The 72089-nt window shown below is 38.5% G+C and overlaps 2 protein-coding genes and 1 non-coding gene across 4 annotated transcripts; 1 reads left to right on the top strand and 2 right to left on the bottom strand.

Moving 5' to 3' along the window:
- The first annotated feature begins 19746 nt into the window (after window positions 1–19746).
- Window positions 19747–23841, top strand: LOC133818726 (pentatricopeptide repeat-containing protein At5g64320, mitochondrial). 2 transcript variants are annotated; one of them, XR_009886070.1, is made up of 3 exons: window positions 19747–20362; window positions 20514–22953; window positions 23675–23841. XR_009886070.1 is itself a non-coding variant. In XM_062251758.1 (2 exons), exon 2 carries the CDS (start codon window positions 20605–20607, stop codon window positions 22756–22758), a length of 2154 nt encoding a protein of 717 aa, XP_062107742.1. In that variant the 5' UTR covers window positions 19747–20362; window positions 20514–20604; the 3' UTR covers window positions 22759–23077. The 2 variants fall into 2 exon arrangements, 1 of the variants encoding a protein (XP_062107742.1); XM_062251758.1 differs by lacking the exon at window positions 23675–23841 and having other exon boundaries at window positions 20514–23077.
- LOC133820397 (small nucleolar RNA snoR145) lies at window positions 20133–20250 on the bottom strand. The gene has a single exon (XR_009886808.1). It is a non-coding gene; the product is annotated as a small nucleolar RNA snoR145 (small nucleolar RNA).
- Window positions 23842–65636: 41795 nt separating the features above from the next.
- Window positions 65637–70108, bottom strand: LOC133818727 (PTI1-like tyrosine-protein kinase 1). Its single transcript, XM_062251759.1, has 8 exons — window positions 69817–70108; window positions 68449–68623; window positions 67610–67863; window positions 67369–67495; window positions 66979–67252; window positions 66390–66522; window positions 66204–66290; window positions 65637–66108 (listed from the first exon to the last, which is right to left on the bottom strand). Exons 1-8 carry the CDS (start codon window positions 70075–70077, stop codon window positions 65986–65988), a joined length of 1434 nt encoding a protein of 477 aa, XP_062107743.1. The 5' UTR covers window positions 70078–70108; the 3' UTR covers window positions 65637–65985.
- Between the last annotated feature and the right edge of the window lie 1981 nt (window positions 70109–72089).

The raw sequence follows: 72089 nt of genomic DNA on the forward strand, positions 1-72089 counted from the left end.
GCATTAACTTTGAAAACTTAGTTTGCGTTAATTCTTTATTGATATCTCGTGCTTTTTAAGAAAAATATTGATTAACCAATTTGAATCAACTTCCAAGTTTTAGGACCTGGTCGTATCCAGGACATTAACTTTGAAAACTTAGTTCGCGTTAATTCTTTATTGATATATCGTGCTTTTTAAGAAAAACATCGATTAACCAATTTGAATCAATTTCCAAGTTTTAGGACCTGGTCGTATCCAGGACATTAACTTTGAAAACTTAGTTCGTGTTAATTCTTTATTGATATCTCGTGCTTTTTAAGAAAAACATCGATTAACCAATTTAAATCAACTTCCAAGTTTTAGGACCTGGTCGTATCCAGGACATTAACTTTGAAAACTTAGTTCGCATTAATTCTATATTGATATCTCGTGCTTTTTAAGAAAAACATCGACTAACCAATTTGAATCAACTTCCAAGTTTTAGGACCTGGTTGTATCCAGGACATTAACTTTGAAAACTTAGTTCGCGTTAATTCTTTATTGATATATCGTGCTTTTTAAGAAAAACATCGATTAACCAATTTGAATCAACTTCCAAGTTTTAGGACCTGGTTATATCCAGGATATATGCCCCCCAAGTAATCAGGAAAGGACCTTTCGTGGTTACTTGGAACGTGCTTTTTTTTTTAATATTACATCCACAAACATACACGACAAAACGAAAAGACTATCTCTCATTATCTAATAAACAAAGGTGGCTTTTCTAATTAAGCCTACAAAAGTATTACTGATAATATTTCTTCAGGTGTATAGCGTTCCAAGTCCGTGGGACCGCTTCTCCATTAAGCTGAGCTAGCTTAAAGGTTCCTTCTTTCACGACCTATGTTATTTGATAAGGTCCTTCCCAGTTTGGTCCCAACACTCCGTCCTTGGGATCCTTACCGGCCAAGAAGACTCTTCTGAGTACCAGGTCGCCTACGCTAAAGATGTGTTTCTTGACCTTTGAGTTGAAATAACGAGTGATCTTCTGCTGATAATGCGCGAGCTGCAGCTGTGAAGCTTCTCATTTTTCGTCAATTAGGTCGAGGGATACATAGAGCAATTTGTTGTTCTGGTCTTGGTCAAATGTCTGGACTCTATACGAGGCTACCTTTACTTCAACAGGAAGGACGGCCTCACTCCCGAAAGCCAGGGAGAAAGGAGTGTGACCAGTCGAAGTTCGGTGCGAGGTCCGATATGCCCACAGTACCTGGGGGAGCTTTTCGAGCCAAACTCCCTTGGCTTCATCCAGCCTCTTCTTAAGGCTTGCTTTTAGCGTCTTGTTGACAGCCTCGACCTGCCCATTGGCCTGAGGATAGGCCATGGAGGAGAAGCTTTTAACTATGATGTGCCTCTCGCTGAATTCGGTGAAGAGATCACTATCGAACTGTGTTCCATTATCTAACACGATCTTCTTTGGCAGCCCGAATCGGCAGACAATATTCTTGACCACGAAGTCGAGGACCCTCTTTGAAGTGATCATCGCCAAGGGCTCTATTTCTGCCCACTTTGTGAAGTAGTCGATAGCCACCACCGCTAAGCGAACTCCTCCTTTTCCTACGGGAAGGGTACCAACTAAGTCAATCCCCCAGACCACAAACGGCCACGGGGACGAGATCATCTTCAGCTCGACTTGAGGAGCTCGGGCAATTGTGGCGAATCGCTGGCACTTGTTACACTTTCAGACGTAGGAGATCGATTCCTTTGATAGAGTGGGCCAATAATACCCTTGCCTCAATATCTTCAAGGCTAGGTTTTGCCCCCAGCGTGATCTCTGCAAAAGCCCTCATGCACCTCCTGCAAAATGGTCTTCGCCTCGCCTGGCAGAACACATCGCAGAAAAGGTAAAGAGAGGCCATGCCAGTACAATATCCCATCTATTATTATATACCTCGGAGCCTGGTAAAGTACCCTCCTTGCGTCGTTCCGTTCCTCGGGTAACTTCCCTGTTGTGAGGTACTCGAGGATGGGAGTCATCCAGGTTGGTCTGGTGTCGATCATCTCGACCTCCGCCCCAATTTCCTCTATGCTTGGTCTTTCCAAGAACTCTATCGGTACCAACCCCAAAGTTTCTACCTCCCCGGAGGTGGCGAGCTTTGCCAAGGCGTCAGCGTTGGCATTCTGCTCCCGAGGTATCTGCTCGATTAAGCCATGCTCAAAGGCGGATAACTCTTTCTTTACCTTGGCCAGGTAAGCAGCCATCTTGGTTCCTCATTCTTGGTATTCTCCTAATACTTGGCTTACCACGAGCTGGGAATCGCTGTAACACTAGACGGAGCTGGCCTTCAGCTCCTGGGCCACCCTTAGCTCAGCCAATAAAGCTTCGTATTCGACCTCGTTGTTGGTCGCTTTGAATCTGAATCGCAACACAGAGTGGAATCGATGTCCCTCTGGGGATATCAATATGATTCCAGCCCCGGAGCCGTTCTCGTTAGACGAGCCATCTACGAAGACTTTCCATGAGGCCCGAGCTAGTTCTTCCACTGGGTCTTCTCGGAATCCTATGCATTCTGCCACAAAATCAGCCAGGGCTTGGCTTTTTATAGCAGTTTGCGGCACGTACAGTATCTCAAATTGGCTGAGCTCGATAGCCTATTTCAACAGACGTCCCGATGCTTCAGGTTTCTGCAAAACCTGCCTTAAAGGCTGATCGGTTATGATGTGTATTGAATGGGATTGGAAATACGGTCTTAGCTTTCGGGAGGCCGTAATAAGGCAGAAGGCCATCTTTTCCATCAACGGGTATCGAGATTTAGCTCCGAGGAGCCTCTTGCTGATGTAATAAACTGGCTTTTGAGACCAGTCTTCTTCCCGGACCAATACGGCGCTAGTCGCATTTTCCGTGACAGCTAGGTAAAGAAAAAAGAGGTTCTCCTGCTGTTGGTTTGGACAATACGAGTGGCTCGGCTAAATGTGCTTTCAAGTCGAGGAAGGCACGTTCACACTTGTCAGTCCACTCGAATTTTTTATTTCCCCGAAGCAGGTTGTAGAATGGAAAACACTTGTCGGTAGATTTGGAAATAAACCGATTAAGGGATGCCACCCTTCCTGTCAGACTTTGAACATCTTTTCACGACCGGGGTGAGGGCATCTCGAGTAGTAACTTGATCTTATCGGCGTTCGCCTCTATTCCTCTGGTATTGACAATGTAACCCAGGAATTTTCCTGACGCAACCCCGAAAGTACACTTTTGGGGGTTTAGCCTCATGCCGAATTCTCTCAAAATCTTAAAGCATTCCTTCAGATCGGAGACATGGTTATCAACAGTTTTTTACTTGACCAACATGTCGTCAACATACACTTCCATATTTTTCCCGATCTGATTGGTAAACATCCTATTTACCAACCTCTCGTATGTAGCTCCTGCGTTTTTCAGCCCGAAAGGCATGACCTTGTAACAATAAACGTTAGTTGGGGTCATGAAGCTAGTGTGTTCCTGGTCTGCTGGATTCATGGGGATCTGGTTATAGCCTGAGTACGCATCCATAAAAGACATGAGCTCGTGCCCCGTCGTGGCATCTACCAATTAGTCAATCCTTGGCAAAGGGAAGCAATCTTTGGGGCAGGCTTTGTTTAGATCGAAAAAGTCGATGCAGGTCTGCCACTTCCCGTTGGGCTTCGGGACCAACACAGGATTGGCGACCCAGATCAGGAACTTTGCCTCGCGGATAAAGCTGCACTTTAAGAGCCGGGTTACTTCCTCCTCTAGGGCCTCAGCTCGGGTCATTCCCAGGCGCCTTTGTTTCTGGGACTTTGCAGGCACGTTTTTATCCAAGTGGAGGGTGTGCATGATGACGCTCGGGCTGATCCCTACCATGTCTCCATGAGACCAGGCGAACACATCTAGATTTTCTTGTAGAAACCTAATCAACTCTGCCTTCCTTTCGCTACATAGGTTTTTCCTGAGCTTTACCACCTTCGAGGGGTCTTGTGGGTCGATATTTACCTCCTCGAGCTCTTCGATGGCCTGGAGCTCGGATCTATCCTCGCCTATTCTGGGGTTGATATCATTATGTAAGATGATACTCTCCCCCCTGGCACTCTAAGGTTTTTCTATCTCAGGAATAGGTACTATTTCCTGAGATTCCTCATTCCCGTCTTGGATGGTCATCGTCTGTTGCCCAAGTCGTGACTTTCCCTTCATGGAAATGCTATAGCATCCCCTGGCAGCGAGCTGATCACCTCTGACTGTGCATATCCCTGTGGAAGAGGGGAATTTTAGTGCAAGGTGGCAGATGGAGGTTATGGCTTCAAATGTTATCAATGTAGGTCGACCCAGAATGGCGTTGTATGCAGCGGGACAATCGATGACCACAAACTCGAGGAGTTTAGAGACAGTTCGGGGTCCCTCTCCCAAGGTAATCACCAGCTCGATTGTTCCTATTGCTGCCGACCCTTCTTCAGAAAATCCATACAGCATCATGGAGGTGGCTTTCAACTCGGTGACAGATAAACCCATCTTTTCCAGCGTAGACCGAAACAGCAGGTTCACCGAACTCCCATTATCGACCAGTATCCTCCTAACTCTCTGGTTGGCGAGCTGGGCGGCTATGACCAGAGGGTCGTTATGGGGGAACTAGACGTGACTAGCATCTTCCTCGGTGAATATGATTGGTTGCCTCTCCAGTCATTGTTGTTTGGGTAGATCCTACTCTGGGACGAACTCCACTCCGTTATGAGCCTTTAACTCATTGAAATATCTCTTCTGGGCACCCCTGCTCGTGCCGGCCAAATGGGGGCCTCCGGAGATCGTGGATATCTCTCCTCCTATCACAGGAGGAGGGGTGTCCTGATTTATCCAGGGCCCGGGTTGACTTGCCGAAGCTTCTAGAGCCGGTTGACCGGCGGGAACTCTATTCCGCGCATATTGGGCCAAGGGTCCGGCTCTGATGAGAGTCTCGATCTCATCCTTCAAATGCCTATAATCGTCAGTGTTGTGGCCAATGTCGTTGTGGAATCGAAAAAACTTGGAGGGGTCCCTCTTGGCCTTCTGATGCTTCAAAGGCTCCGGCTTTTTCCAGGGAAGGCGGGCAGAGTTTGCTAGGAAAATGTTCTCCCTATTGTTTGTGAGCTCGGTGTAAGTCGCATAGACTGGCTTAAATTTTTCCACGAGCTTGTTCTTCTTTGGGCCGTGCTGGCCGCCCTCGCCTCTCCCTTTTCTCTTGCCTCCACCCAATTGGTTATTATGTGTAACGGTTTGAGTCATTTTCACAACATCCGTTCCCACTCCAACGGGCTAATCAGGGACTTGGCTAGTTCCCGCGACCGATGCTCGTGCCTCTTCCAGGTTTATCCATCCCTGGGCCTTGTTTAGGAATTCGTCCACGGTGCTAACACCTTTTCTTTGTATCTCTTTCCATAGTCAGCCTCCAACGAGGATTCCAGTCCTCAAGGCCATAAACTTGGAACTATCATCCGCGTCCCTGGCTCGAGCCGCGACGTTTGCAAACCTGCTCAGGTAAGCTTTCAAAGGTTCCTCGGGTTGCTGCTTTATGTTTGCCAGGGTGTCGGCTTTGACGCGCGCAGCCTGAGAAGCTCGGAATGCCCTCTTAAAGTCATTAGAAAAGGTCTTTCACGAGCTGATGGACTGCTTTTTATTCTACTTGAACCATTGTCTGGCCGGCCCAGTCAAGGTGGAAGGAAATATCAAACACCTTAGCTCGGGACCGATGTTGTGGACCATCATCAGGGTGTTGAACATACCCAAATGATCCGACAGGTCTCCGTCTCCATCGAACTTGGACAAGTGGGGCATACAGAAACTAGGTGGATACGCCGTGGCTGCTATGCTGGGGGCGAAGAGCTCGAGTTCGTCCCCCGAATCGTACTCATCTTTTCCCTTTTCTGATAAGAGCTTCTTCATCAGCTCCTCCATCTGAGCTAGACGCTCTAGGGTTTGGTCCTTACTTCCTTGGTTGTTCTGGGGCTATTCAATAGCTCCAATTCCATTGTAAGTGTTAGGCGGGTTATTGTCCCTCCAAGCTTGAGCTTGGTTAGGTGGGACATTTCCACTTTCACGTACTTCCGACAGACCCTCCCCTTGGTGAGCATGACTACCATTTCTAGCTGGATCTCCTCTCTGTGAGTTGAGGCGATCTCAAAGGTCAGTCCGAGGGCTTTGTGCCGAGCTCAAACAATGGCACAGGTCTTCACCGGACATGCCACTTCGATGAATCCTGGTCCAGTAACTCTCGTTTGAAAAACTCGGAGCCCACTGCTGAGGGTGAGGATCCGAGATTTCCCCGTGTGCTCGGCTGCGAAGGGAAGGACCGGCGGAAGGAGGATTTCTCCTGTTGTTCCCATGAGCTGGAATGTTCCGAACTGGATGGGGAGGAGATGGGTTTCTTATTGGCGACGGGGGATGCCTGACTAGTGACGCGATCCTGGTCCCATCTGGGCGGATCAAGCTAGATCGAGGCCGCTCCACTCTACCATTCCTCACATCTTGCGCTCGGCGGTCTGACCTTGGTACAGGACAGCTAGCAGAAGTAAGCTGTCTTTGCGAGCCCTCCCCAGATCTCCTCCGCGAGCTGCCTTGGGCCCTTCTAGGTGCGTTTGAGGGTGGAATCGAGCTAGGAGTTGAGGTTCGGACCGATCGGCTGAATTGTTGATCGGCCCTAGGAAACTCCTCAAACACAGTTTCCTGGTGGTGGTGCGATGTGGGAGTAGAACTCGGAGTTAAGGTTCTGACTGACCGGCTGGGCCTGGACCGGTTATCCCAGCGAGACCTATGAGCCCTACTATGCCTCTTTCCGACATTAGCGTCGGTTGTAAGAAGGGGTAACCGGGCCAAGACCTCTTCGATTTTCTTGTTCGCTTTTGACACCTGACTTCTCAAATGTGCGTTCTCCATTTCTATTGTCGTGTAGAAATCCAGGTTCGGATTTGGCGGCTGAGGTGCCGAACTTCTGGTGTCGCCCTGGCCCATTGGCTGCTTTCCCGGTCACTGCTGAACCTCGGGGTTTTTTTCATCGGATATGGCGGCATAGTGGGCCTCCTGCCCATCACGTTGATCCACTTCATTACCATGCCTCGAACAAGTAACCACCATGGTCAGGTTTCTGCAATAGCACCAATCTAAATCCTCTCAATGAAAGCACCAAACTGTTGACGCGGTTCTTCGGCAACAGATAATTATATGAATAAACGGGATGGATTAGTGCTAAATAATGAACCGTAATATGAAAATATTTAAATTCTAAACTGGCGAAATTAGTATTGTGGGAAGGTTATCACTCCTTTCTTTTTAGGTGGTTCGAAGGTTAAAATCCCTCTAGTCCACCAGTCAATATTATTGATATCTCTTGAGTATTCCTTACAGAGTGTTTCTTTACAATAAAAACGCCAACCCCTCACAAAGTCCAGGGTCTCGGTATTTATAGGGAGAGGATATCTGGGTGTTGGTAAAGGGGGTCATCCCGTGACCTTCTTACCCATCATGTCAAATCTGTGACACTTATCATTAATTCCTAAAACCTCACAATGAGGTGTTGTCTAATCAATAGGTAAGGGGAGATAATGGGCTGCATGGCCCAAACCAGTCGTGGGGTGCCTGAACACGCACGTTTATGCTGCGTGTCTGAGAATTCCGGAATGGAATAGACATGTGATGTCTGATATGTGCACGTTTACATTGCGTGGTTGACTTCACAAATAGTCGAGGATGCCAGATCTACGCCGCACCTCGAGCTTATTGTAGCGCCAGCTCGTGATATACATACTGCTGACCCATTGTCTTCGAGTATGCTGCCAACTCTTTGATTAGCTCGGGCTAAAGAGGTGGAGACTCATAACAGCAGCTCCGGGTGAACGATTTACACATGGCGGACTGAATTAGGCCCTTTTCCAGCTCGCTAATAACTCATGGATATTTAGGGCGTACAATATTGTCTTAAATATTAGTAAAACAAACAAATGAGAAAATTAGGGATATCCCTAATAGTGTGGTGTGATACACTCACTGCACAGTGAGTGTGGCGCCACACACATGGATATATTTATCTCTAGGATTTGAATTTTGAATTTCAAAATTATTTGTTTATTCAGTTATTTAATTATTCTTTTTAAATATGATTTAAATTAAATAGGTTATAACTGATCAATTTTATTTTAATAAAATAAAGATTAATTAATTAAGTTAATTATCTTTATGAAGCTGAAAGAGTGATACTTTTAGGAATAAGTTGTTTTAAGCAATTAAAAAGTTTAGTCTGATAGACTCTCTCTCCCTCACTCATAGAAAGAAAGCGATATATAAACCTGAAAAAATATTCAATACATCTTCTCTCAATAAAACCTATCTATATGTCATGTGTTGAGTACATCTAGAGAGTTCTAAATCAACCTTTTGAATCATACATGTCCTTGTGTGTTTGAGGATTGGTCTATAAGATCAAGGTGTGAGCTTTTAGAATCTGGATTGAAAGATCGTTGATTTATACAAAAAAGATTCATGGATTCTTGATAGGCTACAAAAGGTAATCTCTAATCTATTTGTATGTGATTTAATATATTTATATATATATGATCTTGGCTTGTATTATTAAACTTTTTAAAAGATTCATTCTGCTGCGTAACTCTGATTTACACTTTTATTACCAACACCGAGGTCATGCACACTATAGTGCGCTCTCTCCGACTCTCGGTAAAGGCGCACCTAGAATTCTTCCCTGATCTCACAATGCCTCATTATGTGCTCCAGGGCAAAGGGTGCTTTAGCTTGCTAGGGAATTTCTCTGCCTCAAAACCAACAACTTTGTAGCGTTGGGTGGGGTGAGGAATGGGAGCTTCGTTCATTTTCTCCTCCGTCATTCCCCTCTAGACTGGCCTCTCCACAGCAAGAGTGACCTCTCTTACAACCAGCTCCCGTGCTGGTGCTCGGGCCTCTGCTTGTCTTTCCTCCCATTGCTTGCCTCATTCTCAGGAAAGTCTCTTGGTCGAAAAAGCGGAAGCCTTGCTAATGTAGTTCATGAAGCTCCTTAGACATCTAAAATAATAACCAATCAATTAGCGTCTTGACCAAAAGAAAAATGACCAAAACACGAGAATCCCTAAGACAACAGCTTAGGGAGTGGAGAAGATAGGAAATTTCTAAGGGGACGGGGTGTCATCGGAACCCTAGGTCGGCCCTCGGAGACACCACCAGAGACTCAAGAACATCACCGAAATCTGGAAAGTTCCCAAAGCTCGGTGGAATACCCAAAATGCAAAAAAGACGCCAAGAGGCCTAACAAGTCCATTTTTACAAGTTTTAACATTGGAATGGGCCTAACATAGTGCCAAAAGAGATAAAATAACCTCTAAATCTTAAAATCCTAGGAGCCTAAATGCATACCCAGAAAGCATCAAGAACTCAAAACAGAAAGGATAGAGGAAACTTACTCAATATGAAACTCTGGTAGGTGCTAAGCTTGGTTCGGAGGCGAATGTACTTCGTGCGATTAACTCAAAAGTAGCAAGATTCTCTCCAACCTTCCAAGATCGCCGACAGAGAGCCTTTGGTTTTGAGAAGGTGTTCTTGGAAAATAGAAGGGGTTTCACAGGGCTTTAAAGTGGAAGCGATTTTGAATGCAAAAGTAAGAGATGACATGCAAGGTTTTGAATTTATACTCGTGACCTTGGGTAGGAAGCAATCCATCCTCAACCATTGATCACCTAGGGAGTAGGTACTCGAGCGTGATCCAACGATCACAATTACCAAGGCATGGATCATAATAAAAAAAATAGGAAAAGGACGCCTCGGGTACAGCGTGAAAGGACGCATTGCTGGTAACTGGTTTACCATATGCGCAACAGAAAGCACAAGGTGTTGGGCCCAAAGATTTCAAAAAAAAATTATTTAAACAAACTATAAATAATCGGATTCATTAACATGAAAAACATTAATCATAAAGAAATAAAAAGATGAGGATTTACCTGTTGAAGAAATATCAAGAATCCTTGCTATCTTTTTGTATCTCCAACGAACATCCAATCCAAAGTAGTTCATTAAAATACGCAGACCAAGATCATCCAAGATGTATCTCTACACCGCAAGACGTGTGTGGACACGTAGAGTAATGATTGGAAAATTTCTGATTCACAAGATATTCTCAACACATGAGATCTTGAAATATTTGGTCTGAGACAGATTTCAGGGATAGGAAAATATTACAATTTTTTTTTCTCTTTTGAATATTCTATATATCACATCTTTTGTAAATCTATATTTTTGATAGATTTATAAAAGAATTATATAAATTCAAACTATAAATCTATTATTAAATAAATAAAGAAAAAAAAATCAAAAACCAATCTTGATCTGTTACATGTTGTACACGCCAACAATAGTATATGGATTGTGGTTGCCGTGTAGCATCCCTATTTTTAGGGATGTGTTACAACCATTTTTCTTTAAAATATATTTAATAATTTATTATTAAAAAATATCTAAACATGATAACTTATCTTATCAGATTAATTAAATAATAAATATTAATTGAAATTCAAAACTAATTTGATTATCATAAATATCTTTTCACAATATTTAAATAATAAAACTAATTAATTCAAAATTAATTATTTTAAATTATTTAAATGCTATTTTCAAAAAATTTATTTTATTTAAAAAATAAAATTAGAAAATTTCCTTGATTAAAAATGTCAATTTCAAAAATCTCCACATTAATTAAATAATTTGTCTCAATTACATATTTGACCTCGAAGAACAAATTTCTTCTAAATATGTCATTTTCTTGATTTTTCCCAATTTAAACTCTTACGTTGAATAGTGTTGATAGAGCTATCTCGGAGACCTACAGACCTATAATTTGAAGCTCCAATAAATTTAGATTATTAATTAAAACTCTTTAATATAATAACATTAATTTATTAATATCAATATTATTCCACTAAAAATGTGAGACTGCACTCTTGTAATTATAGACATTTATTTATTGAGTACTTTTAAAACATAAAAGTGCTCATCCTTTTAATCACTATATACAATTAAATCCTCTATTAATGGTTCATAATTAAAGTAGGAATTAATCATTGTTTAACCTCTTTAATTATATCTTATTTCCTTAAGTACCAATAACTTTACTGATGAAGGTTAATTCATAAATTGATTTATGAATTTGAGCTCAATAATCTTTCAATTCCAAAAGTCAACCCTTAAGAGAACTATTATTCAATTCCTCTTGGAAATGTATAGAATCCATATATGAATATTATGTCCCCAGCCATCTACATCAATGAGTTCCCAAAACAAAAGATTTTAGCTTGATTATTCTAACAAACCATAACAAGTGAATCAAAGACCTCATATGACATAATTAGGAGTTCGTAATAACTTCAGGATTAAGATCAATTTGTATATGATCATCTTATTGATATGTTAAATTAATACTTATAAAGTAAACAGTATTATTAAGTATTAATAACATACCGGGTCCCGTTCATGTATAATCACTTTATACAAAGTACTTCCACTAAGATGTCCTACTACGTCACTAATCCGAATCTAGATTACATGTATTCATAATAAATGTGAATTGTACTTACAGTATTTAATCCAAAGATTCCATATAACTTTGTGTTTACTGTGAACTGTTTAAATTCGTTCCCTAATCCCAACATAAAACAGTATTTAATAAAAAAATTCATTTCAATTATTTATTTCATAGAACATTGTTCAAAACATATGTTTTAAAAGGCACTAATCCCAACATGCCTCAGGTACGAAATGGACATCTTGGGTGTGGAAAAGACCCATCATAAAATAACACCGATTGTTGGGCCCAACAATAGGGAGTCAACACATGGCATCACCTTTATTAGAGGTGTCAGGCCTCGAGGAAGCCCAAACGTCTCCCCCCGAATACGTGCAGTAAGATTACTCCTCTCAGTCTAAGTCTCTATTGTCTGAGGATGAGTGAAGACTTGGGGCGAAAATATTGTCTGTGTTTTCACCTAGTGACACAAGGTATGCATTAGGAGTAATCAAGTGTAACGTCCTACTACCCTAGATTCGTTACCATGTGATTTTAAAAGGTTCCATTAGCTCGCGACTGAAAAGTGTGATTAAATCAAAATAAAGACTCGTTTAATGAAAATTAAGTATAAAAGGTTGGACATTCATTAAAATTATAACAAAGTGTTACATTGGGATCCCAAAATACTGTTTTGAAATACATTTACAATCCAAAGATGTGTGTACAATTGACCTAAGCGACAAAATCGAACGTTTACAACGTGTCCCTCAAAACAACCCAATCGTGGTAGCCAAGTAGGCCAAATATGTACGTACTGCTCCATGCCCTCCAACTCATGGTTGATTGATCTTTTCCTTGCCCTTACCTGCACCACAGAGCACTCGTGAGTCGAGGCCCGGCAAGAAAACTTCACAGCTCAACATATAATAATTTACTTTAACAAATACATAATTAGTCAAACGCGTCAAAAAATTTACAAGTTCCTATCTGCATTCACAACAGCACAATAGCATAACAACACAACAGCACGCCAGCACATTAGCATAACAGCATAACAGCACATAAGTACAATAGCATAGCAGCATAACAACACGTAAGCACAACAGCAGCCTCTGCCGATCAGGGTGTGCTACCAGGCACCAAGTCCACGGTCTTAACTGAGCGAGAGAGTACAACACCCTTTGAGGGTCTCGCCCTGGTGACCTACATTCAACATGCTTAATCTTGATCCCGGCCTTTGTCGTTCGCGGCTCTTGTCGATCCTGGCCTTTGCCGCTTCCGACCTTTGCCGATCCCGGCCTTTGCCGCTCTCGACCCTTACCGATCCCGTCATAAACACACATATGACGTAATAGATACAAACCATATACACAATACTAAGCACAATCAAGCTCTATGGGCACAAACAGTTTTCTTACCTTGTGTCCCAAGCTGACAACCCAAAGCGATCCCGAGCACGATCCCTAAACCCGAGCCTGATCGACAAAACCTAGCCACAACATAATGATAAATATCCATCACGATCTAAATCAATAAAAGCCTTTGGAATAGCATACTAGCCTCCAGGACCTTGAATTCTACTAAATCGGGTAGTAGGATCCTTCCCAAGCCTTAAGATTTGAGTTCCTGAGCTTAAAACCCTATTTTGGTCATTTTCCCTAATTTGAGTCACGGCCCGCTGCAAGTCAGAGAGCTCTGGCTCTCTTATCTAGGGAACACGGGCCGTGGCATGCCTCATCCTGTGCCGCGACGCCTGGGCAAAAATTCAGAGGCTCCCAGCCTCTTCGCACACACGGGTCGCAGCGCCTGAAGAACAGGGTCGCGACTAGAGCCCAAAACCCAGAATTTCTTGCGTTTTTCTTGAGCCAAAACTTACTAAAATATATCCTAAACAATACCCAAACTCGGAATTACTTCTTAGCCTTATAACATGCATATTACCATAAAAAATAAAAAAATAAAAACTAAGCTAAACCCTCTGCCTAACTTAGCACCCCAATCCTTAAGTTCAATGCTCAAGAACACCCAAAACCAACCAAAAAAATTTACTAAAGCAGAGCATAGATCTTACCTCAGCTGTGTAGTCATGACCCCAGGCTATTCCTAATCCAGTTCTAGTCCTAACCTTCAACCACAGCCTCAAGAACTCAGAGAGTTCCCAGCCTTCCTTCAATTCTCCAAAGTTCCTCCAAGAGTGAGAGAGAGAACCCCAAAACATGGGAGAGAGAAAGAGAGTGCGTACCTTATCCTTTTTGTGTTCTGATTGTTCTCAAGGCTTCTAGCCTCAATCAAGGTCAGCCAAAAACTTGCAAAAGACCAAAAGGCCCCTAGGTCCAAAACTTACATTATAATGCCCCCAAGGGCGATACCATCATTTGCCACAATTTTTCCCTCTAAACCTCAATTAACCCTATAAATCCTCAATTAATCTTGACATACCAAATACGTCACCAAATAATTACCCGTTACCTGATAAACCCCAAACACATGCCAAGTTCCCAAAATACCCCTAGGCTCACCCCGAGTCGGGTATTTGACCCCGTTGTGACTATTCCGCTAATTCGCTCCATAGGATCGTCTCAGACCACACATCTCAAATATATCCCAATAACACTGGGGTCTCACTCGCAATACATACACAATTACATTTATGCTCTCAACGGGCCAAAATTACAAACATGCCTCAATTTACAGAAATGGGCCCACATGCATATTTAATACACATAAACATGCATATCTAGTCACATTACCACACAAATCACTTGTATCACACAACCACATGTATAACCCATAATCACACATATAATTCCAATTAGGCCCTTCAAGCATAGTAATCAAGGCACTCAACCTTAACAACAAATTCGGGACATTATATCAAGTGTATGCGGGAAGCTGGTTAAGCTTCTAGGAGCTTAACTGGAGCTCCCTGGAAGGAAGGCCTTTCCCATTTTTGACCGTTCACCGCCTTCGAAGAAGTATGTCCTTGGGGACAGTTATGTACTAAGGACTAAGTACAATCTCCAGTTCACATCTCCTCCACACAAGTCCTTCAAACATGCGAGATCCTTCCTCTGGGTATGGAGTAGAACTGCCAGATGTCATGCATAACGATATTAGACCACAAGCAACCTTTTAATGGTCACTGCAACACAAGGCGTGTTGTTGAATCTATACAGGCAACAAGCAGGATGTCTCACGATTCCATTTGACATGTTAAATCGTGCAGCTACCCCCAGACACTGTCAGAGGCATGTCACCCCAGCAAGTAGTGGGTTGTAACCTCATAAATGGGCCCACTCATGCCTTAACTAATGGAATGTATATTTATTATTTATTTAATACCCCATTAAGGAAGAATGTTTGTAATAAATTCCCAATAGGGAATTAATTGCCCTCAGCCATCTATAAATAGGGCTAGGGCACACAAGTATGGATCCAAGTTTTTTGTATTCAAAGCACTGCAAAAACGCTTCCTGAAACTCCATGGAAGCTTGAACCCCTAAGCTTCTCGCATCCTAAAACAAGTGACTCGTAGACGAGGGTTGATTAATAACCTAAACCACGTAAATCCCCGTGTATTTTACTGCATTTCTTTGTGATTTTATTAAATTAGTTGTCAGTGAAAAATCTAGTCAACATCATGTGTAAAGATATTTTAGATTTGAATTAAATAAAAGTATATTTTTCTTGAATGTTTGAATTATTACTGAATAATTATTATAAATATCAGAAAATTTCATATTCATTCATGAGAGTATGATCTTGTACGAGTACTAGAGGATTAAGATCATATATATTGAATAAAAATAGTTAGAAACATATTCAAGTAATGAATCTTTAATCAATAGTTGCTAGTACGTTTCGATAAGTATTTTAATAATACATGTGATCTAGATCTAGATTGCTGGTGTAGATAAACATCTTAGTGAATGTACTTTACATAATCAAATTATATATGACTGGACGGATGTGAATTAATTTCTTCATAAACGTACAATTTGCAATAAAGATTTAATTCATATCAATATGATGATCAAATGTGGATCTGTCTAAATCCAGAGTAATCATGAACTTCTCTTTATATCTGTTGGGTCTTTTGATTCACTCGGTAAGGTCTCTTAGAATAAGGAAGCTAGTGACTTTTGTTTTGAAGATTCAATATCATAAATAGCTGGGAATATGTTCTTACAAGATTTAGAATCCAAGTTTTCGAATATTGGTTCCCTCAAGTGTTAATTCTAAAACTGAATAGTTATTGAGCTAAAATTTATAATATGATTATAAATTAACTATTCAATAGTGAATTAATAGTACTTAAGGAATAAGAGGTAATTAGTGAAACAATAATTTTGACTAAATTTAATTAACGAACCAATAAATTGGATGACAGAACTGCACGAAGTGATTATATTAATGGATTGCACGAAATAATTTTGTAAATATAATTCTATAATAACTAAGAATTCAGTTCCATATTTATAGTGGAGTAATAATGGAATTAATAAATAAGATTATTTAATTAAAGAGTTTAGTAAATAGTCTGGTTTATTGGAGCTTAATATTATAGGTTCATGGTCTCAAAATCACCTCTATACAACATTGTCTAAGGCGTGGGTGTTATTGACAAAATAAATTGAGAGAGGACTCAATTGCAATTAATTTTCTAAAGCAAAGATATAATTATATATTATTAATTAATTAATTTCACTAATATGTTTTATTTGAAAACTATATACTAGTTGAAAATAATAGTAATAAGTCTTGAATTAATATTAAGAGAGAGTGATATTAATTTATTATAAGAGAATAAGTTAATTAAGTTTTATAAGATAAAGTTTATTTCGAACTAATTGATATTTATGCATAAATAAAATAAAGACATTATTTTTTATGCATGAGTATGTTGTCTTACTAACTGAATAAATAAATAAATAAAATTTGGAGTACAATATGTGTTACACACGTATTAGAGAGTTTGACCCAATTTTTGAATAGTTAATATTTTTATTTTATTAATTAATTATTTAATTGGTATTTTCATTTGAATAAAATATTAATTAAATAAATAAATGTTATATTTTTCAATTAAATAAATATTTAACTAATTCGAGACTTTATTCCCCCTCTCCAATATGTCAGGTCATCTCCAACTTATGCATTAAATCCATCTTTAACTTCAAAAATGTCAAATTCCTTCTCCAACCTCCACTAACTTTATGTTTATTTTGATGTTATTCCGTTATGCAACATTAATGTAACACATTGGATAACCAAGATCATTACACTATGTATTTTAAATAGTACTGGACTTGCTAATCAAGCCATTTAGATATAAATTTGTAACTAAGGATAATTAATGGATTAAGGGTTAAAGATTTTGACCATATAGGAATAGTATGTTCATTGAAAAGTTTGAGTCTGTACATGAGGTTAAAACAAAAAACAAGTGTTTACAAGGCATTTACAACTCTAAAAAATAATTACAACGTAAGCTGGCCTAAGCGGCAAAATCAAAGTTTTGGCTCTAGTCCTTGTTGATCCCTCGGTCATGGCGATTGAGCAGCTGCAAATGTACACGCCGCCTTTAAAGCTCTCCAACTTATGACTGGTCCAGCTTTTCCTTTCCCTTACCTGCACCACATAGCACCCATGAGCCAATGCTCAACAAGAAAACTTAATTTAATAGATTCAATAAGCAACATAGTAATAACAATATGCTTAGCAATAATATTCTGCTTAATCAAACACATAATTCAGTTTAACAATCCATACAGTTAGATAAGTGCAATCTGCACTTCTTGTTTATTTAAGTGACGTTCAAGTCCGATGCTCTTAGGCTGAGTCCTTTGGTCTTATGGTCTACCCCGACTCGCTTAGGTCGGGCTGCGTTCCGCACGCTTACTGTCGGCCCCGACTCCCTTAGGCTAGACTTTCGGATTAAATATAATCAAACGTATAGATCACACAGTACACAATCATATGCAACATATACAAGCATGCAGAAACGGATAATCATGTCCACAGTCATATCCAATTACAGGGGGGTCCAAGCCCCACAACTAAGGTGTAGTTTTCTTACCTCGAGTCCTAAGCAGATAAGGTATGGCAATCCTAAGCACGATCCCTATTCATGAACCCTAGCGGTATAACCTAGTCACAACGCAATAATATATAACCATAAATCATTTAGACTATTTAAAAGCTGCAAGGTAAGTTTCTATCCTTTGGGACCTCGAAATCTACTAAACTCGGTAGTAAAATCCTTCCAGAGTCCTTAGATTTGAGTTCCCAAACTTAGAAACCCTAACTGGGCCAAGTTCCCGATTTGAGCCACGACGCCCCTCAATAGCGTCGTGACCCTCTACAAGTGAGAGAGCATCCTAAGTCTATTTCCTGGACACGCATCGCGGCGCAAGTCACCCAAGCGTTAAGGCGGTTCAAAGAACACCCTAGGCCTCTGAGTTCACGCGGGTCGCAATGCTCAAGAACAATGCCACGGCGCAACCCTGCGAACCTAGATTTTCTAGCACTTCTCCTACGTTTTCCCCTGAACCAAAGTCACCAAATCTCACCCTAAACATATTTCAAAGCCAAAAATGAGTCTAGAACTCTCAACAACACAACATAGACATCACAATTACCCCAAAAACCAACCACAAATCTTACCCTAACTTAACAACCTAAGCTAGCATTAAAACCCAGTCAAAGCCTAAGCTAATCTATTAATCCACAACAAAACCAAGTTATAAACCTTACCTTAATAGTGATTTCAACCTTTGAACTGAACTTCAAGTAATCATAGCCTCCACCCCTCTTCAATTTTTCCAACTAATTCTCCAAAATTTCAAAAGCTTCCCAAGGCCCAAGAGAGAGAGAGAGATGAAAATGTGAGTTGAGAGTGAACTAAGTGTGTTTTTTGTGTTTCTGATTATTTCCTGAAGGCTTCCTAAGTTATCCTTTGGCACCAAAAGGACCAAAGTGCCCCTAGAACAAAAAATTGCTCTTGAACGTCCCCAAAGGCAATACCGTCATTTGTCACATTTCCCGCTAATCTTCTAATGACACTATAAATTCACAATTAATCTCGACATACCCAAATAATCATTTAATAACTACCAAACACCCAGTAAATCCCAAATACGCACTAAGTTTCCAAAATACCCCTAGGCTCACCTTGAGCCGAGTATTTGACTCCGCTGTGACTTTTCCGCTAAACCACTCACTAAGAATGCCTCGAGCCAAATATTACAAATATATCCACATAATAATGTGGTCTCAATCACATGATACATATAATTACATTTATACCTTCAACGGGTCAAAATTACAAATATACCCTTATTAAAAATAATGGGCCCACATGCATATTTAATACACATAACACATGCATATATATTTATTTCATCATATCAATAATGTATGACACATAATCACGCATATATTCAATTAATTGTACATATAAATCCAATTATGTCCTCCCGACATACTAATCAAGACACTAAGTCTTATTAGCAAATTTGAGACGTTACAATCAATATTGATGTTGCACTACTTATTTGATGCAAGGGGTAAAATTACCCATATATCCCTATGTCCAATTAATAATTACATATATATTCGTTATTAAGTATATTAATCCAATTAATCTTTAATTAATTTTTGTTAGTCTTTAATTTTTAAAATATACATCAACATTATAAAAAAAAGTAAAAATTATACAACACAAAAATTAATTTTTATTTTTGGGAATACAATAATATTAAAAACATAAATTTTAAACACTAAATAAAATCAACAATAACAACAATAAATAAGAAGAATTTTTTAATCGATACAAACTGATTAGAGATAAAAAAGTTTACATTGCACTTCGAAATGCACTAGTTGATTAATTGTGGAGCAAAAATTTTTTAATTTAAAAAATTAGTGTATACTTATTATTTGTATTTTTTTATTTATATTAAATGGAATGTTTACTTTTCATAATGTAGCAATTTAAGTTAAGTTAATTAATATTTTTTTATTGATATAAAATTATTAGTTAATTATATATTAATGTTAATATATAAGAGTATTATTTTTTAAATTATTTAATCGTGTTTAAAAAGAATTAAAACAATGAATATATTTTTGTAAAGTAAAAGTTGAAGTGAAATTTGAAGTAGTAATTGTACATAAAATGTGAAAAAAATATAAAGATAAAAGTAGATTTAAAATGAAGTAAACGTTGAAGATGTCCTTGTGTTAGTAGTTAATACTAAACGCCAGATTTTTCAATTCTTCGTTGCTTTCTTTTTGGTCCCGTTAGCGTCACGTTCTTGTTAACTCGCAACCCCATTTCAGTCCACAGTCCCTCAAATTCTGCCCACGAAATCTGCTCATCTTCCGGGTGAGAATTCTGCTTATCGCTGACCCATCCCTCATCCTCCTCTCTGTGATGCCCACCATGATTGACCTTTTCTGCCCCATCCTCAGTGGTTGAATCTGAGTTCAAAATTCTACTAATACCTTCAAGATAACTCTCAAAATCCAAATCCAAGCTAGAATCTTCAGAACTTGACCCCTCCTGTTCTGACCTACTGCTTTCTTAACTACAGGGTTGAACATCTTCTTCCACATAAATATATGAAACAGATTTGAGATTTAGCCGAGGGTTCAAGATGTTCCAGAAACAGAAATTCTGGGCATCCTACGATTCGGCTCATGAATCTGCGAAGGTTTTAAATGTTTGTTATATGGCGTTGAGTGAACGCTTTATGAATCTTGAATGAAAATTACTAAAAAGGATTATGAATTTTTGTTCCAAGTTCTAATCACGAGGGAAGGACAATTGCCAAATCAATTGGAGGATGCCTAAAGCAATAGAGGTATTGTGAGGGTTTTTGTTATCATTGTTGATAATGCCTCTTCTAACAATAATAGTTAATTATAATTTCAAAATCTCTTGAATAATTCAGTATCAGATTTGACTTGAAATACTTCTTATTGAATTAATGAAAATTTTAAATATTTTTGCAGGAAAAATGACAAACCAAATCAAGTGTTCAGATTCAAGAATCCTTTGGTTATGCGGTTAGTTTGATGAATCTTTAGGAACAGTTTTAGAGTAATGTTAAGAAGATCAACGTTCTCTGTCCATATGAGCAAAAGCTTACATTATTTGTTCAAAACATCCTGCTTTGCATTTTCCTCAGCTGGGGGCTTAAAGGATCATAGTCATGTACATACACTAAATAATAATGGGTCGGAGTCTGAAACTGAATGGGAAAGGTTACTTAAACCTTTCGACCTGAATGAGCTTCAGAAATTGCTTGTTCGAATTTCCCCATTTCAGCTTTGTAAGTTACTTAAACTTCCACTTGATGTCACTACGTCACTGGATATATTTGAATGGGCAGGCTCCCAAAAGGGTTATTGCCACTCATTTGATGTCTACTATGTGTTAATTGATAAGCTTGGGGCTGCTGGGGAGTTTAAAGTTGTTGATAGGTTGTTGGCACAGATGAAGGAACAAGGTATTGTTTTCAGAGAGTCCCTTTTCATCTTGATTATGAAATATTATGGGAAATCTGGGTTTCCAGGTCAAGCAACTAGGCTGCTTTTGGATATGAAAGCTGTTTACTTTTGTCAACCGACTTTTAGATCCTATAATGTTGTATTAGAAATACTAGTAGATGGAAATTGTCCGAAAGTTGCATCCAATGTTTTCTATGACATGCTGAGCAAGGGTATCTCTCCCACAGTTTACACTTTTGGAATAGTGATGAAAGCACTTTGTATGATTAATGACGTGGACTCTGCATGCTCACGCTTAAGGGACATGACAAAGCATGGGTGCGTGCCAAATTCAGTAGTTTACCAGACTTTAATACACGCACTCTCCAAGAATAACTGTGACAATGAAGCATTAAAGCTTTTGGAAGAAATGTTTCTGATGGGTTGTACACCTGACATTCGGACTTTTGATGATATTATCCATGCCCTTTGCAAGGCCAATCGGATTCACGAGGCAGCAAAATTGGTTGATCGTATGATTCTTCGAGGTTTTGCTCCTGATGATATAACTTATGGAGTTTTAATGCATGGATTGTGTAAAACAGGGCAAGTTGATGAAGCAAGGGCATTGTTGAACAAAGTGCCAAATCGCAATAATGTGCTTTTCAATACATTGATTAATGGATATGTTATGAGTGGAAGATTTGATGAAGCTAAGGCAGTTATCTATGATGACATGTTAAAATTTGGTTGTCAGCCTGATGCTTTTACATTTAACATACTGATTTATGGACTTTGCAAAAAAGGTTTATTATATTCAGCTTTTGCATTGGTGGATGAGATGACAGTTAAGGGATGTGAGCCTAATGTAATAACATACACAACGTTGATTGATGGATTCTGCAAGGAAGGCCAACTAGAGGAAGCTGGCAATGTTTTGAACGAGATGGAAGCCAAGGGGGTTTGTCTCAATACTGTGGGATACAATTGCCTTATATCTGCTCTATGCAAGTCTGGAAATGTTGATAAAGCCTTGACAATGTTTAATGAAATGCCATCCAAAGGATGTAAGCCAGACAAATTTACGTTTAACTCTCTAATATTTGGACTATGTAAGGTTAGTAGAATGGAAGAAGCATTGGGATATTATCGTGATATGTTTTTGGAGGGTGTTATCGCCAACACTGTCACTTACAACACATTGATTCACGCCTTTTTGAGGAGAGGGGAAATCCAAGAAGCACTTAAACTTGCAAATGATATGTTATTTAAGGGATGCCCTCTTGACAAAATAACATACAATGGCCTAATAAAGGCACTCTGTAGAGCTGGGGCTGTTGAGAAAGGCATGGCACTGTTTGAAGAAATGATGAGGAAGGGGCTTCATTCAGATAATATTTCATGCAATATTTTAATTAATGGTCTCTGTAGAAGTGGTAGAGTACATCATGCACTTGAATTTCTAAGGGATATGATTCATCGAGGTTCAACGCCAGACATAGTCACTTACAACAGCCTAATAAATGGCCTATGCAAGGTAGGACGAATGTGGGAGGCTCTGAATCTCTTTGAAAGATTACAAGTTGAGGGAATATGTCCGGATGCTGTCACTTACAACACCTTAATCAGTTCTTATTGTAGAGAAGGCATGACAAATGATGCTTGCATGTTTCTATATAGGGGTGTGGAGAAGGGATTTATCCCAAATGATGTAACTTGGTACATCGTGGTCAGTAATTTGTTTAAAGGAGCCACCAAAGGAGAGTAAAACTTCATATCCGCTGTCTTGATTTCATATAACACTGAAAAAAGTTGTGGAAAGTCTGGTAAAATTAAGTGGCTGGAAAGAAGGGTTAAGATCTTGGGAAATTAAGCTTTATATGGCTTGTTGAGTTTGTAACCTGATGGAAGGGGTACATGGTTCGTACTTCAGCTGACAATCACTGTTTTCTATTCCTAAAAAGTATGAAGGTCAATCTTTGATTGTTCACTCTTATTGATTTTGGTAATATTTTGTAGGGTTTATATATTTTTTTTTACCGATGTGTATTGCAAAATGTTTCAAATAGAACTCTAAATTTAATTTTGGTCAAAGTTTTCTGAGTTAAAATTATAAATAATTCACCAAACTAACCATTTAAAACAAAAATAAAATTATTTTGCTTAACAATTATGTTATATTTAATTTTTTTTTTCATCAAATTCAATTTTTTCTTCATCAAAATTAAGTTTAGGAATCTGTTTGAATCATTTTACAAAACACGCTGCGTCTAAAAAAGAATTTGTCAAAACACAGAATCAATACAGATAATGTGATAAAACACATGATCCAAAAAGATATAAACCCTATTTTGTAATTAATTATCAATAATATGTCATTCTTTCTTTTGCATCTACATTCTAAAATTTTATTTAAACAGGGAGAAATTGTATGATTTTAACAACTCATATCATTAAATGCATAGTTATACGTTTAGATAAGGTAATAGATAATGATCCAGCTATCTCTTGAGAAAATATTGAGTTTAAGAAAAATGCATCATCATGATTGGAATATCCCCATACGGTGCAAAATTATGTATAATAAGCACTAGGCAATATCATTCTACCATACCTCAAAGATGGACTCTGTATTTAGATCTGGCTATGTAGATTTTGATGGGTTTAATTTCTATTATGTACAGGTGTGATTGGTGAAGGGGAAGAGTGACCACATAAATGTGTTTATAGATTGAAGAATTTCTTAAGGCCTTGTTTGACCTTGGATCTTAGTTTTTAGTAGGAAAAATAGAAGGGAAATGTTTTTTGATAAGAGACTTTTAATATATACTAGATACAAACAACGTGCAATATGCATGCTTACTTAGTTTTATTTATAGAATTTATTAATTATTTTTATTAAATTTATATTAATGTCATATAAATTTTGAAATAAATATTCTATTTTAATTAAATAATTTATTTATTTTTGTTTAAGTTTATGTTTGTTCTAGTTTTTGAATTTGGGAATGATAACAAAAAATTATATATTATATATATATTTTATGTAATATTAAATATTATACGCGTATTTTAAATTTAAGTTTCTTGCTATTTTTTTTAAATAAAAATTTGTTGCTAATTCACAGTTGTTGATCCTGATTTTGGCCAACTGACACGAGGTCAAATATGCTTAATGCGGACAAACACGTTGAAATAAATGTGATGACAAAAACAATAAAGAACACAAGAGTTTATAGTGGTTCGGCCCCAGAATCTGGTAACAACCTACGTCCACTTGAATTGTTATTGATATAAGATTCAAAGGAGTGATCAAAGAACTAGGGTTCAATGAGTTTCACCAACCCCTGAAGAACAAGACAATATATCAAATATAAGAACTCTAATCTCAGATAATCAGAAAGCAAAAGTCCTCCTCCCTTGAGCTATCTTTCTCTATTTATAGGCTCAAAGAAGATCTACATTAATTTGTTACAGATATTATTTCCTAAATAATCGGATACTCAGGAAATTATGGGAGATAATTTCGGATTCTATCATAACTGCATAAGAATTTCTCCGTGTATAGAGTGTGTACAACCAGGCTGGTCGTATATAAAGATCTAACATTGTGCCAATAGATGTCTTCTTGGTCGATAGTCGAGCACGAATTCTGCCAGATGTCAGCCACGTGTATTAAACGTTTGCCATGTCATCCATGCCTGTTTTTTGGATAACATTTGCCCCCCAAGTTTGTTTAGTGCGACCAGCAATAAAGAAACTTTAGGGAAACAACCGTTCACATCCCCACGAAATCTGTCAGAATCCCCGTACGTTTTTGAAAGCCGTGACATAATTATGTCTAATCAAGCCTTTTCAGTTTTCAAGAAACACAATTTGACGGCTTATACACTTCCCCACGTTTCGAAAATGGGAAGTAATGATTACCACCTTTTGCCATACCTCGGCCCCTATAAGTAACTTCTTTTTCTTCCCTATAATTTTTTACTCACCATCTTTGTCAAGAACCTTGCTTCCAGAATACAGAGCTTCGAAACCAGTCAGACGTCTAGCCGAAGGTCTCTCCGACTCGAAATTTCTACTTTTTTTTTTCTTTCTGAATCTCCATCTTCGCCCAGGTAATCATTTTGTCTTTTAAACTTTTCTTTATGCCATGCATGCTGTTATTATGCTCTGTGACTTCCGTGTTCTTGAGTAGATTTTTATGAGGATTTTTTGTATAAACCCTTGAATGCTTGGTAAGAGGGTGTCTTTTTGCTTTGTATAAGTTAGGACTTAGTTTGATAGTAAGGATCATAGGCTTAGGGCGTAAGATCGACGTAAAAATTCAATCTTTAAGCTAGGTGAAAAAACTGGGTTTTTTCTCGCCTTCCAGGAGTCAAAAAAGTTCTCTTGCAGAAAACAGTTTATTTCCTTTTTTGATCCGTTTTTCAAACCACTAGTGCCGAATCTTAGTGTAGGGGTAGGATGCTGCTGGTTATTTAGACGCGAGCAACGTTATCCCAATCTTCCACACTACTTCGCAGACTGTGTCTTATCTCCTCCATTGTCTGTTTGCAGTTCATATGCAAGACCCTTGGGGAGGAGAAAGACCTATTGAAGACGACCTCTTGGCCTAACTACTTGAAGGCGAAGAAAACCCATCCACTTTGATACCAAAAATTCCTTTTTCTCACCCTAGCTCAAACTGTCCTCCAGCCCTAACCCAGAGAATGGCCCGAACAAAAACAAAAACTCAAAAAAAGGAAAACTCCTAACTCCTCAGGCCAACCTTCTGTTGATGCCCCCTCGACCAGTGGTCGAGGTGAATTCGCTCCTGACACCAATGTCCAAAGGCGTGCCCGCCCTTGTCATGCTGACCAGCCAGTTGTTGAGTGGCACGTTGTTCCCCAGAGTAGGGTGATGATACAGATGATCACCAATTACTTAAATAAATACAACCTGACGGGGGTCCCTAGTCAGACCTTCAATCGACCAGCGGGCCAACCTGCCAGGCGGAGCCTACAGCGCCTGGTCGCGGTTTCACTTCGAGGCAAGTGCCACCTTGCCTCTTCATCCGTTTTTTCAGGGGGTGGCAAATTACTTTGGAGTTGCCCCCTTTCAAATCACACCAAACAGATATAGAATGCTGGCCGCACTTTATATCCTCTATAAACTCAAAAAATGGTCAGTACCTACCCCCCACGAGGTCAATTTTCTCTTTGACCTTAAGTCCAACCCCAACCAAGATGGCACGGGGTTTTTTCGTCTCTGCCACCAAGAAACCGGGCGCACTTTCTTGTCTGACACCACTCATATCTCTAACGCGGGGAGGTATCACCATGAATATTTCCTTACCCCTGACCTAGCTGCAGACAACCTGGCCTTTACTCGAGGAGGTAAAAATTCTTATGCCAGTAGCTTCTTCACTTAGTGTTTTTATGTCGCAATGTCTTGACATTCCACTGTGTTCTAGGCCCATGGTTACGTCCAATCCCTACTCCAGGGATGGAGTCAAGGGCAAAACTCTTAGCCAGCATGTCAAATGCTGATAAGAGTGTCAAAAACTAGTTACTGAGGCTAACCTTAGGTTGGTTGGCCTTTGGGGCTCCCAATCTGCGACGAATGAACCTTCGGCGGGCGGTGCCCAAGCCGACGCGAAACCCGAGCAGCAACCCCAGGCGTCTCCTCCACAGAGGAGGCCAACTAGGGTTATGATCAGGGAACCTGCCGTCCCCCACCGAGCGGAGAAACCCTCGGTCCCCGAGGGCAAGGGAAAACAAAAGGCTACCGAGCCTACTGAACTTTCTGACAATTCGTCGGATGTAAATGGTGCAATAATCTCACTTTTAAATCATTTTCCAATTCCCTCTCATCTATTTGATGGGGACGGCAACTTTAGGAATGCTCCCTCTTTAAACTCAGATTTCTTCCAGGAACTAGGTAGTTCAGTAAATAATGCTACGACCAGTATTTGTAGCCCGGGTACTTTACTTGTAATCCTTTTACTTTTATCCTTGTTCCCTCTATGACCATTTATTCTTATTGCTCGAGTTTCTTTCTTTTGTACAGATATGGACTCTGAGGACGTCTTCGAGCATTATCAGGTTGCTGCTGCCTCTTCTGTCCCAAAAAAGGATAGCAAGAGGACTCGAGGGGAAACCAGCAAGAACCCTTCGAAGAAGGCTCGAACAGACGATGCTCCAGCCACTGCCCCTTCCAAGGAGAACACGACACCTCCGCCCCCCACTGAGCAGACGAATCCCACACCTGTTAATCCACAGCCCTCTTCTAAAGCCGCTGACAAGGAGGCATTGGACAACTTGCCCGAAGGCTCCCTGCCCAGCTTCGTGGTCGGGTCAGCCCGAGAGAGGATATACAAACTCTCAAAGCACAGATGCAGTCAGGCTGCCATCACTGAAACTGCTTCGATGGATGCTGACCAGGTCGTCAACAGAGGGCTGAACGAGATAGTTAGCGTAAGTCATCTCCTGCTACTTTGCCATTTATGTCTGATTCCTTTCCCTTACTTTGTTTCATTTTTTATCTTCCAGGGGCTGCTAACTCTAATTGCTGGCTGGCGCTGTGTTGGGGCGTTGGTTTCTCACGGAAAGAACTTTGACTCCAGGCTTGCTCAGGCTAAGCAAGCACTTGAGTCTGATAACAACAAGTTGCTCGAGGAGAAAAAGGAGCTGTCCAAACTGAACGAGCAACTGTGCAAGGACCAAGCCACTCTCACCCAAGAGCTCTGGACAGCCAAGATGCTTTGAAGAAAGCCAATGTGTCTAGAGAAAAATTCAGAGAGAGTGCCAAGCTTGTCACTCAAGAATGTAAGCAACTTGGACTTGATCTGACCGCCAGCAGGGAGGAGACGGCGAAGCTTGAGAAGCGGGTGCAGGAGCTCGAGGAGGAAGGGGCCAAAAATTTAAAGAAGTACAAGGAAGTCACTCACCTCTGCTTCTACGAGTTCTGGAAGCACAACCGGGAGGCCAACTTCAACTACCTGTCCGAGCGGTTGAAGAGGACTCTGATGGCGCAATGCGCCATTCGATTGGAAGAAGAGGAGAAGGCCAAGGCACCTACCGCCGACGCTGAAGCTGGTCCTCCTGCCGACCAGGGCATTCCCCCTAATCCTCAAGACCCTCCTGCTCCTCAGTAATATTTTTTTCTTTTATTTCGTTTTTGCGACCCACGAGTCGTATTGTAAAGACAATTGGTTTTTATTGCTGCGTGGGCAGCTCTTTTACTTTTAATTAAACAATTACATCCGAGCAGTACTGCTCGCAGTGTAATAGAATGCTTTTTGATATTATAATATTTTCGTCTATTATAACATCTGTTCGTATGACCGAACTTAGCATAGTACTTTGGTTTGATTCAACAAAATATAAATTTTGAAAAATACTCTAAGTACCGTAGCATGCTTTCACTTATTTTGTTCATGTGTTTACATACTTATTGGTATGCTTTGCTATCGATGTACCTTATATGCCCCCCAAGTGATCGAGGAGCTTCTAGGTCCTTAGTCACTTGCCTTGACCACGACCTGTGCGAACATTACTGCTCGATAGGAAACGTAAAACTTATAATACAGCAAAACAACACATGTAATGAAATACTGGTAAAAATAAATTTACAAAGGTTGGCAAGAATGACTGGCTGCGCACAGTCCCTTATAATCTCGTATTAAAATGGACTAAACATGTCTTTATGAGTGATCTTAAAAAGATCTTACACTTATAAGCGATTAGCCATACAACGTGGCTAACCCTTTTTCGAAACTTATAAAAAGTAAAAATTAATACAAGTCAGTCCTTTAAAAAGGACTATTTATTGGTAATACTTGCGCAAGTGTTCACCATTCCAATAGCATGGAATGAGATCTCCATTTAAGCGTGCAAGCTTGTAGGTGCCCGGGTGAAGGACTTCTTTAATCTGATAAGGTCCTTCCCAGTTTGGTCCGAGCACTCCAGCAGTGGGGTCGTGGGTATTCAAGAAAACTCGTCGTAGCACTAGGTCGCCGACGTTGAATTTCCTTTCTTTCACCTTTGAGTTAAAATATCGGGCGACCTTTTGCTGGTACGCAGCAACTCGGAGTTGGGCTCTTTCTCGTATCTCCTCGAATGAGTCTAGGGACTCCATCATCAGTTGGCTATTCTGGCTCTGGTCGTATGTAATGTGTCGGTGTGTGGGGGGATCTAACTCGACAGGCAACATAGCTTCATACCCGTATGCTAAGGAAAAAGGGGTGTGACCTGTCGCTATTCGATGAGAAGTTCTATACGACCAGAGTACTTCAGGAAGCTGTTCTGGCCACGCTCCTTTAGCGTCTTCAAGTATTTTCTTTAGGGTGTCCTTGAGCGTTTTATTCATTGCTTCAACCTGCCCATTTGCTTGTGGATGCGCGACTGAAGAAAAACTTTTAATGATCCCGTGTCTTTAGCAGAAGTCTGTGAATAAGTCACTGTCAAAATGGGTGCCGTTGTCTGAGACAATTTTTCGAGGCAAACCATATCGGCAAACAATTTTCTTGATGACAAAGTCAAGAACTTTCTTGGTCGTTATGGTAGCGAGTGGCTCAGCTTCGGCCCATTTGGTGAAGTAGTCGACTGCTACAACTGCGTACTTCACTCCGCCTTTTCCCGTTGGCAGGGATCCAATCAAGTCTATACCCCATACTGCGAAAGGCCAAGGACTCTGCATCTGTTTTAACTTGTTTGGAGCTGCGCACGGGATTTTGGAAAATCTCTGACACTTATCGCATTTTCGTACAAACTCCATTGAGTCTTCGTTCATAGTCGGCCAGAAATAACCCTGCCTCAGAATCTTTTTCGCCAAACTTTGCCCCCCAACGTGATCCCCGCAGAAGCCTTCATGTACTTCCCTCATCAGCTCCTTAGCTTTCTCTGGTGTAATACATCTGAGCAATGGCATGGAATATCCCCTTCAGTATAGAACACCATCGACTAGTATATACCTAGCAGCCTGCCTTTGAAGAGTTCTGGCTTTGTTCCTATCCGGCGGCAGTACACCATTTGTAAGATATTCCAAGTAAGGCGCCATCCATGTGTCTCCCATTCGGATTTCCATACTGATTTCGTTTCCTCGTATGCTTGGCTTGCTCAATCTTTCTACTGGTACAATATTCAAAGTGTCAGCATCTTTCGCACTTGCGAGTTTGGCTAAGGCATCTGCGTTCGAATTCTGATCCCGAGGTATTTGCTGGAGGGTATACTTCTTGAACTGGGCCAATAGATCTTTAGTTTTGTTCAAGTAGGCCACCATTTTTAGGCCTCGTGCTTGATATTCCCCTAGAACCTGATTCACTACCAGCTGTGAATCACTGTAAATATCCAGCACCTTTATACTCATGTCTTTTGCCATTCTTAATCCAGCGAGGAGTGCTTCGTATTCGGCTTCATTATTCGACGCTGTGAAGTCGAACCTAATGGCGCAGTGAAATCGATGCCCCTCTGGCATTATCAAGATCACTCTTGCTCCCGCGTGAGATTCGTTGGACGATCCATCTGTGAATAACTTCCACGAAGGAGCTTCATCTTGGGGCTCAGGCGCATTAGGCTTTTCACACTGCTCGTCGTCTGGGAGCTCGGTGAACTCTGCAAGAAGGTCCGCTAAGACTTGTCCTTTTACTGCTGCTCGCGGTGAATATGTAATATCGAACTGCCCAAGTTTGACTGCCTATTTTAATAAACGCCCAGCCGCCTCCGGTTTCTGGAGGACTTGCTGAAGGGGCTGATCAGTTAAGACTGTAATGGGATGGGCTTGGAAGTAAGGATGTAGCTTCCTTGAGGCCAATATTAAACAATAAGCTAACCTTTCGATGGGAGGATATCTCAGTTCTGCTCCGATTAGCCTCTTGCTTACATAGTAAACCGCCTTTTGTACGCCTTCTTCCTCTCGTACTAGTACTGCACTAGCAGCAACTTCAGTGATCGCCAGGTAAATGAACAAAGTTTCTCCTTCGATAGGCTTTGATAAAATAGGAGGTTGTGCCATATGGGCTTTTAAGGCCTGAAAAGCTTTCTCGCAGTCTCCTGTCCATTCAAACTTCTTGTTGCCTCTAAGTAGATTAAAGAAAGGGACGCATTTATCCGTTGACTTGGAAATGAATTTACTTAGGCCTGCAATTCTCCCAGTTAAACCTTGTACATCCTTGATCTTTTTTGGCGATTTCATGTCGATCAGGGCTTTTATTTTGTCGGGGTTGGCCTTGATTCCTCTTGAATTAACGATGAACCCAAAAAATTTCCCTGATCCAACTTCGAAGGAACATTTGAGAGGATTTAGTTTCATCTGGTACTTGCTCAATACATTGAAACATTCTTGTAAATCCTTCACATATCCTTCCGCTTTTTTCGTCTTTACCAGCATGTCATCCACATATACCTCCATGTTTACTCCGATCAACTCTTTAAACATGTGGTTAACCAATCGCTAGTAAGTCGTACCTGTGTTTTTCAGTCCGAAGGGCATCACTTTATAACAGTATAATCCCGTATCGGTCCGAAAGCTGGTGTGATCCTCGTCAGGGGGATGCATACTGATTTGATTGTATCCTGAGTAAGCATCCATGAAGGAGAGGATCTCATGTCCTGCAGTTGCATCGACCAGCTGGTTGATTCTTGGGAGTGGGAAGCAATCCTTCGGGCAAACTTTATTGAGGTCTGTGAAATCCACACAGGTTCGCCATTTGCTGTTAGGCTTGGGAACCAATACTGGATTAGAGACCCACGATGGATAAAACGCCACCCTGATGAACCCATTCTCCTTTAATCTTTCAACTTCTTCTTCCCAGCCATGTCTTTGTGTGACCAGGCAAAGACTTCCTGGTTCTTCCGCAAAAACTCCACTAGTGCATGCTTTGTGGTTGGTTCTAAGTTTTTCCTGACCTTCACAACTCTGGTCGAGTCTTTTTCATCAAGTTGGACCTCTTCCAGGTCCTCGACGGGTCCAACATTTTCCTCAAAATCCTCAAAGCAAGGATCTAAATCTCTATCCTCACTTTGGGCAACACCCTATTTGGTGACTTCATCACCAGATTGGGCTTGTGTATTAATAGCCATGTGCAACCTATCTGGGGGAGTGCTCTTTGATGTTCCCTTCTTCGCCTTCGTGACTGAGGCGTTGTAGCACTCCCTGGCCTCCCTCTGGTTTCCCAACACGTGTCCTACCCCTGCGTCTGTCAAGAATTTCATGGCTAAGTGCCATACTGAGGTGACGGCTCGAAGATCAACCAGTATAGGCCTTCCAATGACTGCGTTGTACGCCGAGGGACAATCGACTACTATAAAAGTAGCGAGTAATGTCCTGGTAGCAGGCGCTGTACCAGCTGTCACTGGAAGTCTGATTGACCCTGCCGAGGCGAGTCCCTCACCAGAGAAGTCGTATATTGTTTGGTTGCAGGGCTCTAAGTCCTTAACGGACAACTTCATGCGTTCCAGCAAAGATTTATACAGGATGTTCACCGAACTTCCTTTGTCAACTAGCACTCTTTTCACCATCATATTGGCCATTTGAACATCCACAACCAGCGGATCGGAATGTGGGAACTGGACATGTTGGGCGTCGCTATCAGAGAAGGTTATATCACCCTCCTCTGACCGAGCCTTCTTCAGTGCGCGGTCCTCCACAGTCATCATCTCGATGTCCTGGTCGTGGCGCAGAGTCCGAGCATATCGTTCTCTGGCCTTTCCGCTGTTTCCCGTGAGGTGCGGGCCTCCACAGATGGTTAACAATGTGCCAGTTACGGGGTCAGGCTGCAAAGGTGGCAAGCGTTGGCGTGTGGGTGCTTGCTCGTTGCCACTTGGAGCTTCTCGTTGGGAATTTCCCGAGGCCCGTATATACCTTCTCAAGTGTCCTTGTCTAATAAGGAACTCGATCTCATCCTTCAGCTGGTTGCATTCATTGGTATCATGTCCATAGTCGTTGTGATAATGACAAAACTTGGTAGTATCTCTTCTCGAAATATCCTTTCGAATGGGGGCCGGTTTCTTATAAGGCACACTGGAACTCGTGGCCTGATAAACCTCTCCCCAAGACTTAATAAGGGCAGTATAGTTAGTGAACCGAGGTTCATAACGATTACCCTTGGCACGTTTATTGTCAGAGGTGGAAGGCTCATTGTGCGGTCGTTTCCCCCCATTCTTGCCATTGCCGTTGCCGTTCCCGTTGCCTTTGTCGTTGCCATTGGGCTTGGACCCATTGGCGGCTTTGGCGGGCTCGGCAGTCCCCTTGTCCTTGCCTGGGGTCTTCCCTTCATTGGCGATGGCATCCTCGAGCTTGATATACCGATCAGCTCGATCCAAAAATTCCTGGGTAGTTCTGACCCCATGTTTTCTAAGGCTGTCCCAGAGAGGCGTGCGGCGTTTAACCCCTGCGGTTATGGCCATCATCTTGCCTTCGTCTCCCACTGTTTTCGCCCCAGCAGCTGCTCGCATAAAACGTTGGACATAGTCCTTCAGTGGCTCTCCGTCTTGCTGGCATATTTCAACCAGCTGATTTGCCTCAGTCGGGTGCACACGACCCGTATAGAACTGTCCATAAAATTCCTTCACGAACATTTCCTAGGAAACTATACTAGCATGAGGGAATTTGAAAAACCACTCCTGTGCGGCATCAGAAAGTATTGCAGGGAAGATCCTGCACCGAGTGTCTTCGGACACTTTTTGAATGTCCATTTGTATCTCAAACTTATTAACGTGAGATACCGGGTCGCCATACCCGTCGAAATTCAGAAGCGTAGGCATCTTAAACTTGCTAGGAGTTTCTGCCATAGCTATCCTCTGGACGAAAGGAGTGCCCTTCCTCCTATCGTGGTCGATGTAAGATGTTCTTCCCCCGACTAGCTGTTGTACTGCCTGGTTGAGGGCATCTATCTGGGCCTGCACGGCGCCAGGAATCATCGGGGCCTCTGGTGCTGGGGGGACGTGCTCGTCATGCCGCTCCCGGCGATCGTTGAGTACGTCTCTTAAATCCTCGTCTCTCCTCCGCTGCTCGCTAGCTCCGAGCCGGCTGAAGACGTTATTTTGTCTGGGCTGCCCCCCAGCGTCTCGTCTTTCGGGTTGGTCATCCCTAGGTGGCAGGCTTCTGCCTCCACCTATTTCTTCATTCCTCCGACCGGCATTTCCTCTGCCTGAGTCGACCTCGTTATAACCATGGCCACCTCTGAATCTTGATTGGCTATGGTGGGATCGACTGTTCCCTCGGTTGCCTTCCTGGGCTGGGACCTCCCGAGCATTAGAGGGTGGCCTGCGTTGGTCGGTAGGTCCCCGTGCATTATCATGCTATGGGGGGCCTTGGACCGCAGAGCCTGACTCTGAGTTCCTCCTGTTACCAGGAGGACGCTGTCCTCTGCTCGGAGGGTTTGGCTCGTCGCCCCTATGGCGTCTAGGACTACAAGGCGGCTGCCCGGCCCTATTCTGCCTTTGTTGCGGGGATTACCGCGACGAGCTTAGGATAGAGGCTGCGCCTCAGGGTCCCTCAGCGGGACATCGTCCTGAGGCGCCGATGGCTGCTCGAGCCTTTGGGGGCTCGAGGGTTGGATAGGCGGGCTAGGATTAGGACCCATCTGTGGCGACTCATTCGCAGGTTGATCAGGCTGCGAGGCAGGTGCAACCTGGTTCCTAGCCAGTTGTAGGGCTGCTTCGAGGGCTGCCATGGCCTCCCTCTGGCGACGGTCCATCTCCGCTTGTCTTTCACTCAGCTCCAGGCGCTACCGTTCAATCTCCTGTTGCTGCCGCACCATGATTTCGGCAGCACTTTCCTGGCTGGCCCTCAGATTGGCCAGTTCATCCTGCAATACCCCCCATGGTATTCTTCAGCGTCTCGGAATCCATTTCTTCCTCATCAAATTCCAAATGTGGCTCATCCTCAGTCACATTTGGAGGAGGAAGAGGCGGGTGAGATGGTGCAGCGCCGGCCGCCTGTCCAGTTTTCTTGGTAGTTTCGCCATTGATCTTTCAACGATAATGTATCAAGCTCTAATGAAAGCACCAGAATGTTGACCTTGATTTTGGCCAACTGACACGGGGTCAAATATGCTTGATGCGGACAAACACGTTGAAATGAATGTGATGACAAAAACAATAAAGAACACAAGAGTTTATAGTGGTTCGGCCCCAGAATCTGGTAACAACCTACATCTACTTGAATTGTTATTGATATAAGATTCAAAGGAGTGATCAAAGAACTAGGGTTCAATGAGTTTCACCAACCCCTGAAGAACAAGACAATATATCAAATATAAGAACTCTAATCTCAGATAATCAGAAAGCAAAAGTCCTCCTCCCTTGAGCTATCTTTCTCTATTTATAGGCTCAAGGAAGATCTACATTAATTTGTTACAGATATTATTTCCTAAATAATCGGATACTCAAGAAATCATGGGAGATAATTTCGGATTCTATCATAACTGCATAAGATTTTCTCCGTGTATAGCATGCGTACGACCAGGCTGGTCGTATATAAAGATCGAACGTTGTGCCAATAGATGTATTCCTGGTCGATAGTCGAGCACGAATTCTGCCAAATGTCAGCCACGTGTATTAAACGTTTGTCATGTCATCCATGCCTGTATTTTGGATAACAACAGCAGATTATATTATATGTTTAATACGATATTATTCTAATAAGTGAGCTTAAATTTAATTAAATTTCATTTAAGTTATAAGGCGTATGATTTTATTATTTTTAAATAATTATCATTGTAAAATATCTAAAAAATATCATATTTTAATTTTTTTAATTATTTATTTTATTTTATTTAAGTTTAAGTGTTTACATATTACCGTTAAATATAAAAATATTATGTTAAATATAAGAATATTCCATTAAAGTTAAGATTAAAAAAAGTAAAAAACCGTTAAAACCAACAATTTTCGTTATCTACACACTTATTATATAATATATATATAAATTTTAGATATCTATATTTATTATAAATTTTAAAAAAAAATTATACTACATTTAAATTTTAAATTTTCTAGAAAAAAAATTCTTAATTTATTGATTCATTCCAAACATAAGAAAATAAAATCCTTTAGAATTCACTTTTTTTTCTCTTTCACATAATTGACATATATAGATTCTTTTTAGTACTATTAGCAGTATTACTTGTATATCCATTGCTTCTTGTACAGAAGATGATGCGAAACATTTTTCCTTGGGTTGGAATCTAATGATGCTGCGAAACATTTCTTTTTTCTTAATTGAGAAGAGTAAATGATGTACCTCATTATTTTTCAAGTGAAAAATATTAAAGTGACTATTGTGTAGTTTGTACAAATAGTCGAATGAAATATGGATTATCCATACTCTTGAGAATTCCCCAATTTGTGAATGGAGACTATTATTCTAATGGAAAAGAAACAAAAAAAAAAAAAAACCAGAATGTTTTGAACTTTTGACTATTAAGTTTTCTATACGTTTGTTATTTAAATCAATCTTCATATGCTTTATATATACAAGGTAGGGAGTTTTGTTTTACAGTTTCAACAGGGACAAGCATTTTCCTTCCATCATATTTTTAAGTTATTTGTGGCGAAGAAGCAAATTTAGGAAAGAAAATAGGATTTAAGGAAAATATACGAGGATAGAAAATATAAAGAATACCAAATATTTATTTATTTATTATTGTTTGGTATTTAAAGGAAAGAAAACTAGTTTTTTTAAAAATTAAATATTGCTCCTATATTCTTAAAATTTATTAATTTATTATTTTAAAGATGAAACACAATGTTTTATTAAGTTAGTTGGTAGGAAAGTAAGGCGAGCGCATCTGTGCCTTTGCACATCTATGTTGACGATCATCTGCAGGGGAAGGAGATAGAAGACGAATTAAGTACGCTAAAGAGACTTAATTTAAAAGTGTTGATGTGGACTAAGAGGAATAAATCTTCTAATCCTTGTGAGTTTTTGTCTATAAATACCTATTCAAATGCAGATTATTGACATTTTGATTCAGTTTTGGTATTTTCATTATATTGTTACTCTGTTGCATTTTCATGAGCATCTACTTTTGACTTGAACATTGGAACTTCTTCTTGTAGGTACCCTCGAATGTTTTTTTCCATTATTATGCACATTAAATAGTTGATTTAGTCAATCAATATGGATAAGGGTGATGACCATCAAGATCGAATCTTTGCATAATTAGATCATTCTAATTGTGGAAAGAATTAATAAAGCAATTTTTGAGACTCAACAATTGGCGCCATTATAGGAAACGTTGAATGTGTTTTCTTGATTGTTTTTTTTTTTCTTATTTGATTTCTTCTTGTAGGAAAAGAGAAAGTCAAGATTTTGTAAAGAAAATGTCATGGCACCATAAAAAACTAATGGTACGAATGTACCACCAAGAGCAAATGAAGATGAAAAGACTAGTTAACAGACGAATGTTGGAACAAGTGAGCAATTAGACAAAAATGTACAGGTTCTTAGATGGCACAACAATGATATGATGACACCACAAAAAAGATGCTCACAGCAACATAGAATGAAGCAAGAATTGGAGGCCTTAAAGAAAAATGTTCCAACAGAAACTAAGTCAACTCCACCTAACCAACAATAGGTTCTAGAGCACAGCATGCTCAGAACAGACAAGAAATAATGCAAGAAGAAGAGATGGCGGAGGAAGGTGGTGGTGAGTGCCCGACCCCTAAAGGAGATAAGAACAAACTTGAGAAGTCTACTACAAAGAACACACTAACAATATTTGAGCAAACCTTAAAAACAAAATTTCCAAAGGAAATGATGAAGGAAGTTTTGCACAAGGTGACTGGTTTGAGGGTGCATAACCTCGAAGATATGGCAACAAACGTAGTAAGAGGCATGAAACTTTATGGATCATAGAGAAGCCCAAACCTAAAGATTTTGTGGCACCAACCTTGATTGTGTATGAAGAAAGAATGGACTTGATGTGCCATATTTACAAATTTCAACAGAGGATGGCTTTGGAAACTAAAAATGAAGCAATAAGATGCAAGGTTTTCTCCACAACCTTGGCAAGACTAGCTCTTCAATGGTTCGGGCAATTACTAGAGAAATCTATTAATGGATTCGAGGAGTTTTGCAAAATGTTCTTTGAACAATACAACAGCAACCAACAGATGCAAAAAACAATAAAGGATCTGTATTGGGTGGAACAAGGAAACAACATGCATTTAAGGCTGTATTTGAAGAGGGTATATGAGCATTGTGCATTAAATACAAAATGTGGATACTCATATGGCAACTAAATTGTTTGTGAAGAGTCTGCAGGCGAGATCATTATTGCATAACAACTTGACCTTGACGTAGCCATTTGATATGGCAGAAGTACAGACATAGGAAGGAGTTTTATGAGTTTTGGATAGTCATGAGAAGATGGAGAAGAAAATGGCTTAGATCTCGGTTATTGCTGCTAATAAGCCAACCCAACCGAACAAGAAAGATTGGAGGAAAGGTTCGAGTTCACACCCTCATACTCCATTCCACTGGAAAAGTATTCACTACCCCATCTAGTTTCTTCCCATTATAGCGTTGTAGCTTGTTTGTGAGTCAACGACTAGAATGCTCTGATTTATGTGAATTGAATGGACATAGATAAATAACGGTGAATATAGATACTTTATTACCTTTATTGATGATTATTCTAGGTTCACATATGTTTATTTGCTTAAGGATAAAGACAAAGCTTTTAACCTGTTTAAAATATATAAAGCCAAAGTTAAAAATCAATTGGAAAATAAAATCAAAGTAATAAGAAGTGATAGGGGCGATGAATACTTTTCCAATGAATTCGATTTGTTTTGTGAAATGCATGCATACATGAATGTACAGCCCCTATACACCCCAACAAAATGGTATAGCAGAAAGAAATAATAGAATAGAACATTTGTTGATATGATAAATTCTATGCACTTACATGCAAATTTGAGTTTTTCATTATGGGGAGAAGTTTTGATATTCGCTTATTATATTCTAAACTTAATTCCTTTAAAGAATAATCAAATTTCACCTTATGAGATATGAAAAGGAAATAGGCCAACCTAGGGTATCTTAAAGTGTAGGGTGTCTTGCTTATTGCAAGAGCACATAACCTAAAAGGACCAAGTTGGATCCTAGAGCAATAAGGTGGGTATTTGTAGGCTATGCCTCAAATAGTAAAGTCTATAGACTATTAGACTCAGAGTCTAATTTCATAATTGAATCAAGAGAAGTTGAGTTCTTTGAGAACTTGTTGTATAGTGACAACAAACCTCAAGAACATATCTCATTGGAAGGAACTCAATAGGAGTTACCTTTAAGGGTTGTAGAGAAACCAGTATTTCCTAGAAGAAGCCAAGGCTGAAAGAGGTATGATCACAAGATAAAAACTCACAAGTTGATATTCTTTACTTAGTAGAGGGTAATCACAAAGGAGACACTTGGAAGTATCCAATAGTATTTTAAGTAAAGGGTGATCCTAAAACTTTCCAAGAAGTTATGTCTTCAAGAGACTCCACATTTTTTAAGGAGGCAACAAATGATGAGATTGATTCAAATATTTCTAACCACACTTGGAAAATTGTTGATCTACCACAAGGATCAAAACCAATAGGTTGTAAGTGGGTATTTCGAAGAAAATATTACACAAATAGGACCATCAAAGCCTTTAAAGTACAGTTGGTGGCTAAAGGGTTTAGACAAAAGGAAGGCATAGACTATTGTGATACCTATGCATTAGAGACAATGACAACTTTAATTAGAATATTGTTTGTCTTGTTATCAATACACAACCAATATGTTCATCATGGATGTCAAAATAACATTATTAAATGTTATCTCGATGAGGAGGTTTACATGGAACAACCATAAGGATTTGTTCTAAAGGAAGATTAAAATAAAGTGTGTAGGCTTGTTAAATCATTGTATGGTTTAAAACAAGCACCGAAACAATTTCACGAGAAGGTGATGAAGTCATTGTCTCGAATGGGATTAGACACAATAGCGCAAACAAGTGCTTATACTCTTAAACTTGTGATGACTATGTCATTCTAGTATGTCTATATGTTGATGATACGTTGATATTAAGAAATGACATGAAGGCATAATAGAAACAAAGAGGTTTTTATCTTCTACTTTCAAGATGAAAGACATTGGAGAGGTTGATACCATACTTATCAAAGTTAGAAGAAATAAGTATGGATATGCCTTAGGTCAAGCTCACTATGTTGAGAAGATGCTTGACAAATTATGTCATCTGAATATCAAAGAGACAAACACACCATTTGATTCAAGTCAAAAGCTTGAAAATAATGAAGGAGAGTAGTGGCTCAATTAGAGTACACAAGTGCAATGAGGAGTTTAATGTATGTCACACATTGTACAATAGCATATATTGCATTTGCAGTTAGCAAACTCAGTAGGTTTACTAGCGATCCAAGTATCAAATATTAGAAGGTCATAGAAATAGTTTTTGGATACCTTGAAAGGACCAAAGAACTATACCTCCAATATTCAAAGTTTCTAAAGATACTTGAAAGATATTCCGACGTAAGTTGGATATCCAGTGTAGGAGATAATCTCTCTACAACCTGGAATGCCCTGGTTACTCCAAGACCATTAATGTGAACTTTAAACAGTGCTTAACTTGCTAAACAAGTCATTTGGTTATAAATGTGCATCTAGGTGTTATTAATAGGCTAAGGTGAAAAATTCCGATCAAAAGGAATGGATATATTTTATTTAAAACATCAAATTGTATATGGGCCCATAAAAGTGTTTGCAAAGTTATTTACAATCCAAAATAGTCATTACAATGTAAAAATTACAATCCGCTGACCTAAGCGGCAAAAATAGGGTTAACCTCTAGTTCCTCTGAGAAACACCTTGGCCGTGGTGGTCAAGCGGCCACATATGTACACATCGCCACCTAAGCTCTCCACTCAAGGTTGGGTGTGCTTTTTTTTTTCCCTTTACCTGCACCACATAGCACCGTGAGCCAAGGCTCAGCAAGAAAACTTATTACTGCATGTATGTAATATCAATAAATGATTCTGGTAATCATTTTGGGGCTTGCAGCCCTAATCAGATAGTGAGTCACACTTTGGGCTTCGCACCCTAATCAGATAAGTGACTATTAAGTCATACTCTGGATAGATAACTAATAAGTCTATCTGTGAGGCCAAAATTCTAGTTACACGAGGCTCCCGCCTTGTGCCCTTCAAACCATAGGCTTGGGATGGAAACGACGAGGCCCGACCTTATGCATTGCGCTAAGAGCCCCATGATAGCACCAAGCGAGGCATGGTCTCGAGCCACAGACCCTTGCCTAGCCTCAACGCCTCGTGCACACATCAGGCCTTCGTCTCGCACCAAGGGCCTCAACTCAATGCCTCGCGCACGCATTAGGATGCGCCTCGTGCCAAAGGCCTCATGTGCGCATTAGGCCACCGTCTCACGCCACGGCCTCGTGCGTGCGCTAGGATACGCCTCTCATACGGAGCCTCGCCTTGTGCTAAGTGTCTCGCAAGGCCACATCGCACACCCCATCTCACACCTTTTAGGTCTCGCGAGGCACAACCTCGCATATGGAGCCTCACCTCATGCCGAGCGTCTCGCGAGGCCACATCGTATGCCCAATCTCGCACCTTGATGGTATCGCGAGGCACAACCTCACCTACGGAGCCTTGCCTCGCGCTATGTGTCTCACAAGGACACTCTGTATGCCCCGTCTCATACCATCCAGGTCTCGTGAGGCACATGCCTCGCCTACGGAGCATCGTGTCTTGCACCAAGGGTGTCGTGAGGTCAGCCCTCGCATGTGGCATCACATCTCGTGCCAAAGGACTCTCAAGGTGCACGCCTCGCCTAAAATTTTGTACTTATCGCCAAGGATATCGCGCCTAAGGCATGAGAGGCCCCTTACGTATCCTTTTCATAGATCCATCACGCGAGGTCCTTGCCTCCTAGGCATATTGGGACTGTGTCATCTATGATAACGTATAGGGATTTCAATACTTGAAGAATAAGGTGCCTTGTGGGGGGTGAAAGCCTATGTATGACTCGAGGAGCTCGTATAGGTACGAAATGCACCTACAAACCAAGAGAAGTTAGAGTACGGACACGATGAACACACTAGACAAGTAGTGGCAGTACAAGAATGGTTCATAGCAAGTACTCCCCTAGCACGCCTATGAGGTTCATACCCATCAAGTAGTGGAGGTACAACATGGTACCAAGATAGTAGTACTTTTGTAGACTCCTGGTGTGTACTGAAGCCGACCACCACGCTCCTGGCACCACTACCATATGTAGACTGCATATGCAGAATCGTGTTCTCAGGGACCACCATGTATAATGAGCCAATAGTACTCTACTATAAATGTGACCTCCCTTCACCTGAGAAAGGGGGGGGGGGGGGGGAAGAGAATTTTGTAACTAGTTATTGCTAATGAAAAGAGACATTCAACATTCTCTCCATTTTTCATTCTAGAATTCCATCATTTACATTTGATGTTCTTGAAATGGTAAGGAAGTTTGCCTAAACTTTAGTGAGTTTAAAGTTCACTTCTTTTACAACTCCAAAAGTTCTTAATCTAGCTTAGTTGACGAGTTCTCACCATCAACACTATCTCTATATAGATGACTGGTAAGTCTATCTCTGGATAGATGGCTAATAAGTCTATCTTTAGGGCTATGCACCTTATCAGTCACGTGAGCCTTTTGGCCCTGGCTGTACGTAACTAGCCTTTATACTAGACAAGCGCTTTTAGTTTTCATCGAACTTGGGGTCGGTCAAGCATTTCATGCTCATGTTGATTAGATCTAATCATTTCAGTTCGTGTTAAACACATTAATGTCGTTATTGACTCTTAAGCCAATACCATATGACTAGTGCTCAGTATCACTGCTGAACTTGACTAATAAGTCACAGCTTCACGATCAATACTAAATACCATTGTTGTTCTCTGACTAATAAGTCAGTGCCATACACAGATAAGCAAAGCTGCTATGCATTTACTATGCAATCAATGTCCATATATAGAGCACTCGACATGCCTCATCAATAATCATGCATATCACATACTGGGTGCAGTTTTCTTACCTCTAGTTCGAGTGTGAAATAATAAAAGAACGACCTTTGTGAACAATCGGTCCTTAAGTTCCTTAGTAGTCACCTAGTCATAACCAAATATGGAATTCCATTAATAAAAATAAATAATAAAATGTTCATAATCTAAAAACTCGCTCCAGGGGCCTCGAATCTTACTAAAACTGTAAGTAGATTTGATCCCGAACCTTAGGAAATGAAACCTTGAGCCTAAACCCTTGAAAAACTCCTCCCTGGCACAAAAGGAAGGGGCAGGCCACGACCTGGCCTAGTGAGTCGCAGCGCCCCCCCAAGACAGAGAGCATATGTCTGGGGTACCAGGGGCGAGCCGCAACTTGGCCTAGTGGGTTGCGGTGCGCCTACTTAACAGAGTCCAGAGGAGGCTCTGGCTTGGGTCCAAGTCGTGGCTTGCATGAACTCGGTCGCGACTTGACCCAACGAACCCAGCTCCCCTGCCCATTTTCTCAATTCAAACCAGCCCAAACCTTGATCAATTAAATCCCAAAATCATACCCAAGCATTACCACAACATATCCATCATTCAACCAACAAAACCTAAGCTTTATAACACTTAAAACCTCATCAAATTCCCAAATACACAATCCAAAATATCAACTAAAAAACAGAGTAAAAACCAGAAAATTGAACTGAAATTCTTATCTCATACTTAAATTAAACCCCCTTCAATGATTGTAACACAATCCTAATCTCACAAGCCCTGATTCCCCAAGATGAATCCTCAAGCTAAGCTTCAAAATTCAAGCCAAGAAGAAGAGATGATCGAGAGAGAGAGACAAGAAAAGAGCCTTGTTTTTGCTGTCTAATTCCTTCTACAACCAGCCACTAACCTTAAGTATATCCCATGGTCAAAAGACCAAAATGCCCCTAAGCCCATTTAATTCCTATACAGCCACCCAAGGGCAAAACAATCATTTCCCACTTATCCCGCTAATCATAATTGACGTCCTCTAATTCCCGTTATTCCCAATATTCTCAAATAATAATTAAATCATGACCCATTACCCGTTCATTCTCAGTAATGTACTAAGCATCAAATTACCCCCAAACTTACCCCAAGCCTGGAAATTAATCCCGTTATGACCAAATCGCTAACTTGCGTTCTAGGATTGTCTCATGCCGAATAACTCGAACATATCCACATTATAATGTGGTCTCATCCATAAATCATAACACATGCACATAAATATACATATATGCAATTATCAGCATTTAATCATGCAATTTCATAATAAATCAATTATGGCCCTCCTGGCCCCCTAATCCAAGCATTAAACCTCATTAGGGATTTTGGGACATTACACAATCGGTTGGGCGTTCACCCTTTGTGGGGGTGCGATTTCTTGGGGATCTAAAAAACAAACATGTATATATCTCATGATGGAAATTCCTTCAATCGCGTTTGATGTATCATCAATCTCGATACATTGTGATAATCAAGCCACATTGATTATATCTTACAATAAATTATACAATGGGAAGTATAGACACATAAGTCTAGGATATGATTACGTGAGAGAATTGATTGATAAGGGAATCATATCAATTTCGTATGTCAAATCATGTGATAATTTTGTGGATCCATTTACAAAACCTCTAGGGAGAGATTTTGTTAGTTCTAGAAATAGAGGGATGTGGCTAGAACTCCTTGACAAATAGATTCCCCAATGATGGTAACCCAACTCAAAGTTTCTATACATCATGTGTAGAGTTCAATGGGTAAGAACAAATTGTTGATAAATGAATATTTGACAACATTAACAAATTAGAGTCTAGTTTAGAAGAGGTTGATGTTGGTTGCTACCGGACATGAGGGTTAAGCCAAAGGTTTTTAATGAAATTCAGATGAAGAGCAACAAACATTTCTAAAGGTTGCAAAGATGTTGTACTAAATTCACCTATAAGAACTTAGTGGTGGAGCTGACTCTCAAGAGAGTAGGAATTTTCTCTATTAAATTTTCATAAATGGATGAATACAATGCCATAATATTGTTGAGCATGCAAAGTAGGAAATACACGAGTAATCAAGTAAAGATGTGTGAGATACTACTGGTATTATCACTAGGAATGCTCGGTTCAATGTTTAAGAACACTTAGCATTTCGATAAAAAATTATAGTATTTTCACTAAGATAATGTTCAAACAAAAAGACACTTTATGTAACGCCCTGGATAGCCAAGACCGCTACACTATGTACTTATAAAGGTATAAGACTTGCTAATCAAGTCATTTAGTGAAAATCGTGATACAGAAACCACTAATGAACTAGGGTTAACATGTTTTGGTCTCAAAAGGTACATTTCATATAACTAAACATTTTTTTTTACACATGGGATCCCAAAAAAAACAGCGCTCAAAAGTCAGTTTACAAAATTTCCAGAGTTCAAACAACCATCAGCTACTCTAAGGGAAAAACAAATGTTTATGGTTCTCCTGTTCCTATCCCCCTTCAACCGTGGTGGTTGAGCAGCTGTTCATGTACATTCTGCTCTCAGAGCTCTTCGAATCAGGGATGATCAAGCTTGCCCTTGCCTTTACCTGCACCACGAAGCACCCGTGAGCCAAGGCCCAGCAAGAAAACATACCGTATTATATAACAAGCAATAATAACATTTGGATAACCCTTTAAGCATGTTCATACACTTAACACACTGCAATAATCACAAAGCACGTAGATACAACCAATGATTCAACCAATTAACACTCAGCTAATCAGCATGACAAGTCTACCAATCAATAATAACAATTAAATCATATGATAATCAGGGTCGACACCTTAGGTCACACCCTCTGTTTACCCCACTGACTCCGGCTCGCTTAAACCGAGCTCAGTGCATAATAAGCTGTCCTCAGCTACCAGTGGCCGAGTCGCGCCCTGTGCGCTAGTGTAAACTTCGGCACTCTTAGGCCGTTTGTTTACTATGTACATGGAATAATACCATCCTTCACAAAGCATACAAATTAGGAAACCCTTAATCCCATTATAAATCCACAACCGGGTGCAGTTTTCTTACCTTTAGTTTCCAAATGTACTGGTTACGCGAAATGCCTCTTGAGCACAATCCGTTTCCTGAGCCCCTAGCTTATACCTAGTCACAACCAAGATAAGGGATACCATTAATAATTGTAAAGGGCTTCTAAGTAAGGTTCTAGTCTTCAGAACATCGAATTCCACCAAACACGGTAGTAGATTCGATCCCGAGCACCCTAGGTTAAATTCCCATGTTTAAAATGCCAAAATCCCAAATTTCCTTAAGGGTCGTGGCTCTAGCCTTCCATACCGTGGCATGGCCCTCAAACAAAGCCCTCCCACACTCAGAATCAGACACGGGCCGCGGCCCTACAAGCCCCATGCCGCGGCCCGCCCTCCTTCCTCAGCACACTTCAGCTTCAGAGGGCCGTGACTCACCAAGAACTATGCCGCGGCCCGACCCCTTCGAACCCAGAAAAACCTCCATTTTTAACACTTAAACCTCACTCAAAACTATCCCAATTCCACAACTCAATTATCACAAAACTTCTAACATGATTCTAGCAACATAATCCAACGAAAACCCAGCCTACAAACTCATCAAAATCCCACTTTAATCTCTGAAATCCAAAAACTTAAAAACAACAAAACCAGTCATCAAAACTCAGAATTCAAACACTAAATCACGAATTGGAGCTTACCTTCTTTGATGAGCCAACTTTCTTAAAAATTTATGAGCTAACTTCCAAGTTTCAGCCTCAATTCAATCCTTCAATATCAAAATCCATAAACACCTCAAAACCAAGCCATAATCACAAAATTAATCACCATGCAAAAATCTTATAACTTACCTTAATCTTGTTTGAACCCCTTAGCTGAACACTAGACTAATTCTTCACAATTCCAGCTCAATCCACTGAATTCCATATGAGTTTCCTTAAGTTTTTTGTAGTGTTCTTTGAGAGAGAAAGGGAGAAAGAGGGAAGGTTGGTTCCTTTGTGTTCCACCAAGTTCTGAGTTTTTTACTTAGTCTATCCTTAGGTAATTAAGTTAATCCCAGGACTCGAGGTGCCGGAAACGTCCCCGAGGGCAAAATGGTAAAATTCCCCAATATTCCCACCTAGACTTCCTAACCTCAAATATATCTCCAATTATTTATTTCCATAACCCGATAACCTAAATAACCATCCAATACCTGAAATATCCCTTGACTTTCCCAAAGTCAAGTATTAAGTCCCGTTGTGACTTTTCTGCTAACTAGCTCCCTAGGATCGCCTCAAATCGCATGCTGCAGTTTTACCCACATAATAATGTGTTTCTCACAAATACAGCATATAATCACATTTACATTCTTATAAACATTCTAGCATGCTTATCATATAATCATGCATTAAGTTAATAAATTCACGCATAAACCGATTATGCCCTCCCGACACACTAATCAAGGCCCTTAAGCCTTATTAGTGATTTTGGGTCGTTACACTTTATTTTATGTACTAATATTGCTTGGGTTAGAGGTGGAGGATGTATTTAACCAAGTAGGGAATTGTTAGGAATGGTTAAATACATACTGAAATTAGTTATGCACAAAAAGTTGCAAGATCATAATTATTTCACTAAAGTCAGCATGTGCGGGTTGACTTTTGTTGTAGGCACTTTAAAATTATCTTTTTGGATCCAAAGTGTTTCTTTGGAGTATATAAGATTACCCAAAAAATTTGGTGGCATTTAAAGGTGTTTTGGGCCAATGTAAGTGGTCAAAAGCTAGTGTAACATATGTAGCATCGTCTACTTAGAGGCGATGTATCACCTGGCTTAAGACAACCCAAATAGGGGACTATTTTCCTGCATGAAGGCGATGCATCATGTGGGCCATTCGTACGAACCCATACAATTACATGTTTTTGTCTTTAAAACTTATTTTAAAATGATCTAATCTAATTGGTTAACACTAATGACAGTTCCTACACTATTTAAGGGGTTCAGTTGAGATTTTTTTGAATTGATCACTCTCTGCTCTCTCTCTCTCTAACTCACAAAAATTACTAGTTTTCTCTAAGATCTTCATCAATAAAGCTTGACTTATTTGAAGACCGAGGCATGTTAATCCTAAGACTCATTCCACTATTGTAGTAGCTTCAAGCAATCTTTTATGGGAGGCTAGGAATAGAGTTTTTTGGACAATTATTCTATTGTGTCAAGCCTTCTTGTTCACCTTCATTGATTTATTACATTAAATCATAAACTTGTGATTTTATGTAACTGGGTTTTTCTAAATTTAAAGGCCCTCTCTTTACATTAACTTAAGTAGTGTTATTCTTCCATTGTTTATGAGATTATCTTGAGTTTAATTCTTTTGAATTACCATATTAATTTTGTGATAATAAGCTATACTCCCAACACCATCTACCAATACTTTTCCCAACTGGAAATGATCTATTTGTTATTTAAAGACCAGCGGATCGTCTTGTGATAAATGGATTTTGCGCAAGTCAGCTTCTATGAAGTTATGGGTGTAGCTGGGTAGCATTGTTCTTCTGTTGCGATAAAATTCACTAAGTGTCCTAATGCGCGGTATCTCTTTACTCCTTCTTCCATTTGCTTCTGGCATTTTGTCTTTCTTTCTTCTTTGATAACTCTGGAATATAGAGTTATCTTTAAGACTTTTAGCTTATAATTTGATTAAAAAGATGAGTGATTTATGTCTTTGTCTATAGAATTGAGTCATTTTCTTCTTACCTGTGTTTAGGTGCTAGTTTTGGTTTTATGAGGTAAAATGAGTAAGAAAATGATAAATTTGATAGAGTTAAGTGAATTGGAAATGAGCTAATGTGATTTAAAATGATATTTTTTTGTACATGAGTTATTAGGATGTTGCAGCAATGTTGAAGCATTGTGTCATGATAGCAAGCAATTTTGGGTCAGCATGAGGAGCTGTCACATCAGCAATATAAATCAACTTTTTTTTAATTAACTTGACTTAGGTTGGAAAGTAAATGAAGAGATTTGGGCCTTTAAATTAGTTGATCCATATGTTAGCAAAAGACAAGAAAAAACAAATAAAAGGAAAAAAACTAGCTCACGTGGGGTAAGGGGAGAATGCCCTAATATCATATATCATACCCTTCATTCCCAATTTTGAGGGAGACACATACAGAGCACATGGATAAAAAGAGGCAACCACCATTGAACAAGGAGGAGAATGAAGAAAAAGAAAAAGAAGAAGAAAGAGAAGGATTCAAAGGAGGATGACTATTTTGGGAACATCATTTTGGCTTGATTCTCTTACCATTCTCCTTAATATTTTATTTTCTTTTTCTTGTATTTTCTAAACTATGATTTATTTTGTACTGGGTGTTTTTGAGATATTGATCATGAGCTAAATTTTTCATTGTTAGGATAATTAATGATCTCTATTATGTAATGTTGTTACTTGATATTGATGCTAAATGCTAATTGAGTTTTATTCATTCAAGTATTTTTCGTGCTTAATGCTTGCTATTGTTTGATCACCTTTAGTGAGTAATTGAATTAATTGTGGCTGCTGAAAATGGTTATAATTAATAGACATAAGACTTGAATGGTGCAAGATTAATTTCTTTTGATTTTAATTTTGCAACGATATAGACATATATTGTTACCTTGCATAATCTTTTGGACTTGGTGCTTGGGAATGTACTCTTGTACTTAGATTAGCATAGACATATGCTAGTATAATTAGAGAATTGATACCATGGTGACTTCGACGGAAGCCTATGGACTAAATTTGAATTCTAGATTAATTATTCCCAATTTCCACAACATTACTGCAGCATTAGCATCAGATTTAAATTTTAGGAGGAGTTAAGTATTCTAGCTCATCATCATTGTCTTGCTTACTCGTTCATTTGTTTGTTTGATTAACTTTCTTGTTTAGTTGTTAGATTTAATCAAACCTTTATCATTTTCTTTATTCCAATTTTTTAAGTGTTGATTTTACACAATTTATTGCTAACACAATCCTTGTGTAGACGATACACACTTATCACTTTATTATTTGTTTGCCAATTGTGTACACTTGCATAATTTTATTTGCTTAAATTTACACAACAGTCTTCAAGAGTGGGTTCGGCCATCCGATGAATCATGGAGACTTGTTTAAGTGGTTGTTGTGCACTGGAAGAAGTGATTGTAGCGTCCCAAAACTCCTAATAAGGATTAACATGTTGATTAGAGAGGCTGGAGGGCATAATTGGAAAATGTGTGATTTTAATTTAATATATGGGTGATTATGTGTATTATATGATTTATATTATGATATGAATTTTTACGCAAGTTTACGTGTATTAAATGTGCTTAAAGACTCACTTTTGTTAAAAATGTTCATTTTCATAATTTTTACCTGTTGAGGGTATAATTGTAATTTTGTATGCTAGGTATTTGAGACCACATTATTATGTGGATATATTTGAGATATTCGGCACGAGTCGGTCTTTTTGGGAAAATTAGTGAAAAAGTCAACAAGGATTAATACTTGGCTCGGGGTGAGCCTAAGGCTATTTTGGTAATTTAGAAAATTACTGTGATTTATTGGTAGAGTAAATTAGTTAGAGGAATTTTTAATGCTTAAAGGATATTAGTTGAATAATTGGAGCTTAGAGGTGTAATTAGAGTTAGGGATGAGACTGCCATTTTGCCATTGGGGTGAATTTAGTGGGAATTAAAGGGAATGGGCATTTTGGTCATTTGGTGAAGGGATTAGAGAAAAATGACCAAGTGCTGATGCTCATCCTCTTTTCACGTTCTAGTAATCTCTCTCTTCTACTAGCTTCCTCTTCACTTCCTTACCATTAAACTACACTAAGTGTTCTTTTAATTTCCCAATTTCTTCAAGATAGCTAAGATGATTTCTAGTGTTAGAGTGGATTTATCAGCTAAAAGAACTTCATCTTCATCTTCCTAGGGCTACAAATCACGGAGAAAGGTATGAACTTTTCTCTTTGTTTTTCATACTTGTTCTTGAGTAGAGTTAGGGGTTTTGGGTTTAATTTTGAAATTTATGCTTCTAGGGTGTTTAGATGTCTGTAGTGGAGATAGAATTTGTTCATGAGCTAATATAAATGTTTGAATGAAACTAAAAACCATGGATTTTGATTTGAATTTTCAAATATCGGAAAAAATGGGGAGTTTTTGCCCTAACTCCTGAGTTAGTAGTTTAAGGATTGGATTTGGTTTTTTAATGGTGTCTGGATGGTATATGTCAACTATATAACGGTCTTGGGACCAAAATTCAGCTCAAAATTTGTTGAAAACTGAGTTGGGGGTTGGATTTGTCGAATTTGGGTTGGAGAAATCGCAGAAAAAGAAACCTTGAATTTTGGATTCGCGTTGTGGTGCCCTTGCGCCAGAGGTGGGCGCCCCTGTATTGAAGCAGGGGTATTTTGGGTGTCTCTGTTGCTTCTGGGCACAACAGAGCTAGGGGTAGCGCCCCTGCACTAGTGCCACTTCATGATATGTTTTGTTTTCTAGTTTTGGGAAAAGCTTGGGGGACGATTCCATCACCCGGATTGGGTGAATTGGTAGTCTCGAGAGCTCGAGAATAGTCATCGAATATGTATTCAGGATTAGTTCTTAATGAGGAAACTGTTTATACTGTGACTAGGAATATCGCAAGGCTCGGGAAAGGGAACATGCTCGTGGTCGTATCACTACTTGCACATGACTTGAGGTAAGAAAACCAGCACTTGCACCGAGTGTAGGGCATGGACCTTGATTTTAGGACACGGGTATGACCATGCCATGAATCTGTTTAAAATTTAATATCTAATTTATATAAGCCTTTGTTGTTATACCTGCTTGTATTGATTGGTTATGATTGTTATGGATCAGCCGTGAGACCGTTATCGGCATTACATGCGCAATGCAGGTCGTAGTGGCGGGGCCATTACAGGGGTGCGATATGCATCTACTCGGCATGATTTGTTATACTGGTTGGAATATTAATGTGAATCTGTTTATGATTATAGAGTATGCAGTACATGTTAATGTCTATCTGGATATCTATTTTATTTGTTGGGGGTTTTCTTGTTAAACCTTGGCTCACGGGTGCTTCATGGTGCAGGTAAGGGCAAAGGAACGATGAAGTAGTCATGAGTGGGAGAGCTGTAGGAGCGGCGTGTACATACTCAGCTTGCTCGGCTGCCACAGTCGAGATACTTTAGAGGCACAAGGGTTATTAGTTTTATTTTTCTATTTAGGCCGGATAATTATGTAATTTTTATAAATGTGTATTTTTATTTAAAAAAACCTTTGGGATCCTTTTTTAATGAAAAGTTTAACTTATTGACCAAAAATTTTAATACCTAAACTAATCGTGTAACCTTGATTACACTTTTAAGCACTATTTTAACACACGGTGTAACCGTCCTAAATTAGTAGGGCATTACAACCTGGCATCAGAGCTGCCAAGGTTAATGGTTCCTGAAGATAGGCTAAGTGTGTACGCTCGCTGCTAAAGATAAGCTCGACTCATGGTTTGGTAACTTATGTGTTGAGTATGTGTTTTAACTGTTAACTGGAATATATATATGCTTAATATGAATGCTAGAATAGGGAAGCATGAATTATACTGACGGGGCCTGACCCCTGACTGCTATGTGAATATACAAATCCATGCTTATTAGCGATGTTGCTGCATGTGAAAGCTATTGAAATGCTTATTAACTATATGATACTGAGTGTTTGCTTAATTTTTTGGTTTTGGACCGTGGGTTGGTTTCTAGGACCCATTATCGTTGCCTGATAAGCTGAGTAATGGATTGCAAATATACTTGGGTAATTATGCCAAGACGATCAAAACGACTAGTCAACGCAGGTATTGAGGCTAGAGATGATGACCAGGGTCAAAACCCTCCATCTGCCCCCGAAGACTGGCAGCAAGTGCTTATTAATATGCAAGCGAGACTACAGATACAAGAAGACGAGATTCCATTATTGAGACAGCAGGTTCCACCAGGGAATGTTGCACCAGCTCTGTCACCTACTATGGTACAAGTTCTGGGACAACCAGAAATTGGGAACAGGTGGGAATAGCTTTATGAGAGATTCAGGAAACAATACCCTCCAACCTTTGAGGGAGGTCCAGATCCACTGAAGGTTGAGCAGTATATGAGCATGATTACCTCCATCCTGGACTTCATGAGGGTGGTGGGTAATGAAAAAGTGGCATGTGCCACATATATGATACATGATGACGCCCACATCTTGTAAGAGGTTGTAGCTCAGACCCGAAAATGTCGCGGTATTGAGTTGGGACGAGTTTTGGGGTTTATTCAATGAGAAATACTGTGACGCCCCACATCACTATGGCTGCTTTCTGGAATGACGACTGGCCCTACAAACCAAGACAAGTCTTTCCAGCGTGCTTTGTCCTCACTCGCACACTTCCTGGGAAAACTTCCCAGGAGGTCACCCATCCCTAGATTACTCCAGGCCAAGCACGCTTAACCATGGAGTTCTCAAGTGATGGGCTACCGAAAAGAAGATGCACCTTCCTGATATAGGTAGTATCCATCAATCCATTTAAGCCCTCTTCAACTGTGTAGTCCCATACCTACACAGTCTTAGAATCATTACATTTGACCTTCCCCAGGCGGTGTGGGATTGCACAGCTTACCCGGCCTTTCCCCTTACGGATCACGGGATTCTGACTGTCACAATCACCCCCCCTTACAGGCCCGACGTCCCCGTCGACCACACTTCCGGCTGGGTCAAGGCTCTGATACCAAGTTGTAACGTCCTACTACCTTAGAGCCGTTACTAAGTGAGTTTAAAATATAAATCGTGCTTTTGACTGACTCTAAGTGGTTTCTAAAACCAAAAGTGTGAATAAATCAGAATTTAAGGCTGTACTCTTTGAAAAGGTTTAGTTTCATTGAAAGCGTTAAGTATAAAACATCTGGGATCCCAAAATAAGGTTTACAAAATATTTACAACTCAAAAATAGATTTACACTTGATCAACTATCAAAAGAATGGTTTAATACAGCCATATACAAAATGCCCCCAACCAAAGCAGTTGGGCAGGCCGAACATGTACGAGCCGCCCCCACGCTCTCCATACTCATGGCCGGTTGACTGACTCCTTGCTTTTACCTGCCACACGGAGCACCCGTGAGCCGAAGCCCAGCAAGAAAACCCAAATAGTACATAACATATGCAAATAATATAGCTGGCATAATTCACTGATAAATAGAAAAGCCATCAGATTAAACAAGCACGGCCATGCCGCCCTAGAGGCCTTACCAAAGCTTGGGGTCTCGGTCCTCACCGTAGGATAACTCATGTGGCTAGATGCTTAACCTGTCAGCAGATTAAGGCTGAACATCAGAGGCCAGCAGGATTACTACAGCCTCTAAGGATTCCCGAGTGGAAATGGGAAGATATTGCCATGGACTTTGTGGTTGGATTGCCGAAGACCGTGGGTCAGCATGACTCTGTGTGGGTGTTTGTGGACAGGTATACCAAGTCCGCCCACTTCTTACCTGTGAAGACGACTTATACTGCGGGAGCAGTATCCCGAGTTGTTCAGGTAAATTTCGAGGACGAAATTTTCATGAGGAGGGGATAGTTGTAACGACCCAAATTCACTGTTAAGGCTTAAGGGCCTGGAGTAGTGTGCCTGGAGGGCATAATGGGATTCTGTGTGTGACTTTTATGAGTTTAATGCATGATTATGATTTAATGCACGTTATATGAATATTTGATTAATTGTGATGCATGACTATGTGAATTAGTATGCATGTAGACCTGATTGAGCATATTTTTGATTTGGCCATGTTGGGCATGACTATGTTGATACCTGTGATCTATGACTTGAGACGATCCTAGAGTGAGCAGGTTAGTGGAAAAGTCAAAGCGGGAATCTATACCCAGCTTGGGTTAAGCCTGGGGAGTTTTAATGAGAATTTGGAAATATATTGAGGTTAATCTTGATGATGAGGAATGTATATTTGGTGATTAATCAGGTATTGGGTAGCGAGCGGGAATTATTAGGAACACTTGAGGAATTAGTGGGAACTTGGGTAATTTGACTAAAAATGCCCCTTTATGGGCATAAAGGTTTAGAATTATTAAGGGAGGGCATTTTGGTCTTTAGGCTTGGAAGAGATGAGTTAAGGAAGGCTTTTTACTTAGTGGATTTAGTAGAGAAAAAGTTATAGGCTGAAAAGAAAGAAAGAAAGAAGGGAAAAAGAAAGAGAAAAGCTGAAGGGGTTTGTCCAAGATCGGTTTGTGGCTCTCCCAACCAAATTCCTTCATTTTTCTTGGTGTCAAGCTCAGTGGAGAGCTAGGGTTGGCTGAGCATCAAGGATCCTAAGCTAGGCTTGAGGATTGGCAAGGGGTTAGCAAGATCACATCAGAAATTGAGGTAATTTCTTGGGGATTTTCTGTTTTAGGGCTTGACTGGTTTGGATTGTGTTTTTGAGCTAAATGGATGGGGTTTTTGGGGAAAACAGGTCAAGGTTGTGAAGGTGCAAGCCAAGGAGGTCTAGGGTTTAATTCAAGGTCGAAATTCCACCCACGGTATGATTTCTAAGACCCTATCCTTGTTGTTTGTGTGGATTTCTGGTTTTTGGGTTCATTGTGTTAGATTTTGAGTTTTGGGTTGCTTGAGCTTGGGATTGAGTTCATGGGATGCTTGGGATGAGTGTGTGGTGTGTATATGTGTGTTTTTGGGTTTGGAAAAGGTTTGGGCAAGTTTGGAGTTGAAATGGGAGAAGAAAATCGCAAGATGCGATTTTTGGTTTTGGTCTGGCTGCAACTAGCGCTACAGCGCTAGTCGGGGGGCGTTGTAGCGCTAGCCCCTGTTCTGATGGGGTGGTTCTGCTTGTAGCGCTACAACGCCCTCTTTTGAGCGCTGTAGCACTGCACTGTTCACAAAGGGGATTTTTGGGCTTTTGTGAAGGGATTTTTGACCTAGGGTTCGGGGCTCGATTCCGCCACTTTGTTTTGGGGATCTAGGACTCCCCGGGGGTTCGGGATTAGTCCCGAGGCTGGGTTTTGGACTTGAGTATTGGTGATGACTTTGACTTATGGATTTTTCTTAGGTAAGCGCTAGGGCTCGGGTAGGATCGTGCTCAAGGAGTCAGGTGATCAAGGCTACCGAATCTAAAGGTAAGAAAACCGTAACACCCGAGAACAGGGCATGGGCCCACTGTGTGATTTCAGGGCACGACCCTAGATTGTATTGTGTGCAAATGTGTAATCTTAGATGAACTATTGTATGTTTGAATGGTTATTTCATAATGTATTATATGTGTTATTATAATGGAATGAACGGCAAGGCCGAGAGTGGCGAAGGCCGGGTACGGCAGTGGGGCCGGAAGTAACGCTCAGCACATGGGATGTTATAGCCAGGGTGGGACCCAAGGGATACATGAGTTATCCTACGGTGAGGACCGAGACCCCAAGCTTTGGTAAGGCCTCTGGGGCGGCATGGCCGTGCTTGTTTAATCTGATGGCTTTTCTATTTATCAGTGAATTATGCCAGCTATATTATTTGCATATGTTATGTACTATTTGGGTTTTCTTGCTGGGCTTCGGCTCACGGGTGCTCCGTGTGGCAGGTAAAAGCAAGGAGTCAGTCAACCGGCCATGAGTATGGAGAGCGTGGGGGCGGCGCGTACATGTTCGGCCTGCCCGACTGCTTTGGTTGGGGGCATTTTGTATATGGCTGTATTAAACCATTCTTTTGATAGTTGATCAAGTGTAAATCTATTTTTGAGTTGTAAATATTTTGTAAACCTTATTTTGGGATCCCAGATGTTTTATACTTAACGCTTTCAATGAAACTAAACCTTTTCAAAGAGTACAGCCTTAAATTCTGATTTATTCACACTTTTGGTTTTAGAAACCACTTAGAGTCAGTCAAAAGCACGATTTATATTTTAAACTCACTTAGTAACGGCTCTAAGGTAGTAGGGCGTTACAAATACTATAACAACGCAGTTCAGACTGTGAAGGCTGATGAATTCACTAGATTGGTTCAGGGCAACATGACGGTAATTGAGTATGCCCTGAGGTTCGAAAAGTTGGCCAAGTTTGCATCTGACTTGGTGCCAACCGATGCCATCAGGAGAGAGAGATTTGTTCGGGGATTAAACCCCATGATAGCACAGGATGTCAGAATCACCTCAGTGCCTGGAGCCACTACATATGCTCAGGTGGTTGAGAAGGCCCTTACTGCTAAGGGTGCAGAGGACAAGATTTACCATGAGAGTGCTGCTAGGCGTGATGCCCGGAGGGTGGTACCTCCATTTACTGGATTCGGTAGAGGTCGTGGCCTTAGTGACAAGAAAAGGAAGACCCAAGACATTTTTTCTACTCTTGGTCCAGATAGGAGGGGTTGTGGTACTCAGGGTGACCGCCAGGGCGACAAAGAGGTCTTGAGAATCTATCCAGTGTGCGCTAAGTGGAGGAGGCGCCATTTGGGAGAATGTCGTGCTAAGTCATGCTTCCTTGGTGGGGTGGTGGGACATATCCAGAGAGACTATCTGCAACTGAAGAAAGAGGAACAAAAGAAGGGCGACAGTCTGACTCCAACTCGAGTGTTCACCCTAACCCAGTCAGAGGCTGAGGTTAGTCCCTCGGTAGTGACAGGTCAGATTTCTAGCACTGGCTCTACTTACACTATATTGATTGATTCTGGTGCTACACATTCGTTTGTTTCTAGTAGAGTGATTGATAGGCTGTGTAGGACTTGAGATCTATGTGTTGTGGGGTTTGGGACCTTATTGCTTACTGAAGAATTGGTAGTTTCTAAGAGATGGATTAGATCTTTACCAGTAGAAGTGGACAGAGTTGTGAGTAGACCTGATTAAACTAGCTATGGAGGACTTTTGATGGGTGTCATATTCCGTATCAAATTTAAATATATTTATTCTTTTTTACTCACTAAATTATTAGTAAAGTAGTAGTAAGGGTCGAACTCACAAGGACTATTATTCAATTTCCCATTCAAAATAAAAACAAGAATTAAATAGGGGATTTTGTTTCAAGATTTAATAACACAAAATAAAGTAATAAACAAAGAACAATGAATAATACAATTTTAAAGAAACAGTTAAGAATTATTCTCCACCTTCAATAATCAATCTATCAACAATGACGAATAATATTTCATATTCCCAATTAAACTATTAACTCCGCAGATAACACTAAAGCAGTCAATTATCTCAGTTTCCCTAATATAATTAATTAAAGCTAAGCACTCTTAATTAATCATTTTTACCAAGCAATAAACCCATTAAGCACGTGATCTATTTAACCTAGGAAAAGCATTACATTCAATAGAAACAAGTTAATCTAGGCAACAAATTCATTAAGCATGCAATTCATTTAACCTATGTTCTATTCTTCATCACAATTAAAATACCTGTCACAATACCGTAATTGCAATTTATCACTCTACTTAGAATCCTAAACTATTAGGTGAATACAAATCCTAAGATGATAGTAGAATAATGCGAAATCTTAATTAGTGGCCATCTAAACAAGATTTTACAAGATTCATAACATTCAAATAGAAAAATAGAAGCAATTTAATATAAGGGAATATAAGAAATAAAATTCATCAATGCATCTAAGATCTCATGTCTAGGGTTTCGAAATAACCCTCAACTATAAAGAAAGCAACTCCATAATCATTTTCATATTCATAAACATAAATATTCAATGAAAATAAAAGAGTTTTTAGAAGAAAGAAAAACTAGATTGAAGAACGTTATGATGATGTCTTTTCTCCTTCTCTACTGCTCTAGCCTCTAAAATTCGCGATACAAAGTTGTATTCAAAGTTAACCATAATCCCTTTTATAGTCCACCAAAAATTACATTTAAAAATTGAAATTTAAGGAAAAATCGATCGTCGGTCATCGCCAATGTTTCTTGGCGGCAGCAGCCACTAGAAAATGTATTTTCCAAAAAATCAGGCTCCTGTCGCGGCCTTGGACATTGCTTGCTATGGCCACTACGTTCTGTCCCCTAGGGCGTGACCTGAAATAAGGCTAGCCGCGACCGTAGCAATTTTTTCTATTTTTCAGTTTTCTTCTACTACAACGACTGGAAGTATTTTAAGCATAACATCCCCAATATAACTTGGAATTGGACGATTCAAAAAGCTACAGAAAGCTAAGAAAAATATATAATACTTATATTTCTAGGTATATTTCCAAAAGAGTATTGAAAAATTATCAAAATCAAGTGTGAAGTTTCATCCAAAATTTTATTCATTTTCATCCAAATGTCTTGAAAATCCTAAAAACACAAAATAAAATAATTCAACATATATAAATAAATAATTAAGTGCATGATTATATAAGAATAGTGAATTAAAAATAGACAAATCTGGTACTTATCAAATTCCCCCCCCCCCCCCCCCCCCCTCCTTGACATTTGCTCGTCCATGAGCAAACAAAATAAAAACTAAACACATAAGCAAATAAAAATATAAACAATGATTTTGTCAAAAAGCTAATAGTTAGGACTCATAAAAAATAGATAATCCACTCATGGGAACGCCCTTTCCCGCATCAATCACTAATATATTTTTAATGTCTAATTAGATTGGATAATCGTTCAAAAATTAAGAACAGGAGCTCGTTACTTTTTGTTTCTCTATAATTGGAACCTCTAGTAGGGCTTTATCCATTTATTTACTCAACTCCATTTTCACTTCTGTTTTCATTTCTTTTTTTTTATTTGTTCTCATTCAAAAAAATAATAATTAGTTGTCTCAAAGATTGATCAAACAAATATGCTATAAGAAAATTTTGAATTCCACATTCCTCTGAATTTCAACTCAATGTCTAATCACCACTTAAACTAATCTATTTATGATTATGCACAATTAAACCTACCAAAACACAATCATTTGAATCAATTTATACACGCCATAATATGTTTTAAAGTCTCTTCTATAATAATATTTAAATGAAAAATATCCACTCTATAGAACTTAACTAATTGTTCTCCACTAATGTAAACACACATAATCAAGAATCAAAAGGTCTTTAAAAGCTTGTAATGTTAGGCTAAGGTTAGAGGTAGATGAAAAATGAATATTTAAGCTTAAACCACACCATAGCCTATAATTTTTTTTAATATTCTCTAGATCTTTCCACAAATTTCCCATACAATTCAAGAAAATACATAATCTTTCCATTTTTTCTTTCCACATTGATCTTACTATTTCCCCCGCACTTATACTTTTCCAATACTTTTTTTTTCATTTTTCTCAATGCAATTTTTTTCTATTTTTTTATTTTCAATTCAACTCATTGGAAGAAATAGTAGATCATATACTTTCACATTATAATATAACAAACCAATACAACTTCACATTCTTACAATCCATACCCCAACCCACCAAATCAAACAATCATATAAAACTATGGTGTAATGGGTCACAAAAGGGATAAAAATTTTAAGCTACGAAGGTTTAGATATTGGCTTATAAAAGAAAAAGATTAGTCATTATGACTCAAAAATGGGAAACTAGGATATTCAATTTCCTAGGTAAGCTTGAAAGGCTCAAACGATCCAAAGAACATGCCTTAATCATCTTCCTAATAATGTGTACTTAGGATTTCACCTCAAACAATTAATCAATGGTTTGTAGAGTGCTCGAGACTATACATAAGTAATATCATGCATAAATATCTCCAAACAATAGTGAAAAAGTAAATCTAATTGTACATACATTATGTTTAAAAATCTAAGATCAAGCTTAAGTAAAACCACATAAGAGTTAAGCACACAATTCATGCATAATTCATCAATTTCCTAGACATATTCTTATCTCAATAAGAAGTTTTATCATTGACAGACAACTTTCAACATAATCATGCTTCTGAAAAACTAAAAAAATTAAAATAAAAAAAAAGGATACTAGAAACAACTAACCAACAAAAAACAACTAAATAACACAAACACAAATAAACAACAAAAAATAACTAAACAAATGACAAATAAGAATAAAACAGGAAGTTTTTCCTTCCCCCACACTTAATTTTAGCATTGTCCTCATGGCATATACTAAATAAAAAATCAATGCAGAATAAAAAGACAAGGGTAAGAAAAACTCCTGCAAGTTTGCTTTGTTTAACGTCGTTAGCTCGATTGAATGATGTTGTCATAATTGTTATGGTGGGTCATTTAATAGAAAATTCTTCCTCTTCCTCTTGGTGGGTTGTTAGATTCTTAGTTCGACGAGGAAGCTTGCTGATGGAGAGGTGACTATGAGGGTAGGCAGTGGTCAGATTGTCTCTGCAGCAGCAGTTGGAACGATCCATTTGGAATTTGAGAAGAATAAATTTCTTGTTTTAGAGAACATTTATTATATTCCTGGATTTTTTAGAAACTGAATTTTTGTTTCTATGTTGCATGAACAAAGTTTTAAAATTTATTTTAATAATAATTCGATTGTTATTTCAAGATATGGTTTTAAGATATGTTACACAAAATCTATTGATGGGCTTTATAAACTGCAAGCTAAAGAGAAATCTGCTTTAAAAGAGTTACAACCAACCGACCTAAGCGGCAAAATAGGATTTAACCCTAGTTCCTCTTTAAACCCTCGATCATGGTGGTCAAGCAGCTGCATATGTATATATCGTCACCTAAGCTCTCCAACTCAAGGATGGTCCAGCTTTCTTTTACCTTTACCTGCACCACATAGCACCCGTGAGCAGAAGCTCAGCCAGAAAACTCAAACACATGCTCATAAGCTGTTGATAATATGTCATCAAATCATAATAAACATGTCTAGCAGTAATAACCCTATTCAAGCATGCAGGCAAGTGCAAATAAATGTTTATGGAGTCCTGCGCCCTGCGTAGATGACTAACAAGTCTCTCTAGGGAACTGCGCCCTGAATAGATGACTAATAAATGTTTACATAAATGTTGTTCAATGATTAGAGAGAAATGAGAGAAAAAGTTATTGTTTACGAAAATTAGATTAGATGGCCAACAAGTGACCCGAGTACTAGTATAAATAGGCCTCTTAAGAGGATCGCTACTAGCCCTTGCTATATTGGACTGGAGAAGTGGTCGACCCCTTTAATTTAGTAGGGACCGCTTCTCTAGGCCTACTAGCCATTGGACTCTCATTGAGTCTCTATGGTTAGCTCAAGTCTGTTACTATATGTGAACATGTACCTAATGAAGTCCAAATAATCAGATTCATGCAATGGATTGTTTTGTTGGTAACATGTACCCAGCCCACTCGTTGGTGAGGCCTAGATGGGCTAGGCTTTTTTTGTTGTGGCTGGCTAGGCCTCACCAAATCTCTGTAAGGTAGTTTAATGTTGTCCTTGTGTTTGTTGAGCCTGTATTTTGGGTATTAGCCCAATTTTAGCCACTACATTATTTTAATTTATTTATTTCTATTAAGATTTTCTTTTCCAGTATTTATTTTCACAAATATTACATAGTAATGTTGATACTCAGAAAAAAAAAAAAGTGAACGACATAGCCCAGTGATACTACACTTCTCCTCACAAAGAGGATGTCCCAAGTTCAAATTCTCATCCCCCAGTGTCAAAAAAAATGTTAACCACAGTTTCTTTAATTTAATAAATGACAATTAAAAATAGGGTCTCTTGGCAAAATGATCTATTTTTTAAAGTCATTTTGCACTCTAGTCTAGTTTTGATAATTCTTTACAAAATGACATTTGACAATTTAGATAGCTAATTGAAAAATTCAGGTAGTCGGTCAAAAATTTTAGACAATTGGTTAAAAAATTTAGACAACTGGTCGAATTTTTAGACAAAGTTCATTTTGCAACAAATTATCAAAAATAGGCCACAGTGCAAAACTGCTTTAAAAAAGAGACAATTCTCACCAATTTCTCTTAAAAATATGAAAGACACAATAATTTAACATAGTTTCGCCTAAAAGAATGGCCTAAGTCCACAAGTTTGTTGTGTTCCTGTAACAACCAACAAAGATCTCTAGAACTTGAGTCTAATGAGTTTCTTTGTGAGCTTGATTTCTGACAGCAATTTGGCAATGTAACAGCAGCACTCATATAGTCTTATATTTACCAGCAACATGTCATAGTCAACCCTCCTTTTTTCATAGGATATTCCATTTGTTACAACTTCATAACAACTACATATATTCAAATTTAAAATAGGAATATTATTTGAATTTAAACAAGATATCTCCTAAAATACTGAATGATCAAACCTTCCTTCATATAGTTGATCATTCAGTTGTAATTATCTCTTAAAATAATCCAAATGCAAAACCTTGATAATTTCGAGTTTGTAGAGCTCTTACATGACCTAGTATCATAAAAGAAATGTGAGCACAACCATGCTATGCCCCGAGCTAGTAGTGAGATGGTCACCTACTAGTTCCACAGGCCCTTTCTAATGAGCTCGCTTGCTCGCACTACTCAATTCACACATGAACGAAGTTATGTGGACCTCAATTCAACCAAAGTTACTCATACACCCCCTGTTGTTTTAGTTCCAAAAATAAAGCCAACAACTAACAACAAAACAATTACAAATTAATAAACAAAAATTACATAAATAAACAACTAAAAACATAGCCTAAATAAAACATGACCTAAACATTAATTAGAAGATATCCTAAAGAACAACACAAATAAATAAACAATAACTCAAACAAACAAAAAAGGTGAGTATCCAAACAAACATATAAAAATATATCATAAAGAGTTTATACATGTTACTAATATTACATTGTTGGGAGTCAAATACTCGTAGCCCACGTGTCACGAATATAAGACTCCAATTCATGAGCTTCTCGCGAGCTGCTACGTCTCACTATTAAGGGAAAGCCAAATACTTTCCATTCTTCTCGCGTGCCCTAGTACCTCGTCCAATGAGTTGGGCAAAGTCTTCCATGAACAAGACACAGTCTTCCACAAATGGAGAGTGTGCTCCAACGAGATGTGCCACACAGTGAGCTGATAGCATGTCGACACCTATAACACTACAATTTGCACGTCTGACTGCACAACTCAATCCTACACCACGATGTCTGACATAACAGTCATGGATACATACCCAATTACTACTTGCCCGCACACTTGCGACCAGGTAGTGTCGTGAGCTAAAAACATAGTATATTTATCTTTTTATGCTGAATTTGCACAAAGTAGAAAGGGCAATTACGTAATTAAACTTGTATCACACTCCCCCTATAAAAGGGAGAGAAGGGTCTATGAATAAAGGTTCACAACTGTTCATTTTGCAAGATCACCCAAGAGAATACACTGCTTATTATTACATTTTCTCTCCAACTTGCGTGCAATTTGTTTAAGCTCTAACTGAGGAGCTCATATAAACCATTGTTGTTAATCAATTTCCATCTCCAAACTTCACCTTAATTCGTTGGGATTTGCTTGTGTCAACACACACTTATTCAAATCATATACGTTATTGTTGTCTATTCTTAAAAATATGAATATGTATTTTCAAACTAAATAATTTCTATAAATTACCAGGATCACAGTAGATGAAATAAGCATATACATTATAGTTCAACAACTATTTTTTTTTTTAAACTGAAAAATTACTATATGTTACCGAAAAAAAAAACACAAAGTTAAATAATTATTAAAAAAAAGTATCCACAAACCACTATTTCATAAATAAAAATGTCTAATAAAAAAATGTACCAAAGTCGAAACAAAAAAAAAAAAAAACATAAAAATATTCAATTTTTCATTAATTAACTATTAATATAGACTAATCTACTACAAAATTATCGAAAAATTGTCAGAATACCTTTCTGTTTCCATCTCTAACTTTTTCCCAACTTAGTGTTATTGTATCAATCTTTCATTCCAACGTCAATAGTAGAAACATTTTTTTTTTCAAACATCCAAAATATATTTGGATGCATACAAAAATCTAGTCAATTTTGAATAAAAATAATTCCTTGCATCGTTTTTAAAAAAAAAATACAAATAGAGTTTCTGCATTCAATAATCAGGAAACAAGTCGTTGCAGAGTTTGTTTTGAATTTTCAACGATTATGGTGATCTCTTTAAAAATAAATGTGTTCTAATTCATCTGCTCATTAAATAATTTGATGTTTTTTTATATTAAAAAATACACATGATAATGATTTAATAAAGAAACTGATTTTTCTTTCAAAATAAAATAAAGAAAAAAACTGATATTTTTAGTTATCAAAAATGTTATTACTGTATTTACTTTGTTAGCAACATTTATATAATAACTTTGTTTTCCGGTGTAAAATGGTTCATTTTATGTTGATATGTATTAATTTTAACATGCTCTTTTCCTTATATGTTAAATTTCACTTGCACGAAAATCAGTTAAAAATGACACTAGCAGATCCCAATAACTAAAGCATGGGTATAGGTAAATTGGCGGATTTTATGTGAAACTAAGTATAAATTAGCTCTCCAGCTACCGTAAATATTCACGGCCTAAAAAAAATACAGGTGCGAGCTGGATGAACAAGATATCAAATTTTGTATGAAGTGGATATCAATGGAGTCGATTATGTTTTGCCGCGTACAAGTATTTAAAATTAACAATGAAAGAAGCAACAGATTGTTTATGAGGAACAGAATATCAAACACATTTTGTAGCACATAAATAGAAATCCGGAATAAGAAAAAAAAAAAAAAGATTTAGCGAAAGAAAGAAATCTCCACCCTCCCCAACCCAATCCTAGTCAGTTTGTTGTGACTCAGTAATCAACAGACATATTTTGGCAAGGAAATGAAATTGGCCAATCCAACCCTACACATCCAATCTCATAAAAAATAAACAAATATATATATAGAAACTTCCGACTTGTAATCCTCCCAGGCAAACGAAACCAGAATATTTGAAGAATGAACAATATTTTGACTGCCAACAGAACTGGGGTACCTGCTCTGATTACGAAGCATCTGGAGCTGGGGCTGGTGGCTTCAGGAGTGGTTGAAGTGCCTTCACAACAATGCTCATATTTGGCCGGAACTCAGCTTCATACTGAACACACAATGCTGCCACAGCTGCCAACTACGTTACCAAAGAGAATTGCATCAGTTGTGAAATTCTAAACACAAGTTAGTGGAGCATATTGAATTATGAAGTAAGACGGGAGAAATAGAGACCTTTGCAACTCCTTTCGGAGGATATTCTCCCTTAAGCTTTGGATCTACACATTGTTTGACTTTGTCTTCACTCAACCTTGGAGTAGCCTGCAACAAACAAAGAACGAAAAGGAAAGGTGGTGTATGTGAACACGTCAGATCATAACATTAGTAGAAAATATAAAGGAGAAAGGCAAACAAACTAACCCAAGTAACAAGACTCTGCTGTCCACGAGGCATGGTATGATCAACAGGTTTCCTCCCAGTTAAAAGCTCAAGAAGAACCACCCCAAAGCTGTACACATCACTCTTCTGTGTCAATTGTCCTGTCATTGCGTACCTGCAGAACAATTTAGTGACAATTTAATAACCGACTAAAATTGAAATATAACCATAATGTTGCATTCAGAGGGAAAAAATAAAGAGGAGATAGAATTTCATAAAAGGAAAAGACTGCATGTTGCATACAATATCCCAGTTAAAATCAAACTTTTAACATAAGTTTATGCCAAGTTACCAAAACCTAGTTTTAAAAGCCATTACTCCTATCCATGGTAAAAAAACAAAATAATTACTCAGACTCTGACTGAATCAGAAGAACTTGAAACCATACAGAAAGTAAAGTTATCAGTAGTCAGAGAAGTTTGAAAACAGAAGGTATGGTTATCAGTAGGTTGGACCAGTTAAAGACGGCAACTGAGATGTACAACACGAGCAGTATCAATTTAGAAACATGTGAAACAAAAATGTCTCATAAACTCATATAGATACAGAAAAGGAATTTCAGAAACATTACTCTGGTGCATGATAACCAAAGGTTCCCAAAACTCGAGTAGAATGAAGGCGAGCAGCCATGTCGGGGGCCTGATTTGAAAGGTTGAAATCTGCAACCTTGGCTTTGAAGTCTTCAAAGAGAAGCACGTTACTAGATCTGATATCTCTGTGTATTATAGAAGGTTGAACCTTCTCATGCAAGTATTCCAATCCTCTAGCTGCATCAACTGCAATCCTCACTCGCTGCATCCAATCAAGTGTGGGACCCGGTTGTGCACCTTGAACTCCCTTTCTACCTGCAATTGTGATTTGAAAGTTGAAATTTTACAACTATTCTCAACTTATAAAGTGGAAAATGTTCAGGCTAATCTATTTGTAAATTAATTGACAAGATGAAAATGGCTTTGCTCACCATGCAATATGTCATGCAAAGATCCCATGGTGGCAAATTCATATGCAAGCAAACGAAGATTTCCTTCAACACAATAACCAAGCAACTCAACAAGATTTTCCTGCTTCAATCTAGAAACCATGGAAACCTGTAACAATTCATATCACAACAGTCAGAAGATAAAATTTACAAAGCTAGGAGCAAATTGTCAGATAAGAGAATTGTCCCACAGTGACTACATTTAAGAAACAATGTTGCATACCTGGGTCAAAAATTCAACATTTGTCTCAGGCTCAGAAGAAACATCAAGCTTCTTTACAGCCACAGCTTTCCCATTGTTCAGGCTTGCATAATACACTCTTCCGTAAGATCCTTCACCAATCAATGCCTTGGATCCAAAATTATCAGTCTTCTCTTTGAGTTCTTCCAGAGACAAAGCAGGCACCTCAATAGGCGGTGCTGCCTTTTGCACTTCAGGTTTGACAGGAGCTGCTACTCTTGAACCCTTTTGGTTCCCTTGCCATCAGGAAAATAAAAAAAAATTACAAAATTACAACAAATTAAATAAAGTGCAGGGTAAAAAAAAAGAGAATTCAGACACCAAACAAATAAAAAAACACAAGGGTCAGAGTTTAACTTAAATATAATGTATGTAAAATACATGTATGGAATATTTCCAGGTTTTCTGTTTTTTAGATATTAAACATTTCAATCTCATTTATAGTTACATATTTTTATTTCAATAGAAGTAATCTTATAACAGTCTAAAACTATACATACAGAAGCTCTCATTGAGTTCAGCAAGTAAGACCATTTGTATGTGAATTTCTTTCGACAAAGTTATATAAAAAATAATAACAAAAAAATGATAGACCAGTCCCAGAACAAGATTCCTAATAATGGACAGCATGAAATGAACCTTATGAAATGTAGCTGAAGAGCGTTTTAACCAAGACACATGCAAAAACGACAGATAGGAAGCACACTCAATAATATGGTATAAAATACATTGCAAGATATTGGTTTAAATTATATTCTAAGCGTGTACTTCAAATCATAGGTAGCTTGTCATGATTAAAAACCAGCTTTCCATGTACATACCATCTGAATAATTCCTCGGGCTCTTCAAATGCTCATTTTCGTTTGATGGGAAAGACTCTTCTACCTGACAAGTACAACAAAGCCACCTACGCATCCTGACTCTCTTCCTCAAATACAAATCGTCTTCAGTTCTGTTTTCCAAACGTACAAAGTAGCCAGGAGGAGGTGCATGTGCCTGCACAGTGAGTTAATCTTGAATCATAATAACCTCAAAAGCATAAGAGATCCTAGAAATTCGTAATGGAAACTTATTCCAAGAGAATTTTAACAAAAATTTAGTTCACACAGCAATTTTCACATTTAATAACAGGGAACTCAATCCAAAAAAAAATTAACCAATCCCAACCTAACCCTAACATACAGAAAATATAACAACCAAAATCCGCAAATTGTATCAAACTAAAAAAATTCTTGAATGACCCACCTATATAATTCAAATGCAACAAAGTTACGAAATTGAATAACTAAATGCAGCCAGCAGCATCCATTTAAGGGTATCTATTATCTTCTATTTCTAATCAAAGTCAATGAAATCATAACTACCAATTCCAAATAAAATCATATATATATATATATTTTTTAAATATGGGTTGACAGATAGAAATCATGGGCACATTCACTAACCATGAAAATGACATAAACTGAGGCATCAGAGAAAAGACCTACTGAGAAATAACACAAAATTCAATGGTTTTTTAATTGAAAATAACAAGAAAATCAATGATGATCATGAAACAAAATACGAAAAAATTCAATACCAATTTAACTATTCAGCGATTTAATATTTATATATATACATGTAATTTAAATGATTACTGTAGCAATTCTGCAACGAAAATTCATTTTCTTCACAAAATATAAATGATTTGAAATACTAGATTTATACATACATGCATACCTACAATTATTGGCCAAAGAATGAAAACCCCATATTTCAAAAACAAAGAAACTCCCCAATAAATTCTTACCACTAAACCGTTTCGCTGATAATCTCTTATATCCATAAAAACAAAATACAGTTTTATAATGTCACGAAATGAAAAACCTCAGAAATGAAATGATCCCAGTTCTCCAAAAGGGTGAAAAAAAATAGCGAAATTGAAAAAAAGAAAAAACAACCAAGAAAGAAGAAAAAGGAGAACCGTATGGGATAGGGAAAGAATTGGAAGGGAAAACGAAGGAGTCAAATAGGGAAAACACAGAATTGACAGATGGGTTATGCTAAAATTAGAGTGTTTGGATACCAAGAAAATTCAAAAACAAAAATAGAGGTCTGGATCGTCAAAGCCGAAATTAGAGTAACAGAAAATAATAACAACAGAGAAAACAAAGGAGAAGAAGAACAACAACAAAGAATAAAGAAATTACCTTTATTGAAATTCTAGGGTTTGTGATTGTGTGAGAAGAAGAAGAAGACAGGTGAGATTGGCTGTTGGTTGCTTTTGTTGTGTCTGAGAGAAATGGACAGAGAAGCAACGCGGGGTTTGGGTTGGGAACGTCAAACCAATAAAAATCTCCTTTCCTTTTTTTTCTGTAATTATTTCTTTTATTTTTTGGGTAAAATAAATCTCCTTTTCTTACAATATTAATGGCTAATTTAAGTATTGATATGTATGTACATGGTTTCATACAAGGAAATGTTTATCTCTCTATGAAGCAAAGCAAGGTCCAACTCCAAAGGTCGGTGGGCTAAAAGCATAAGCAAAGTGGTGGGGAATTGCCAACGGTGTTCTTTTGTCCAGTATTCACAATTTTTTTGTTTAATTCCTATTATTATATATTTTTTGAAACTAATTTGTTTTTTATTCGTCTTTTTTTAATTACATTTTTTCTTTTTCAGTTCGTATGAGAACTTTTCACATTAACTGGGGTTGGACGGTTTAGAATAATCTTTAATTGGGGCTAGTGAGGGATTTTTTTTTAAGAATAAATAGTATTTTTATCTTTAAATTATGACCACTATATAATCCTCCTGCAACGAATAATTTGCAATATTAAATTTTTTTCCTAAGTTATAGAATTTCTGTTAGATTTAATAATAAGTGACTAATAGATTGATAATATAATATTTTGTTTGTTGATGTGATAGTGTCAAATTGTGCTATTTTTATTATAATAATCTAATTTTTTTTAAAAGATATTAATTAAATCTTTAAAAAATTATAAATGGAATTAATAACAAATAATTATTTTTTACTTTTTCATTTTCTTTTTTTTACAATATAAAATAAATATATTTTAGAATGAATATTTAAAATAAAAATTAAAACAAAGAATAAACTTTTATTAAAAATAATGATGAAGAACGAATGGTATAAACAAATAAAAAAAACTTTTAATTTAAAAAAAGAAGGGAAAAAAGTTTGATTTAGGATTTATTTATAATATTTATTTTAAGATATATTTATTTTATATTGTTAAAGAAAATAAAAAGTTATTTGTTATTAATTATATTTTTATTTTTGAATATGTTTAATTTATTTAATTAATTTGAAATTTTTAATATTGTTTATTTTAAAATAATTTTTTTTTAAAAATTAAGGATTTAATTATTATTTTTAAGGAAAAAAATTAGATTTAAAAAAAATATATAAATAAATTAGTTTTAATAAAAAAAATCACAATTTGATGGTGGTCAAAGTTTAGAAGACAAAATTGTTAATTATTCTACATATAGCACTATCACACCAATTGACAAAGTGTTACATCATCAATCATTAACCACCTAAGACGAAATCTAACATAAGACTCATATTTCAGTAATCTATATAGTTTGGAGAAAAATTTTAACATCGTAAATTATTCAGAGAGCACGATCATATAATGATCCTAGTTGGGAAGACAAAAATATTATTTATTCTTTTTTTAATTCATTAATAAGCTTTTTTTTTCAATTGATTTTTATGATTTAAATTTAATATGTTAACAGATACTTTAAAAAACAAGCTTCATATTTTGGTGATACAAAATGTGTATTAAGAAAATATACTCACAGTCAGCGAGCGATACCAGTTAAAATGTTCATTGAGAACATATACTCTCATAGTGATGGAGACCACAACTTTCCAAGGGAAGAAGAAAAAAAATGGAGACTACAACTTTGTTGATTTGATAAAAGAATTCACTATATTATGAGGTCACCATATGAGTTTTTGGAGAATTAAATATAGAATATATTCAACCGACATATATTTCTTCACAACGTTAAACAGTACAAAATTTGATCAAACTAAATTTAATGGTAAAAATTTAAAGTTGCGTCAAAATTTAAAGCAAAAATTGTATCATATTTAACATATATTTTAATTTTAACCATTATGGCGTGACTATTTAAAAGAATTTTTATGCTTATATCTAAAAGCAGAAAATAAGTGTTCCACTCAAGAAATTGACGTGTGGTATTATTTCATGTGTAGGCAAAGAAAATGATCATGAAATAACATGATAGTCTTGAATTGACAATAATCACTAAGGGTATATTCACCAAGTTTTATGAATCGCGAAAGAAACCTTCTGGAAGTACCTGCTAGAATGCACTATGACACTCAAATCAATAAGATTCTCTTTCTAAGAGAATCAGCAATGCAAGCAATTTTAGTAGATGCAAAAAGTACATAAATGGGTATAAAATATTATTAATT

The sequence above is a fragment of the Humulus lupulus genome, chromosome 2 (genome assembly GCF_963169125.1).
Source record: "Humulus lupulus chromosome 2, drHumLupu1.1, whole genome shotgun sequence".
NCBI classification, from domain to species: domain Eukaryota; kingdom Viridiplantae; phylum Streptophyta; class Magnoliopsida; order Rosales; family Cannabaceae; genus Humulus; species Humulus lupulus.

Excerpts from the sequence above, each read along its gene's own strand:
- LOC133818726 (XM_062251758.1), top strand. The coding sequence starts at position 20,605 with ATGTTAAGAAGATCAACGTTCTCTGTCCATATGAGCAAAAGCTTACAT.
- LOC133818727 (XM_062251759.1), bottom strand. The coding sequence starts at position 70,077 with ATGAAACCATGTACATACATATCAATACTTAAATTAGCCATTAATATT. Across the intron at positions 68,624-69,816 it reads ACCCTAGAATTTCAATAAAG|GCACATGCACCTCCTCCTGG; the intron begins GTAATTTCTTTA and ends CTCACTGTGCAG. Across the intron at positions 67,253-67,368 it reads TTTGCATGACATATTGCATG|GTAGAAAGGGAGTTCAAGGT; the intron begins GTGAGCAAAGCC and ends TCACAATTGCAG.